This window comes from Engystomops pustulosus, chromosome 5 (assembly GCF_040894005.1).
Source record: "Engystomops pustulosus chromosome 5, aEngPut4.maternal, whole genome shotgun sequence".
In the NCBI taxonomy this organism is placed as follows: Eukaryota; Metazoa; Chordata; class Amphibia; order Anura; family Leptodactylidae; genus Engystomops; species Engystomops pustulosus.
In genome coordinates, this window is record NC_092415.1 from 55,006,179 (window position 1) to 55,078,267 (window position 72,089).

The following is a 72,089-nucleotide window of genomic DNA, read 5'->3' on the forward strand; positions in this document are numbered from 1 at the left end:
GACACTGGAACGCAGGAGACACTGGAACGCAGGCAAATCACAACAGAGCTTTCTCTAAGGCTGTGAGGCACAAAGATCTGGCAAGAGTGTAAGGAAGGTGCAGGGTTTTTAAAGGGGAAGTGATCAGCCAGTGCACCAATTAGCGGTGCACTGGCCCTTTAAATCTCCTGAAGATGCCACGCACGTCCCCGCCTCCTAGGGCGTGCGCGGCATCTTCAGGAAATTTAAAGGCCGGAACCTGGTAGCGATTCTGGAGCAGGGAGAGGTGAGTCGCGCCGGTACCGCGCCTGCGAGCCTCGGGGAGCACGGGTGAGCCCGTGACCCGCGATATGGGTCGTGGGACCACCCGTGACAGATGTTTGCTGATACAAGACCACCAATATAAACACAGGGGCAGAGAGCTTGACTTCAGTGCTTAACTCTCCTCCTCCGTGACTTTATACAACTAATATAAATCTGACTTCAATGTCAATGTTCTAGATAATGCCATCATACTAGGCCATGAAAAAAAACATAATCTGGAAGGTTTTAAGATGAATTACAATATATTGGTAGTGGTGTATTTGGACAATTTCTGTTGACAGGTTCCTTTTAAAAACTGTGAGGAAACATGAACATATAGCAGAAAAAAGAACCAATTTCTAACATTCAAAGAATAACATTTATGTGCAGAAATTGGATTACCTGCAAAAAAATATACACTAACCTTTATGTATTACATTTCACTTTACTCAAGGGATTTTTCTGATGTCCTTCACAAATATCGTATATCCATAGCCTAAAGACTGGAAAACTGTAGAACCTTGAAAATGGCTCAATGGAAAAGTTGAAACGTATTCTACACCATGGGGGAATAAAATACATGCTTTGATACATGCTTTGAGAAATGGTTCTTTGGAGATCAGGAGAAATATAGAACAATGGATATGTTGAGCTGATTTTGCAAAAGCTAAAGACATTAAGGCTACATTCACATGATGTATGCCCGCCGTACCGTAGTACGGCGGGCATACATCGGCGCTGCGGAGAGGAGCAGGGGATGAGCGCAGCTCACCCCCGCCCCTCTCCATAGGGAGATACAGCGCACGGCGCCGCATCACGGGAAAAGATGGGACATGTCCTATCTTTTCCCGTGCTACGGAGCGGTACGGTGCCGCACGTGTGCTGTACCGTACCGCTCCTGTACAGAGCCGTGAGCCCATAGGAGTGTATGGGGGACGTATATCGGCCGTATATACGTCGGCCATATATACGTCCCCCATACATGTGTGTGAATGTAGCCTTAGACATTAAGGTAATATTCAAAATGGTATAAACTCCTAGTATATCCTAGTTTCTGTATTTGTGTCACTCCCTAGTGTGAGTGAAGGAGTGAATTGTAGAATTTCAAGGCTTTTGATACAATTACCAGATATAATGTTGATTATTTTAACCCCTTAACGACCAGGCATTTTCATTTTTCACTCCCCACCTTCAAAAATCTATAACCTTTTTATTTTTCCATGTAAAGAGCTCAGTGAAAGCTTGTTTTCTGTGTAACAAATTGCACCTCAAAGTGATAGTATTTTATATTTTATGCCATGTACTGAGAAGCAGGAAAAAAATTCCAAATGCAGTGAAATTGCTGAAAAAAATGCTTTTGCGACATTTTCTTGTGGGCTTCGATTTTACAGCTTTCACTGTGAACTCCAAATGACATGTCTACTTTATTCTGTGGATCAGTATGATCATGGAGATAACAAATTTATATGGGTTTTATAATATTTTCATACATGTACAAAAATTAAAACCTCCTGTACCCCCAAAAAATCTAAAATGTCTCATATTCTGGCGCTAATAACCCCATACTTTAATGTACAGAGCTGTGTGTGGTGCCATTTTTGTGACTTTTGATGACATTTTCAGTGCTACTATCCTGAAGACTGTACAACCTTTTAATAAAACTTTTTATTGAATTTTTTATATTTTGCAAAATTGCAAAAAAAAAGTGGCATTTTCGACTTTGGGCACTATTTTCTGTTTCGAGGGTAAATGGCAGGAATAACCGTTATTTTATTTTGATAGATCATTTTTGGACGCAGTGATACCTAACATATTTATACTGTTTATTTATATTTATGTCAGTTTTACGCAAGGGGGGGTGGATTTTTATGTTTTTTTACTTAATAATTTTTTAAAAAATGTTCCCGCTATTTTTAGACACCCTAGGGTACTTTAACCTAGATTGTCTGATCCTACCATATACTGCCATACTATGAGGACTTTTAATAGACATCATCTATTACAAATTGCAAATAACACACTGAATAGATGGGTTAAAATGAGACAGCCTCGGGTCTTTGTATGACCCAAGGCTGTCATAGCAACAGATCGCCCCCCCCCCCAAATGACATTATGGAGACGATCTTAGCCGACGGCGTCCATGCCTCACCGACGGCAACTAAAGGGTTAAAGGGGTTGTGTAACCATAGCAAATGGCTGTAATTGGTGCCAATGCATTGTGACAAGTACTTTCACCATTTATACTTATTACAAAATATGCAGCCTAACTGAGATAACTCCTTTGGTTCTGGTTGCTGGCGCCCTCTAGTGGTAGCTGTGTCCCGTCCTGAGCTACAACTGATCTTGCCGAGTCTGCGCACAAACATTCCCCCAGATGCTCTGCACTACAGATCACTCCACACAGCTCCTCTCCACACTGAGAGATCACCTGACACACTGCAGCCAATAGGAAGTGAGAGAGGAGGAGGGGCAGAGATTGTGCTGTGATGGCCAATGCTTACCAGCTTCACAGGAGCCTACAGCAGCAGATACAAGGTAACTACAGCCACACATGGCTATCTGCTGCACAGAAGGAGTCTTCCCCTAACATGGATCATAGCAATGTAGTAGCCCTCTCCTCCCTCCACCATTAGTCAGGTCACACAGGAGGCTGCAGAGATAACACAAGTAACAGGCTGAGCTCAGACCTCTCCTGATGCAGTCCTCCTCCTGTACTCTCCACCATTCACTATCCCTACATGTTACACTGCTGTCCTGCAGTCTTCCTCCTGTACTCTCCACCATTCACTGTCCCTCCATGTTACACTGCTGTCCTGCAGTCCTCCTCCTGTACTCTCCTCCATTCACTGTCCCTCCATGCTACCCTGCTCTCCTGCAGTCCTCCTCCTGTACTCTCCTCCATTCACTGTCCCTCCATGTTACACTGCTGTCCTGCAGTCCTCCTCCTGTACTCTCCTCCATTCACTGTCCCTCCATGCTACCCTGCTCTCCTGCAGTCCTCCTCCTGTACTCTCCTCCATTCACTGTCCCTCCATGTTACACTGCTGTCCTGCAGTCCTCCTCCTGTACTCTCCTCCATTCACTGTCCCTCCATGCTACACTGCTCTCATGCAGTCCTCCTCCTGTACTCTCCACCATTCACTGTCCCTCCATGCTACACTGCTCTCATGCAAAGGGGCCCCTGTCCCTGACTAGCAGGGAAGTAGCTAAAGATCAGTAACATGTGAGAAGCTGTCACCTATTTATCTATCTAAGTCCACAAAGCACTACGGTCAGGTAATCATCGAGTTTCCAGCGGTTTTACTAAACATCTGTGTGCAAGTGACTGATCTCTACCTCACTGAAAGCAGCTGCAATGCAACAGGAGGTCTCTTGACTAGCCAAGCATCCCGCACCCTGGGGGAGGCCAACTACCAGCGCAAAGCCGAACAACTGATGGCTGATGAGAACTGTTTCAAGTTGATTCACCTATCATCTGTCATCTATCTATCTATCTCATATATATCTTCTATCTATCCATTACCTGTCATCTATCTCATATCTATCTATCTCATATCTATTTATCTATCTCTCATATCTATCTATCTATCTATCTCATATCTATTTATCTATCTCTCATATCTATCTATCTATCTCATGTCTATCCATCCATCTATCCATCCATCTATCTATCTATCTATCCATCTAGTGAATTAGTTGCAATTCCTTACAAAATACAGAGATGCAATTAACGGCCCCAAAGTAACATACAAAAATACAAAAGTTTATTAGTAAAAGTCATAAAAACAACTAAAAAGGTCCATGTTATTGCACCTAATTTTGTACAATCAGTGCATACAAGTAGAGCAAAACAATGTATTCTCACAGCATCAAGGTTGGTTAGGCGGACAGTAAAGTGTAAATATGTCGGAGGTCTAGAAAAATGCAGGGACGGCAAACTCCATGCGTATCCTCACTTAAAAGTCACTTTGGAGTGATGATATGCGAGGGGTTTGACATTGAATAAAATGAGAGGAAGCAGTGTCAGGGCTTTGATAGGTGACACACAGCACCAATAGCAGATTCCTGCTGTGCTGGGGATGAGTAAATGCAGGGACTATTTGAGCACAGCAGGTGGAAGGGGACTCTGAAGGCTGATTGCTAGGCCCCTCCCACATCTGCTTCTGTGTGGAGCAGAATAGAGGCTGAACAAGCATCATAATAACAAATAGTAAGGTATTTTTACTTCCAGGTGACCATTACAAATAGATTTTTGAAATATTTTAACCTCTTTGACTGCTTTTTGTAGTAAATAGTTTCGTGGCATAACCACTTTAACACCCACAAACAGTGCTAGAACCGATTGCGGTTGTTACCGGAGGCCCACCCCCGATTTGTGTTGCATGAAAGCCTGTGGATTGTGCCAAAAACCCCTTTTAAATCCCTGTCCCAGCGGTGCAAAATGGAAATTGTCAAGATGTCTGACGAAAGTGCGGTCCGCGGGCCCTTAGTAAATGAGCCCCATTGTGATGGTTTAGACCTAAATCTCCCTTCTCATTACACTTAATGATATATTTACTTTCCTGACAAAGGTGTGTACTGGAGCGATCACCTCTCAAGGGGTCAGTGACCACTGCAAATTTTAAAGTTTCAGAGTTGCCACCATGTGCTCAATAAGCCGAAGACTCCAAATACCTGTTGTTATGGGTTTTTTTGTTCTCTAAAGCATGTCAATAACTTATGTATGTTTTTTTTCAATGTAAAGTCTGCCAAAGTAAAAAAATACCACAAAGGTAGATTTGAAATAAAGGAAAGAAATAAAGTATCTGATTAATCACCCTTAGTTGGTTATTTAATTTACAGTGGTTACAAAGCCCACATCTATAGTTTCCTTTCATGATCCCATATTCCAGCAATGTTGCTTGTGAAGTAGTAGTACTGGATGTTCTCGCTTGTTCTTCTGTGTATCAGATTCAGAAGTCAAGAATTCTGTTGTTTTTGGTTTCTTTTTGGAATATGTCGCTCTTTTACGTTTTTGTTTTTTTAAGAACTTTATTCAAAAATATAACCAGACTCGAGGTCAATATTATCAGGTAAAAATTATCACTAGAGATGCGCGAATTTTTCAAAAATGCGATTCGCCGAGTTCAGCAAATTTTCTGACAAAATTAGTTTCGACCCGAATTGAATCACGGCAAATCGCGTTAAAAGGTATTTCTTGGCTGCAGGGGGTGTTGTAGAATATTGTGCCTTGGTAAAATATGCAAAGAGAACGGGGTTTGGTCTTCAAACAATGCTGTGTTTTAGTATGACACGCAAATGACAGTCGCTGCCATTAGAATCGCTTCACTCTTCAATTCCATGGGCACTTACAGGGGCCAACTTGACCAAATAGGTGAAGCGGGTGCGCAGCCTGGCAAGGTATTGTCTGTGCCAGCTTGAAAGGACTGAGCTGAGGGCCAAGATCCCACTATAGCATCAAAAAGAGCACTCTTTGTACACTGACATCAGATGATTCCATAGATTATGACAGAACCTGTTCTGTTAAACGCGGATACATGTAGAAACCCCCCAAAAGAGTGCAGAGGGTGTAGGCAGTAATTTTACATTGATGTCACTTTTGCCCTTCTTTTCATCGGTCAGTGTCCATTTTCAATCGGTCAATAATCCATTAGTATTGCTAAAGCCAAAAACAAACAGGAGTCGATCCAAAACAGAGATGACCAGTAAATGGCATATTTGCATGTCCTCAGTGTTCTGTATCCACTCCTGCTTTTGTTTATCAATCCTGAAACTATTCATTCTTTCTGACAGATGAAAGAAAGGGAAAAACCAAACATAGTGGCAACATCATAGAGTGGTGGAGGGAGAAAGCAACATTTTGAAAATCACAAGGTTTTCCAGGGAGACAGCGGTCAGTTGGCAGTAGCATGAGTAAGCAGCAGAATGGCACAATGACAAATTATGGTGGTGGCAGCAACATGGTAGGCCACAGTGTGGCACAGTGACAGAGTGTGGAGGTGGCGTCAGCAGCATCATGAAGTAAGAGAGTGGCACAATGACAAATTCTGGAGCTGGCAGCAACATGGAAGGCCACAGTTTGGCACAATTACAGAGTGTGGAGGTAGTGGCAGCAGCATGAGGTCAGAGAGTGGCACAATGGCAAATTCTGGGGGTGGCAGCAACATGGTAGGCCACAGTGTGGCACAGTGACAGAGTATGCAGGTGGCGGCAGCAGCAGGAGGTTAGTGAGTGGCACAATCATAGTGTGTATAGGTGGACAGAAGCAGTAATATAAGCATGAGGCCAGAGAGTGGCACAATGACAAATTCTGGTGGTGGCAGCAACATAGCAGGCCACAGTGTGGCACAATGACAGAGTGTTTAGGTGGTGGCAGCAGCAGGAGGTCAAAAAGTGGCACAATGACAGAGTGTGGAGTTGGGTGACAATTCCAGTCCTTGGTAAAGATGGTGGGAGGCAAATGGAGCAACTGGCAGCAGATGTGAGGCATCAGGTGGGTGGCAGCATCAGAATAGTGGCTGAAGCATGTAGTTAGAATCCAGACTCATTTCTCAATGTTTGGGGGAGGCATCATGGTTTATTTACTCTGATGCATAAGGCATTGGTGTGTTGAAATCCTGGCCGATCCATGTCTGATTCACCTTGACAAAGGTCAGTCTCTCCACATTACGAGTGGAAAAGCAGGTTCTCCTTTGGTTAGAGATGGCCCTGCAGCACTGAACAACCTCTGATGCCACACTACTGGCTGTAAGAAAAGAAAAGAAACACGGGCAGCGCCCCTAGTGCAATATGATAATAAAGGTGGTTGAGTTGTGGTTGAGATATCTTCTCACCTTGGGACACCTTGTGTCTTATGTGTTGAGGCAGATATCATGGTTCCAGTGGTTCCCTAGTGAAGTGAATGGGGTATGCTGCGTCTTTCCGTGTACTGGATTGTGCCGGATAGGGAAATCACATGGAAGGGTATCGAAAGATGTAAGACCCACTTACCTTAATTCAAGCTGATGCAACCCAAGTAATTTTTGGTTGAGAATTTATTCATACATAAATAGTGGACAACTATTAGCTCTAACATTAGTTCTTTGAAGGGTGCAGAGTCCACGACTTGGAAAGGGATGGAAGAATGGTCAGCTTCTGCACCTTAGGATGGCTGGACACATACAGTTGTCTCTTTGTAATTGCCGCGTTCAACGACTGCTGGCGCCATGTGTAGTGCGGAGCAGGAGCATCTGGACCGGGAGATGATGTCGAAGACAAACCATTTGGCAGAGGTTCTGGAGCCTTGGCTGGCTGAAATGGCATGTGTGTCACTAGGTGCTACTGCTGTTGCTGCACCGCAGGATGGACCACCACATCTGAGACAAATTTCTCTCAGGCCATTGTCTCTGCATGTGTTGATACAGGGCCGTGGTGCCAACATTGGCTCCCTGGCCACACTTCACTTTCTGGCCGCAGATTCTACATATACAAACCCTAGGCTCCTCTGAAACAAAATCTGCCACACTGCCGAGTGGGTGATTTTACCGCCAACACTCTGCATTGGGTGATTACTAATGGCACTCCCTCCCTGAGCCCCTGTGCCACTGCTTACTTGGACCTGCGAAGCGGGCTTTGTAGCCCGCGGCAGTTTGGCTCCTGTCGTCGCTCTGCTGCCACCCTGCTGACACACAGCCACAGTAGAGACTTGCTGCCTGCTTTGCCTGCCTGACGCGCAAGCTGACAAAATCATCATTTTGTGTTTCTCTGTCACTGCTATTCTCCTCAACGGTCTCAGTATGCACAGCCTGACTACTTGCAAGTACAAGATAACCTCCCGTGCCACTCTCCACATCTCTACTTTCCTGCCTACTGCACAAAGCAGCGGATGTCTGCCCCACCTCTTCACTGCCAAGCAGCTGCTGACTGTCCTCAAAGAATTCATCCTCGCTGTATAGTGGCACTAAGCCCAGACCACCTAGTAGATCTCTGACTGAGAGAAAAACAGGACAGAGGCTGGTTGAGGACAGATGAGGGCAGCTGATCTGCTCCAGGGCTGTATTACTAAGGGTTGTATCTGACATACCCACAGACTTTTGGCTGGGGTTGTCAGATGTCATTTGGGAGGAAGTGAATGACCTAGTCAACCAATCAAGAACCTTTGGGTTGTTCATCAACACACTGATGCTAGATGATACTGGCAGGTCTGGCTCACAGATTAACCTCAGCTGCAACATTCCCTTACTGTGCCTGCTCCACCTGCCACCTCTCTGCTGACACCCTGGATTTTGAGAAAAAATCACTCCAGCAACTATGTGAATTTGACATGAATTTCTTGATATCAACTTTAGCAACAAAAAATAATTGAAATTTGGGGAATATAGAAACCCAAAAATTGACACCCTGAACTTTGAGAAAAAATCACTCCAGCAACTAAGTGAATTTGACACAGATTTATTGATGTCTACTTTAGTAACAAAAAAGAATTGAAACTTGGGGACTACAGAACTCAAAAATTGACACCCTGGACTTTGAGCAAAATTCACTCCAGCAACTATGTGGATTTGACACGGATTTCTTGATATCTACTTTAGCAACAAAAAAGAATTCAAATTTGTGGAATGCAGAACCCCAGAAACTGACACCCTGGACTTTGAGCAAAAATCACTCCAGCAACTATGTTGATTTGACACGGATTTCTTGATATCAACTTTAGCAACAAAAAAGGAATAGAAATTTGTGGAATATAGAACCCCAAAAACTGATGCCCTGGTCTTCGAGAAAAAATCACTCCACCAACTATGTGGATTCTACACAGATTTATAAATATCTACTTTCCTTTCTTCTTCCCAGAGTTCTCTGCCCCATGTAACGCTTTGTGCATGCATCCATTTTGCTAATAAAGGGGGGGGGGATAATTTGTTCCCACAAATCCCCGTAAACTTCAATTCCTGCTGTCATTATAATTTCTCAATGAATGACTAGTGCTAAAAAGCCATATTTCTTTATCAGCTACTAAAATAACTTGATGTTTAAGTGCCTTTGTACTTAAAGAGGACCTGTCATCCCCAAAAAAGGCCCCACCTAATATGCCCCTTATAATCCTCTTCCCAGCCCTTACTATATCTACCATTTGTTTTTTTAAATTTATGTTTGGAAAGGTGGTTTTAACCGATCCAACCTTTTACCAAATAAAAGGTCGGATCCTCGTATCCTCTGCAGTTAAAGTCGCCTTGTTCATGAAGGAGCCGTCCGACACACCCCCAGCACGCCCCTGTGAGCTAGAACCTATAGGAGAAGCTGGCAGCATGGGATATATTGTGTAATCGCTGCCGACTCTCCGTGATGCCGCCGCACCGCACTGTTAGTGGCTGTGGCCGCGGGGTCCTCATTCACAGTGCCGGCCGAATGTTGTATATATGCTAGGTTTAATTTAAAGCTTTTGTATGTTTATCCATCTGTGGGGGTGGACAAGTATTTTTATGAGCTCTTTATCTCCAGATTAATGCCAGATTAGAAAAGATACACCGGCCAAGCAATCAATACAAGACACTTCTACTAAAATGTTGAAAATTGAAAAAAATTTTTATAGAAAAACAAGCAATGAATTTAACCACAAAGAAAGAATGTGACAAATATTTGATTGTTAAAATGTGTTCTTTTTTCTTATTGATATTAATATTATTAGCTCTATATTGTTTTCAGGACGGATAATAAAACATGCAAGGTATATAGGGGAATGTGAAAATAAACTTAGTTCAAGTTTATTATTTTTACAAACTATATTAAGAAAAAATGACACTTACTAAAATGATTTTGCATTTTAATCTACATGATAAGTTTCCTAATTTGAATCTCTATGGGAAGTAGAAATGAAAATGATGCCAAATCATGCACTCAGCAGCAGGTTTTTCTTTTAAAATGGTAGGTGAGATACTAGTGTAATTATATCAAACTGTCAGACACAATCTGTGATCTCAGTATAAGTAAATGCAGTCAACTTTGTAAAATAGTATCTAATAAATAACAGCAAACAAAAGTTGTAATGTTTTTCTCTACAGCATTCAAATAATAATAATACATCTCCTCCCTGCAAGATGCATCAGTTTTTCGGCTGTGTTCACACTTTTTTTCACATTCATCACATACACTTTATGTTAGGAAAATCTCCCCACACATAAACAGAATCTTAAGTTCCAGCATATGGCATGCCATGGCATAAATCTGTAATAAAAAATAAGTTCTGCTAAGTTTGTGAGAAAGCAGACATGTTTTTCAACCTTTGGACAAACCCTTAAAATTGAATGTGAGAACATGCTGCTGTGCTGCACTACAAAATCCTTTCATAAGCGAGCTGTCAACTTTAACTTGGATACATCTGCATGCATCCAGTACAACTAGGTTTCTACAAATTCAACTAAAGATGTCACTTCTAATGACTAATGTCATAATAGAATTACTCAACAACCAAAGGGTGTGTTCACATAATGCAGTTTAAACTGCATTTCAACTACATCATAAAGAACTGCATTCAGTTTTGATGTTGGGTCCACTGCAGTTTTGATTTTAAATTTGTTCAATATTTACCAGTTCTGTTAATTTCTTGCACCAACTAATTGAAAAAGCAGCTGCTAAAACTGGCTTAAAATTGAAGACAGTTTTTAAAGGGATATTCTCATGAAGACAAGAGTCTTAAATATACATCAATCAGGATAACAAAATAACACATTCTCTTATTCACTGTTATTAACAAAAATACAGCATTTCACATTTATAATTCCATCTGTTTGGTGTTTACAATTTTGTTTGTACCTGCATAAGACTGTAAATCTTCTCATTAAGGTCGGATTCTTTTCCTGAATAGCTTCTCTTGTCTGCATGCTGCAGTGCTCTCTGCATCCTGCAGACGGGATCAGACACAGGTACTTCCTGTCAGCAAGCAGCAGTTTGCAAAGACTTAGTCTACAAGCTACAGACAGATAAGTTCTTTATAGCAGAGCTGACTGTGTGTTTTATTTATTAGGTAAGTTAGCAAAGCTGAGAGTGTCGTAGTGTGTTATATCCATCTCATCATCTCTCTTCTCTAAACTGTCTCATCTCTCTATTTCTATGTGTCAAATACCAGTAGAATGTTCAGAAGCTTTATAAAAGTGTAGATAAACCCTGTACTATGACAATCTAAGCACATTGTTAGCACACAGTATTTCATAGCACAAATGAATAATGAAGTGTCCACTTAGACTGACCATCTTATTCTGGATTCTTATACTAACTGAGTTACAGAAGCTAAAACAGCAATAAAACTGACTAAAATTGTAAAGTAAGGTGCTTAAAAAATATCTGTATTGTGTAGACATCACTTGGGGGTTAAAATTTCGAGAACTTTATTACATGGGAATACCCCTATAATAATGCAGTTTAACTGTAAAAATGGAATACATTCTGAAACTACATACACACATTGCAGTTTAAACAAAAACATATACAGGCATTCCCCAGGTTACATACAATATGGGGTCCGGAGGTTTGTTCTTAAGTTAAATTTGTATGTAAGTCGAAACTGTATATTTTATAATTGAAGTTCTAGACAAATTTTTTTATTTGCCCCAGTGACAATTGGAGTTTCAAACTTTTTTGCTGTAATGGGACCAAGGATTATCAATAGAGATGATCGAACAAAAGGTTCGACTCGAATAACAAGCACTCAAGCATTTTAGTGCTCACTTTTCTGTAATTATCAATAAAGCTTCATTACAGACACTTTACAGCTGATCATTGCAGCCTGGGACTATAGTAAAGCATCCAGAGAGATTCACCAGAGGTCACAGGGGCAGAGGGGTCCGTCTTTAACTAGGGATTGTCTCTAAGTCGGGTGTCCTTAAGCAGGGGACCACACATTGAATGGGTGTGCCAAAGATGCATTAGTGCTGTACTTGGCAATTTGTGACAATCCAGTATAATTGGAGCAGCAGGATGCATGGTGGACCTATTACATCAATTAGTGGGAATATGATGAAACACATTTTCTGGATTTCTGGGACCTTTCGAATGGTCGGCATCCTGTGGATAGGTAATAACTTAAAAAATTAGTACAACTGGTGGTCAAGAGAAGAGATCACTGAACTACACAAAAAAAGGTGTGGAGACACATATTAACCATTTAAGGACACTAAAGACACTCAAACTTCAAGACATGTATATTTTTGAGGATAATAGTTAGAAGCATAAACCCAAGAGTACTAAAGAACTGGATGCCACTATCAATGAGAAATTGAGAGATTCTTCTAGAATGCTACCAGAAACTAATGTCTGGTCCGGAATCCCATTTACAACAAATAAAAATTAAGTATTAAGAATTAAGTGGGTCTGGACCACCAAGTTCATGTCTGTACCAAAGTTTCCAGCTCTAAACCCGGACATGAGCTTCAGTCAACACTGCTAACAATAACACATGTAATTGGTGCTGGCACCCATTTCATGTGTTATCTACTTAAAGGAGTTAGTCACTTTACCGCATGTTTTTTATAATGTGTGGGTAAGTGCAGGGGGAGAATATTAGATAATTTACCAATATACGATACCATATCACATAGCATTGTAACCGAAATGAGAAGCATCAGAGAAAAAGAAAGAGCTGGCACATAGGGAGAAGCCCTCCACACATCCAGGGCAGATAGAAAGAAACTGCATGATGTATATACTGTATACACTATGAATGCTGTGGTGCTAGTTCCGCCAATGATTTTGCTGTACTACTTTTAGCTGTAGATGGTCCTTTATATTAGTTTTATGAACTCTTGCAGTAATATCCCAGTGATAGCATCATTGTGTGAGTGTAGGTTTTATGTAATTTAACAAGATAACATTTTAAGGGCAACATGACTATTTAAAAGGGGTTGTCCTTTAAACATTTCCCTTTTTCTCTCAGGGTGGAGAACTGGGCAATCAGGAAATGCAGTTTTGGAGAATTTATTGCAACAACATGATATACTCTGTAATGGCAAACATAATTCACTATTCTTAGTAATTACATTTTTTCAATAACTAAATTCTAAGAAAATACAATCTCACTGATGTTAAATAAGGACAATGAAATTGCCTTTTTATTTAAAGGACATTTGAAACAATGATCTTCATTTTTTTGTTTTGTTCTTAATTACGGTATTCCTCATTGTACTATATACAGTTCTAGTTTGCATATTTATATTATGCCCATATCTAAACATTCTCATAAGCTACACATTGATCATCGTGTTTTAAAAATGAATCATAAGCTAATTTACATTATGTCCTCGAAACATCAAACTTTTGTATCATAGTTTGTATGTACACACATAGGAGGTAGGAAATTGCATACTTAAATAAATGCAAGGAAAAAAAATAATGGGATCTCAAATTTGACACCCAGTCAGAATGTGTCAAACTTACCAGTAAAATTAACAAGGGCATTTTCAATTATATTGATTTTTTGTGACTCACAAAGTCTCGAAATAATTCAACTTTATGTTCTTGTAGAGAAATCCCATTAATCTTTATAGGATAATATTGGCATTTTCTGACTTTGGCATTACAGAGCTGAGAATGCTACATACTATACATATGGAAACAACAAAGATCAAATCAGTTGCCTCAAAATAATGACAGAAAAAACATCTTTTGTTTATTTTTTGCAAACATATAGTTTTTTTTTAAGTGTAAGCTTATGTGTATATATTATAAAGTCTAAAAAATTATAAGTGGTATATGTGTTGTATGACCTTTAGGTTATTTACTAATGACCTTACCATTCCATCACTAATTACAAGAGTGATTTTCCATTCCTCCACTTTCCATCGAGATCACCAAGGTATTGTCTAGGTAATTTTCTAGATAATTTAGAGTGTAAATTGCACAAAGTGTGATGGATGTAGAGGGTATTTCTCAAGTACTAATATTTAGTGTGTCTTTCAAAATGAGGTTACTAATTTTACAGCCATGAGTAAGGACATGTTCTTCCAAAATGTGTAGATGATGAATCTGCAGAGTTTTTTTTTCATCTGTGTTTGTTCATTGGATTGGTTTTAATGAATTAAATTAAACTGGGTTTTAAGAATTGTTTTGGTGCTGGAGTTTTGTTACAAGTTTGCAACATAAAAATAGACCCAGAACTAGGCTTAATATTTATATACAGTCCTAGATCATAGCTTAATAATAAAAAAGAAAAAATACAGAACCAATCTCTCTGCATAATTTATAATAATTAAGTAACCCTATAATTTATTTACATATAAAGTGCACTATATATATACAAAATATATATACCGTATATACTTGAGTATAAGCCGACCCAAGTATAAGCCGAGGCCCCTAATTTTACCACAAAAACCTGGTAAAACCTATATTATTTTTACTCGAGTATAAGCCGAATTTGGGTTTTCAGCACATTTTTTTGTGCTGAAAAACTAGGCTTATACTCGAGTATATATATATATATATATATATATATATATATGTGTGTGTGTGTAGAAAAAATAAAATTCAAGTCTGCACAGTTAAGGCTCCTAACAAGGAGGGGTGCAGCGCCCCCAAAGGTCCTGGCCAGGTCCTTGCTTCAGTATATAAAATATGAAAAAGCGGGTAGCACTCCAAAGTTCTTGATCAAACGTGGGTGATTTTTATTGGAACAAGTGGCGACGTTTTGGTGTAATACACCTTTCTTGAGAAAGGTGTTTTACACCGAAACGTCGCCACTTGTTCCAATAAAAAGCATCACCCACGTTTGATCAAGAACTTTGGAGTGCTGCCCGCTTTTTCCTATTTTATATATATATGTATATATATAGTGCCCTTATAGTTAATTAATACAATTTTCCTATAGTTATGCATGAATTATTATCACCTTACCATTTAATGTTTAGTTTTTGGAATTTTGATCCCCTACTCTTTCATTTTCATTGTCATATTAATACTCCTTTTTCTCAGGATAGCAAGTTGTTATCTGTCTGCAGATGATAATGTAAGTGGACAATAGATTCTGAACAATAGAGCTCCCATTAATCATAAAAATTGGGGTCTCCAGTTGGAATAGGGTGGTCTCTTTAAAGTCTATGTACTGCCAAACTAAGACTGTCAGTAGAAATGCTTGTCTAGCATTGTGATTGGTGAGTTTCCCATGGCTGTATCAAGTACTGTCTACTTATTCTTTGGATACCTACATTGTTGGGAAAAACTATTGGGACGCTAACCGTACAGTATCATAAATTTTCTGTAATTCTAGGACAACTGTAAATCTTGCATGTCAGAGGATTGTACTGTCCATATAACTTCTAATTCATAATGAAGAAAACTGTCACACCACATCTTTTGTTGCTGTCAGGTGGTATTTCCCAATCCTCAATTACAGAGAACCATACATGGAACAGCACTCCAGTTAAATAAAAAGTTAATATGTATTCCTTTGAAACAACCCATACTACTTAGGACACATATGACTAAGTCCTTTACTAGAAAAGTTATGTAACTTTGGATATGTGTTGTTACACTTATATTTAGTGCTGTGATATTTTGAAGACAAAACTGCCATTTATGAAGACATATGACAAAGCATACGGTGATTGCATGCACAAGACAAATTAAGAAGCATATAAAATAAGTGTAAAACAGGGCATCAATACTAAAACAATTAAAACAGCAAAGTATTTATAATAATAATTGAATGCACGAGACTGATAAGACTGTGCTTTATTATAACAAGAGCAAAATAAAAAAAACAAGAGCAAAATAAAAACTTGAAGCCACATAGAAACTTAGGTTAATTAAAACCTACCAATCTAAACTTAGTCAAGATGTACTTCACATGGAAATATCATATGCATCATTACTATGCATCATATAACATCACATCTCATATACACAATACAGTAATATACTATGTGAATAGATTTGTGGTGACTTTTATGTGCAGAAACATAGGAATGCAATTAGGAGAGACTGGGTCCCATTCAAAACTCTATTTGGACCAACCCAAATTTACTGGCCAGTCATCACGGTCTAAAATGCACATGGTTGCAGAAATTTTAGTATACAAAATCACCTTAAAGGAAACTATTTCCTAAAGAGAACTGTGTGCACAAAGAAAGTGAAGATAAAAAGATGGGTACTAATATGCAGTTAGATTGGGACAGAAATTGTAGTGTGAAAGAAGCCTTCTTGGGGGACTAAATATTAGGATTGTACAACAAAACATAAATTACTTTATATAAACTGTCGGTAATTGCTGTGGACTATAACTTTTGTATTTTCCTTGTAGTGACCTATGCTTTTGGACACAGCGAAATTGTAAGTAAAAGTAAAGACTTGCCTTCATTATCTGGTGTTGGCAGCAGCCAGAATTGGCCCATAGAAATCCCTCTGCAAACGTTCTCTTTTAATTTGCATAACAATTTGGAATATGAATACTAAAAACAACCAATATTCACTTGTTCGTATAACCACTTTTCCAGCACTATTGTTTTGATGTTCCTGGATTCCCGGTTCATGTCTAACCTACAAAAGTGACAGCTGGTCGACATTCCCTTCATGGGCCAAAGTGGACACTGGGGTCAAACAAACATAGAAGAATGATACTACAGACATGAGTCAAATCATTATAGAAACAACAGACAAATAGATGGTCAATAAACATGCAAGGGTCAGAAGATCAAAAAATATGAAAGTCCAGAATATGTAAGCAACCTCCAAAGAAAACTTGGGACGTGTCCAAAGTAGATAAAGAAGCAGGGGGAAGTGGGCAGACAATCTTCTTTTGAGATTTCAGAGTTGCTGTCTAGACAGGTCCCCTCACATCCAAACAAACCAGAGTAGCAGGGAAAAAATATGAGTGGAGAAGGCATCTGACAACTAGCCTAACCATCTACAGCCCAGAAGAAAGTTAACAGGAGATATGCATGTCTGGTGGAAATCAGGGCCAGTCCTCAGTATTAAACTGAGCTTTTGGAGACTCTATTTTTAGCTTGGCTATTTTGGTCCTTTGGATAGGTGATCAATATCATGAAAGTATAAAAATAAGATCTCATAAGAACATGAAAAAAGTTTATTGTATAAAGCACTCTTTAGATTGCAATGACAAAACTGGATTTTTACTTTAAAGTACTACAATCTGAGTATAAAAGAGTTTTATACTTTTTTATAGAGTAGTTTAATTTCCATGGCTGCCATAACAAGATTACTAAGTGATTTTATGCTCTGAAAATGTATCATATACATAGTACTATTACTCTGAATGAGTATTAAGTATTTTAAGGTTTATGCTGTGTTGCATATTGGAGGTCCCAATCTGTAAAACACTGAGACTATGCAGAAAAATAGGAGCACTAAAAATCATTTCAAATGGGTAATAAAACTCAATGAACTTATAGAAAGGGAAGAAAAGTGCAGAAATGCATTAATCTTTTGGGACTATTGTCAAGATTCCTTTGACAAATGCTAACAATTTTGTGCGGGTTTCATTACAACTTCATTTATAGAAATATGTACAGCATATTCCCATAAGCACTTAAGGTGCATTGATTTATATACCCTTGAACAGCTTTTTTTTCCCATGAAACAAACTTTCCAGGACCTTTTTACTGAAGACCTAAATAACATTACCTACGATCAGCCATGTATGAGAAAAGTAAATTAAATATAATAAAACTGATTTCAACTGAAACATTGAAATAAAGTTCACATCATATAAATTAAACATTTTCTCGAAATTCAGTTGCTACCTTAAGGACCAAGCCAATTTTGAGCTAAGGGATTAAGGGAATTATTGTATTTTTGTCCCCTTGAATTCCACCTACAATAACTATTGTAAGCGTTCCACAATTTATACATTATAAGTTGCAAGTAAATATGTGGGAAATTCTCATGTAAACTTTAATGCACCAATAAACTTACTAACATAATTTCACAAGACAGTGTCTTCTATGTATTTCTTGACTGTTACAAATCTTTAATTTATAAAAACGACTTCTATTTAAATTAAAAAATACACTATATCAAGTTGCATTTTTACCTAAATTCTTTACCAAGTAGAATGCTAAAGTGACTAGAAGGCATCTTCTATTAAAATTAGAGGTACTGGGGTTGTGCTTGTGCAACCTTTTGGGGGTTTAACCCCTTCCCGACATTTGATGTAACAATACTGCATGGCGGGAGGTGCGTTCCCGCAATTTGCATTATTATGACGTCATGCTTATGGTACCAGCTCCGTTTAGGAGCATGAGGTGCCAGCTGTATGTTACAGCTGGCATCCGTCTCTAATACCCACGACCGGAGTTTCCTCCGATCGCGGGCATTAACCCCTTTCACGCCGCGGTCTCATGTGACCGTGGCTTGCAAGGGTCTAGTGCGCTAAATCGCCCCCCCCCACCCACCGCGCGGCACCTACCGGGGGGGTCCGATCCTCCACTGTCATCCCCGGGGTCTGCCAGTGCGAAGAAGAGCTTGAACAAGTGATCAGAGGATCGCTTGTTCAAGCCAACCTGTTAAAGTAAAAAAAAAAATGTTAAAACACTTCATATAAACATTTATCAATAAAAAGAATTAATTAAATAAAGTTAAAGTCCGCTAAACACTAACATTTCCTATACATATCTAATAAAGTAAAAAAACATAAAATCACCAGAAAAAAACACATATTTGGGATCGCAGCGTCCGTAACAATCCGTACAATAACTCAGTAACATTATTGGATTACCATAAAAACGAAACCCGAAAAACTTGCCAAAAATGTACATTTTTCATTAAATCGCTTCACAAAACTGTTCTAAAAAGTGATAAAAAAAAGTTATGTATGCCAAAATGGTATCGCTGAAAAGAACAACTCAACACACAAAAAATAAGCCCTAAACCAGCTCTGTCAACTGAAAAATATTAGCGTTATATCTCCGTAAAGATGGCGATACAAAAATAAATGAGATTTTCTCTGTATTAGTTTTAATTCAGTAAAATTGTAAAAATATATAAAAAAAATCTATATAAATGAGGTATCACCATAACCATAGTGTTCCATAGAATAAAGATAATATGTTATTTTTATGGTACGGTGAATGACCTCAAAAAAAGGAAGGAAACCAAAATTGACAATTTTTTTTCCTACATACCTTTTAGCATTAATAAAATCTCATCGATGAGCTAATGACCCACTTAAATGAAGTATTTGAAAAGTGTATCTAATGTTGCAAAAAGTAAGCCCTTATTTGTCCAAATTTCCCAAAAAATAAAGATTGTATAGCCAATAAAAAGGGACAAGGCATAATCTGCTCTGAATGGCGCAGCTTCCCTTCAATATCCTGGCGTGCACCCATACAGCAGGTTACCACCACATATGGGGTATTGTTACACTCAGGAGAAATTGGGTATCAAACTTCGTGGACAGTTTTGGTATTTTATTCACTGGGAATTTGTACATTTTTTGAAAAACATTCATTTAGCCAAAAAAATGTAAATTTCAAAATTGCATCCGATCTTGTTTTATACCCTGTAAAATAATTAAAGGGTTAACAACCTTCATGAAAGTTGTTTTACATACATTAAGGGGTGTAGTTTTTATAATGGGGTAATTTATGGGGTTTTACTTTTGTTTAATCGTACCTAAAGTTCAAAGCCCCATAACATCTTACAAAAATGAGAGAATGCATAAAAAAACAATGGATACATAATGCAGACATTTGGTTAATGTTAGTTATCAAGTTTTTTTTCTGTTATGACTACGCATGGAAAAAGTAGGAAATTTTCAATTTCAAAAATTGAGACTTTTTCCAAATTTTCACCAAATATCTGTTTTTTTCTGTATAAATAAATACAACACATATCACCAAAATGTTTAAACTAACATGAAGTACAAAGTGACACGAGAAAACAATTTCAAAATCACTTGGATATGTTAAAGCGCTGCAAAGTTATAACCACTTATAGTCACACAGGGCAGATTGGAAAAAATGGACCGTGTCAGGAAGGTGAAAAGTGGCTTCGGCGTTAAGGGGTTAAATTATCATGAAAGTATGACAACTTACCAGTGTTTTACTTTGACAGGTATGTTTTCTTAACAGGGTTAAAGGGATTTTGTGTTTCCAACATTTATTGGCACTTATTGGCACTCAAAAGAACGTCGTGGTAGCTTGTACATGTATTTAAGAAGTCTCTGTGCCTGTTTTGTTTCGTGACTGCACTGTGTCCGTGAAGACAGTAGAAATGTGCACCAAAAGGTTCATGTTATTGCTCAGTCCAAGTTTTTGACGCATTTAATTCAGCGACTCGACAGAATTATGTTGCAGGCTGTATGTTAAAGGTATACCGAAAAAAATGTGCCACACTTGCCAAGCAGTACAGGGTTCACCAGGTATATAAAGACTGTGCGCCAGAATTCAATAATCTTGCACACCCTGCACTTTTGATAAATCTGGGCCATTGTCTGCAAGAGTTATTCAGCTTATTACTACATAGTGTTGATGTAGAGTGTGTTTGCCTTAAATAAGGCAGCACTGTCTACATCACAGACTTTCATAGTTTTCTGTATATTCCTCACCTAGAAATCCCCAGAATGGGATACATGGCCATTAAGACTTCAGACACAACTCTGGTGGTTTTAGGCTTTCTCATCTGCAGAAAGCCTAATGGTAGGGTAGAGTCAGAGGCTTTTTTATTCCAGCTATGTCAGAAAGATATGGAAAAACTGCAGACCAAAAATATTTGATAGCAGGCCACCTAGTATTAGAAAAGGTTCCTACTTCCCTGGCATGCTTCTAACACTTTGCTGAATTTAAATCCTTCGTTTTGGCAAACTGAGAGGAAAAGAGATATAATCTAAAAGCAACACATTTTCAATCCATATTAATAAGTTGCTTTTTCCACCAAAGACAAATATCCTGCTTATTTGACAGAGAAGATATTTGTCAAGCCAGAAAGAGGTGCTGAGGACATGACCTTGGTGCAACTACCTCAGCAATTCGATCCAAAATTTCTCATAAACATCATAATGGATGGAAATAATAAAGGTCATTTTGAAATCACAATGTATTTATCTATGGCATATTGCAAGCAGATTGTAATAAGGGGGGCCTTCCATTCACTGCAGAGCAAATCTTCCTTACTGAAGCTCTATACTGTGCTAGGAACACAGTAGCAAGATTCTAGATCACTTTCCGTTCTTCAATTCACCAACATTGGCCCATCATGTCCCCCAAAAACATGCTTACGTTAGATAACCAGCTGATGACCCCACAATCCTTGACTATATATAAGATATGAGCGCAGATGTTCTTTATATTGTTTTATTTTGTTTTGTATTATCCACCATTTGTCTACACAGATATTTTAGGTCATCCCTCTTGCCTTGTTAGTATGCAACCATACTACATTGTACCTGTGAAGACACAATACTTTGGACTGAGACCATCCTCCTGCGATTACCTATGTCCCCAATGCTATGTTTGTTTTGCCTGGTCCTGCTTGACTAACCTGCTTGTACCTTTGTAACACAGTTTGTCTTTATCTAATCACTTCAACATATTTTATTGTCTATTGAAAAAATATTCTTCTAGAGCTAGATTTGGACACATTTGGACACATTAGGCAGTTTTGAATTGGTAGGTGTATATATGACATGACATAAGCACCTAAGTATATTAAATACCCAATCATCTTATAACAAAACTAACAGACACTATCATTGGACAGTTGTATTTGCCTTTGCAAACCTCTTAACCATTATTTTCACCCGAATAATGAAAATAAATGTGATGTTGACCAGGGACAGTGTCTAGAAACATGTTTGATGACCTGTAAGGAATGTAAGTCTCTGAAACCTCTGAGGTAACTTTGGTCTTTTTGACCAATACTTTTTCTTCCCAATTAGCAGCGTAACAACAAAAGTTCAGCATGATTTAAATTACTCACTAGTTTAATCCATGTCCATATATCTTAATTGAATAAAATTTAGTACTGCATTCATTGCTCTGTATTGAATTTAACAAAATGAACAGCAATAAATAATAGCCAGAATGAAAAACATTCGATTGAGGTTTAATTAGTCAGATCTGGCTGGCTGTTAGTCTTTTCTTTCGCACTGAATTTATAATTACATACACTACAAGTTGTCATATGTTTCAGTTATTGCTCTGTGAGTTATGTTTTTTTTTCTTTTTTGTAACTGTAGCCCACAAACTAAAATTATATATAATCACTAAAAACAGACTATACATTTTGGATGTTTTAAAGACTACTGTACAACAAATGTTCTTAAATGAACACGTCACCAGGGGATAGGATAGGTTCCCACAGACAAAGTACTGTGCAAAAAAATTCTGTACTCTGTGGTATTTAATAAATGCAGAGATTTTTTTTTAAATATGTTTGAAATAAAGTATATGAAACTTTACCTGACTCCATGCCAAAATGCTTCAGTTGAGTCCCAGGGGTTGTGAAAGCACGCATTTCAAATTATAATCTTTAGTATATTTCTTCTCACCTTCGTCACCCGTCATATGTAAAGAAGCATAGTAAAGAGCAGATGGAGATTATGATTTGAATTCTCCACCTATACAATAATATGTCCAGATGGGGGATGTCTCCATACTAGGGAAAAATTGCATAACAAACTTTATTTTTCTTTCAATACATTTTAAAGGTATTAGGCCATCACCAAAAATAAACTGATAATATTTGAACAATGTTGTACAGACCAAGGAGTCAGCGCTTCGTTTGGTATGACCTTTGTCAAGCGGATGTAGCTTTAGAGATAGGAGTCATAGTGTATATGGTTAGGCGGTCTCCGCAGGTGATAGTGTAAGGTGGCGCCACATCGCAGTATATTTAGCATTCCGAGAAAACCAGAACCATAAAGACACTTTCAAATTATACTAAGAGAAATGAAAAACCAGGATAGATAAGAAAGAGGGGGGTGGAAGGGAGCGAGGAGGAATGAAGGGGGGAGATTGGATTGGGGTCTCGATATTGCACCCATTCATCTGCCCTGTGCCTGCAGTCAAGTAAACGTGGGAGCCATTTTCGGTGAAAGGCTTCAGGTTTTCTCTCAGACCCATAAAGGAGCTCTTCCATTTGCTGAAGTTGGAGGATCCCCTGGGGCGATTTTCACAGCCTTAGGATTACTGTTCAGGCTGCAGCAAACATTTTTACCATCTCTGTCCATCTTTTTACTTCTATTTCTGGGAGCTGTTACAAATCCATACACAGCAGATAGATAAGGACATGAAGCTAAACATTAACTTGCATTCTAGAAAACATTCCGTATGATAATTCAGCTCCGTGTGGAGCTTAGACTATCCAGAGCTGTGGTTAAATCATTAAAAACTTCTCATCCATTAGTTATCGGAAGAAGTACTGGAGGAAAAGCTGATTTATACACACTTCTAAAAGCAGAAAGGCAGGAAAAATAACCCCTCGAGAACATTTAGCTATGATAATTGCAATAATTTATGAGAAAGTATCACAGAGATTGGGTAATGAAAGATCCTCCCAATAAAGAGCAAGATAGTTTAGTAAAATAAGTCTAGAAATGAACATGCTAAATAAACAAAGGGTCTTATACCATATGTGAACATAAGAGACCTGGCCTCAGATTATTCAACATGTTCTAAGCATATTTTGCATATGTTGCATTCTGTTACTTGGGTCCCACATTGTGCTTGGGGACTTTGATGGCAGACAACTTGATTATGTTTTAAATGAGTAAAATTGTGTAACCTGTAGGATGGTAACTCAATATATTATTGATGATTAAATAAATGTTGACATTCTCTGCTTTAAGAGGGACCAAAATTTCTCTTTTATCAGTGTTTTGCCTTGGGGAAGGAGATCTGGGCTTGTGGACCAATGGTGTTCACGTGGTTAAGCTCGAGTTTGTTTATTCATGTTTTGTTGACACTAAATGTAAACTAATTAGTAGGAGCTAAACAAGTTGACAGAAAACGGTTTTGGGCAAACCTAAAACTATGAAAAAGATTCACGGATTTTATCATTTTTATTTGGGATTGTGGTGAACAAAGACTAAAGGAGGTTTATATTTTATTTTTTTGTCTAATATTTTGTATTGAAACTATTTTTAGTAATACAAATATGATCAAAATGGATACATAATGCTTATGATACATACATGAGTTACAATTACAAGCATTAAATCAAGGTATCCAAGACTGAAGTTGGAAATAAAAAAAAAATTGATGTCAAATGTTTGTGCTACGTTTGTGCTGGTTTGTGCAGCAGAAATTTTCGTTTGTGCTGCTATCATTTTAAAATATAAATAAAAGTTTCAGAGGTCAACCCCCCCCCCTCCACACACATTGCCCAAATCAACCAAAACTGGTGCCAATCTATTGTACTATGTTTGTGCTGCTCAAATTTTTATTTGTGCTGCTTTTGGTTTGAATATATTAACAAATTTGTAAAGGTCAAAAGGTTAACCCCCCCACACACACACATTAACCAAATCAAACAAATCAAGCAAAAGTTTTCGTTTATGATGCTATCATTTTAAGGTGTTTTTTAGGTTTTTACATAGGTTTAGGTGTTTAGGATGAACTGGTAAAAAAACAAACCTAGTGACACTTCTCTGGTTTGATCACCTGGGGGAGCTAGCAAACACAATGGGGGTCATTTACTAAGGGCCCAATTTGAGTTTTTGCGACGGGTTAACCGAATATTTCCGTTTTGCGACGATTTTCCCTGTATAGCCCCGGGATTTCGACGCACGCGATTGGATTGTGGTGCATCAGCACCGACATGCACGCGATGGAAATGGGGGGCGTGGCCGTACGAAAACCCGACGGATTCAGAAAAACCGCCGCATTAAAAAAAAAAAAATGTTATAAGTACACATAAAAGAATATCTCAGAACGCGGCTGGCACCACCCCGGGGTGTGAATAAATTATATAACATTGGAGATTGGTGGTGCCACCATAGCTAATTTGCATAGTGTATTAACTTATTTTCCTCACAAATACAGCCATACAAAATCATAGGAAATGTAGCTTGCTATGGGGAGGTAAGTAATAATCTACTATCAGGTTAATTGATGATAGATGTCCTTCATGTGCAAGTGCAACATGAACTTGATACATGTGCAAGTTCCAAAGACGTTCTTTTCAATGAAAAGTAGGCACAGCCAGTCTAATTGTTCTGGACCAAGGTGAACACGAGTAGTGCGGAGTGTGCAAGATAATTTAAGACCTTGTACCAGTATTCAATAATCTGGCACAACCTGTACATTCGTGAGGCAAACTGCAATTTGTGCAGTTTGTCTCACTATTGATAAATCTGGGCCATTGTCTATATTCATTTATTTTTTTACATTGTGAAACCCATAATAGACAAACACTTCCTGTTCAACAAACATCACTTCTCAGCAGCGATCCCATTTACCTTCCCCAAATTACAATGTAAGTTATAACCTCTGCTTGTACACAGGTAGCAAAGAACTACAATGGAAACGACAATTACTAAACACAGTTCACCTTTTACCCCTTCTTCTGCAATTATCTTTGCACAGGTCACAGAGTTCATCATCTCCAAGGTAATTCATGACTCTCCTACAATCATGGAAAGAAATAAAACATGAATAATAATTGCATAAAATAAATGAAAGAAACATGTTTATTATTTCAATTACTAAAACGCATGGGTCATATATTCCCTTTAATACTGACACTTACCTTCTCTGATTTTCATTTTCTAGACTTCTAATGAGTATTGGTTTTTATTTAATCTATCAGAAAATCATGTGTTCTGATTGTAGTTTATGCTTATAACATCTAATATCACGGATGTAAAATAAGTAAATCACTAACATCACACGGTTTGTCTTACAAACTTGTAGCTCAAAGCTTTGTTTGGAATTTATACTTCAATTTCGCCAGGTTGCTGAGGTTTCAAATATTTTACTTCAGTTGCTGATTGTAACTCTTTGAAATTTATTGAAATTCATTTTGTGGTCTGTCAAACCACAAGATTTATTGTTATATTGTCCAAACAAACCAGAATACTTTAATGAGATACAGTGTTATTGATTAAAGCAGGGGTCAGCAAATGAAGGGCTTGATGTTGCACTAAAACTGATCGTACTGCAGAGGTTTTGCTAATAACAGCTCAGTTTCTTTACTTTAAATGTAACATTTCCAGATGCTATTTATGGTTTGCATTTATAGTAAGAAAAGTCTGAACACATAGATACCTTTTAACACTGATATTACAGTATGTAAATATATGGAGAATTGGATGTGCAATGTAGAGGCTAAACAGTAATTTCACATAAATACAAACTTATCTATTTTGTATAACCCCCCCAAAATGTAATTGTCTATTGAATGTAAGTTATTGCCCCAAATAGTATATTAGCTTTTTGTATGCACAGTAATTTTTGTTTTTACATAATTACATAACACTGCATAAATATTTTGGTTATAACTAATTTTTCACTAATACATCTACAAATTAGAAATTAATTAAGCTTCTGTGCAATCTGTATTTGGGCCTTTTATCTGATGTTTATATCGGGAAGTTACATTTTTATCTGAAAAATGTTCAGGCAAGAGAAGGAAATGTAAGAAAATATGTTTAGCCTAACTTTGTGAATTTTAACACGTTGGGACCAGACAATACCTAACATGTTTTTCGTGTATGGAAAGTGTTATGATTTGTTAATTAACTATTTTTATTTAACGGTAGCCAGCAGTAAAAAAAAACATTTTTAATGTATTTTTTAAAAAGACTCTACCATGCAAATTAACCCACCCAAAATAAATAATTCATTAAAAACTATTATAAAAAAAAAGCATTAAGCTTATCCCTAAATGGTTCCTTTCTATGGCTGCAATGTTAAGAAGTCAGCTTGTAAACTTATATGCAACTCAGCTGATGTGAGTCCAATGATAGTAATGGGGTCCAGCATATGCAGATATATCACTGCACTGCCTTGGCTCCCTGTTCTTTATTAACAGGTTTTATTAACACAAACATGCTGCTGGTATGGAATTAGTACTTAGGGACAAGCCGCCAATATTAAACTACAGACATACAGCTTACTTTGCTTTAACCTTCAGGGGCAGTAGGTAATAGTACACAATCCCTTGTTAAAGTATTGAAATGGAGACACAAGCTACGGCTGTGACTCAGCACTGCTACAATATTAACCGCTCCCTCAGAAAAGTGGGGGCTGAGTAAGACCTGGCTATGTGAAGAGAAAGAGAAATCAACCTCAAGATGTCTTCAGGAATTGTCTTCAGAGAATAACATGTTGATCCCATTCATGAGGGGACTGGGTTAGCAGCATAAGTGTCTGTGAGGAAATGGGTAATACAAACCGTATACTACAGTTCCCTGCCTTCACCACTAGGACAGAGGACATCAATATAAACCTTTTTTTTAGTAGAATGCTGATTCTACTCCTATGTATAGAGACATCAGTGGAACATGCATAAAGACATCTAGAAGGCACTGTTTATGGTTTGTTGGGGGGGGTGGTGCCCTGGTGATGGGATCTCTTTAACTTGCCTTTTTAGCAATATAAAGCTTACTGAGGGGTAACTGTACAATTACAATTAAATTGTAATGTATGACAAAATCCCTATGTTACTATTGTTCCATACTGCAGATTGGAATATTTTGAAAGTGTTGAAACCAAATTGTGACTGTTGACTCCTTCTCTCCACATATGGCAGCATCGTGAATACACTATGTCTGTCCATAAAGTTTGTTCTTGGTAAGGAATTATTTCTCCAGGTCTTTCTTGACTATTTTGGAACATTGTGATACCATTTTATTAGCCATACCAAAACTCAGTAAGTTGTTTAATCTAGTAACTGTCCATGATGACATTAAATAGGAATAATTAAAGCGTGCCATCATGCTTGTTTTCTTAAAATGTAATTGCAGCTTTGTCTCTGGAAAAATGAAACGTTATGCTTGAAGTCATATTTTTGCTGCCAGTGAAATTCACACTTTTATTGAAGCTTAAACTAAGCTGACAGTTTACTACAGCACAAGGGCACATGCATAAATTAATAAGGCCAGATGTCCTATAAATGAGAAAAGCAAAATTCGCAATTAAATAGTCTGAATTCCAAAGAGTAGAATATTGCCTGCAAACAATTTACAGAAAAGCTTTTTGCTTTCACAAACTTGTGTCAAGACAGTTACTTTAAAGTCATAAATGGAAAGTAATTAAATTTGAAATCTACATTCCATAATATTTACAGATGGCAAATATGGAAATTATAAATCCGTACATATTTATTAGGGATGAGCCACAAGTTCATCAAGGATGGTTGATCTCTGTCCCAAATACTCGACATTTAGATAAGGATTTTCACTTTTTAAGAACACGATAATTTATGTAATTCTAACATAATTTAGAAGTAGATAGACAAACAAATCGGCAGGATACCCTTTTTTTTTTACTACTGTCAACATCTGATAGCAAAACCTTAATTTGTCATTCAATGTATTTGTTTCAACAATAATCTCTATGTGGAACACATCAGAATTGTAGGATGACAAAGCAATCAACTACAATAGCTGGATAATGTCAGAATAAAGCACAAGTCACTAGATACAAATGGTGGATGCTTGAATTAAAAGCATCAGACAGAGATCTTGTAAATAGTAGTGAAATGACAAGCAGCGATCACACACTGTTATCCCTGGTGAGATAGATATTTGTTCCAACTGCTCACCACATTTAGGCCACAAATGGATGCATTTCTTTTAAAGCATAACTACAGCAGTCCCGGGTTACATACAAGATGTATGTAAGTTGGAACTGTATATTTTATCATTGTAATCCCAGCCAGAACTTTTTTGGTCTCTGGGACAATTGGATTTTAAAAATGTTGGGTTGTCATAAGAATCAAGATTCACACTAAAGCTTCATTACAGACACCTGTGATACCTGTTAAAGCTGTTTATTGTAGTCTAGGACTAAAGTACAATAAATTACCAATATCCAGAGGTCCGTTTGTAACTAGGGGTCGTATGTAAGTCAAGTGTTCTTAAGTAGGGGACCGCCTGTATAAGGTTAGTACAGTTAGTTTTAGAAACAAGCATTTTTGCAACATACATAAATTAGCTTTGTGCAGCCATTTGCCTGCTATTGCATTGCTGTATGCCTGTCTCAGCACCTCTCCCTTCAGCCCTGCATACTGGTTGCAAATAAGAAAACAGACTGAATCAAGAGACAACAAGAGTTGTAGGCTATGTATACAGGGTGATGAGCCACAAGCTAAGGTGCATGCATGCTGTCCTATTTGCAGTTTTACCTCATGTTTTCACCCCACTGCAGGTGCAGAGTTTAATAAAGCAGCAGAGTATCATCCACAAGTAGGCTTTGTATACCACCTCAGTCTCTCTTGGCTTCGATAAGGCTACAGTTGGGTCCCTGAGTAGTAGGGTCAGCACAGCAGTAGGATACACAGGATGCAGACTATTTATTTTTCTGTTTGTAATGTCTTCTCCATCCTCCTCCATGTCAGCAGCTGCTTTTTTATTGTTCTTTGCACTCACCATCCTCCACTATCCTTTGAAGAGGGGACAACCTGAATGACACATCCGTTTTAGCAGGTAGAGTGTATAGCAGTCATAAGGCTGTATAAGATGTTCATATCTCTAATACTTGATTACATATAACCATGCTATTGGCTACATGTAAAAATTCTTATATAATCTTAAATACTTTTGTGTATAAAACTACAAAAGTGCTTTAGGAATGATACCTGCATTGGCTTAGCAAAAAAAAAAAAAAAAAGATTTTCTGTAAGTTTTCAGAGCACAAAAGGTCCCTCCATTAGTCAGACAAGGTTAAAAATAAAGCACTGAGAGAAAAACAGAACATATGAGAGATGTTACACTTAGATAATTAGTGCATATGGTGATACATCACTAAGATAAACTGGTGCAATAAAAATAAGGTTTTTGTTACACAAAGAAGGTCAGTGTGTGTGCTTTTTATGTGTGGAGCAATGTGTGTGGTTTTGACGTGTGTCCATGTAATGGTCCATAAATCCAGGTAATATTGAGTCATTGTGTCAGTGACTGAAAGGGGAAAATAATAGCAAGTGCTAGCAATAAGCATCCCCCCAGGTTCTTAGTATAGTTTATGTTCTATGGAACAGAGATAAAGGCACCTGATGTGATGATCCCTCTCTAGCTTCTAAAAGTGACTCATCTCAGCCAATAAATGACTCTTCTCACCTTACATATTTGATTTTTATAGGTTAACTAGTGAGATTTTACATACAGTAGAGACACAATAGTAGAAAGGACATTTAATATTTTAACTAATGGAAGTAGGAGTTTAATGGGGTAAAATCTGGTCACAGTGTCCCTATAAAGAGAACCCGGAGAACCCGGAGAGCGGGTACACCCATGCTCTCCTGTGTAGCGCTGTCACCCCCCTGTTGTACTCACCTCTTCGGGCTCCGGGCTCTGCGTCGGTCCCAAGTGGGTCACGATCCTCCCGTCTCACTGGGCCGTGTGGGCCCCCACCCTCTAGATAGCATGCATGCACTGGCTCTTTAGGATCTAAAGGGCCAGCATCCTCCTAATTGGCGCTGGCTAATCCGGCATGCCCTTATAATCCGGCACCTCCCTCCACTCTCTGTCGGATCTTCAAGTCATTGCCTGATGTTCCTGTAGCATTCCTGTGGCATACCGGTGGCCTTCCTGCGGCATTCCTGTGGCCTTCCTGTGTTCTTATGGTGGTCCTGTGTTCCTGTGAGGTCCTGCCATCCTGAGATCCTGCCATCCCGATGTACTGCCATCCCGAGGTCCTACAAGCCCAAGGTCCTGCCTTCCCGGGGTCCAGCTTACCCGAGGTCCAGCCTACCCGAGGTTCTGCCTTCCCTGTGTCCGGCTTCCTGCTTCCCTACCGTGTCTTCCTGCCACAGCAAGACCATCCCGCTTTGCGGCGGGGTCTGGCAAAGACCAGGGCACACTTAAACTCCAGTCCCAGGTTGTGCCTAGTACCATCATCCCCCGCGGTGGTCCAGGGAGTCCACAGACTTTAGCCCCAAGAGACTCTACTACACCCCCATGTATGACAATGTCACTTCTCCTGACATGTAAGCTACTAATAAAATAATTGAAATTCCTCTGTTGCCAACCATAAGACTTTATAAATATTCTCCCTCAAATGAGAGCTGTTAACAATGACTAAATGATGTACACCATCTTCATAATTTGAAATTTTTAGGCAATATGAGTGATGTCCATGAAAAGTAACATTCACACTTAAGAGGAACCTGTCACCAAGTCATTTTTAGGTGGTGACAGGTTCCAATAGCCTATGCTATGCTGATTTTAAAAATGCTTTTGTCAGCATTATGAATCATTTCAGTAGTTTATATAAGTTTAATTTACATCACCTGGCTCCCTGCCAGCAGCATGTGGTGAGTCCCGGGGAGGAGCAGATGCAGTCGATTATTGTTGTTCCCTTTGTTATTTGTTTGTCAGACTTGTTATGTTTCCACACTTTGGAGCAGGGAGGTCCTGATTTCATGGTTGTCCTGTATCACCTAGAATACACAGAGGCAAGCAAGCAGGGCTGTTGGGGGTCTGGGGTCTTAGGGTTTACTATCCTGTCTGTTGTCCAGGAGTCCAGTGTTCACATTACATGTGTATACCAAGACGTGCAAAGAATGTGCATATCATGTCTTCCCTACATGTCAGTCTGTTTGAATAAAGAAGCTGCAGCAATGGTGTCACATGGATGAAACGTGACCAATGTGATAACTTTTATTTTAATTTCAGAATCACATTGGGTATTGAAAAGTTAAGCCAAAACAACTGTTACAGGGGAAGGGGGGAAACCCAACTTTTCCACGTAGTGAAGTTTGCTAAGTAGTATTTTTTTCTGACTTTAATTAAAAAATGTAAATTGATCTGCACTTACGTACAAGAACATTTCATGTATTAGATGTAATTTATGCACTGATAATTCTTCATTAGATAGAACTACATCATCTCACAACTAGTAGTGTATATCGCAAGCAACAGTCCGCAATTAAAATGAAGTGATCTTATAGAAATCTCATCGCTCTTTACAAAAATTATTGCACTGGTTGAGCAGAAAGTAGAAGACAAATTTAATAAGAATATGATGAAACACCACTTAAGATGATTGATGGAAAACCAAGCATCATCTTCAATGACATCCTAATAAATAAAATTGATCCCTGCAACTTGTAGGTGACAGTAATAATGTACGGTATAAGAATGTTTGACAACAGAATGGGTGGTTTTTACCCACAAGCATAATATTATTAGTATGAGAGAAGGAATAGTAATGTGTTCATGTCTCCTTTTATGTAATAAGAAAATTAAGTGACATCCCAGTAAAGGCCCTTTCACAAAGATGTTGTTGTTCTCATTCGTGATTCTGTGATTTTCACTAAAGCCTCAATGAGCCATTTTTTTTCAATGGGTGTAAAAAAATGTTGGTTCCTGTCTTATTTTTTTCATACATGCGGATCACAGAAGGCAACAGAAGTTTATGGGTCCGACAAACATTACAATTTTTTTCACTGATGATGCTGGGGAATGAGGTGTTATGTTTTTTTTTGCTGACATGACTTTCTGATGTGCAAAAACAGATGAGAGGTATATTATTGTATGTCCAATGTGTATTGCTTCACACAATTTGATGCCAATATCACATCTGAGTTTGAAACCATTGAGGGGAATCTATTGAGACTCTAGGTTCTTAGTAGATTCCGGCGCAGTCTCTGCTAGGTCGCACCATTTTAGACCAGGTCTGACCTGGCAGATATATCTGCCATAGTCTCAGCTGGTTTTCACCCATAGACTATAGTACATGCGTGGGGGTGACCTTAACTGTCAACCACCCATACCACCTTCTCCCTACCCCGATATGCCCAAAGTGGTGTGCGATGCAGAAAATCCCCAGAACTGGAGGGGATGGGGAAATTTCATGACTTCTCTGCCAAGGCATAATAAATCTCCCACATGGATTTAAGTAAAGCATAGCCCCCACACGGGACTCTTTGGGGGGATATTTATGATTTATTACACTATTAGAGCACCAGGTTAGTGGCGTAGAAGCCCTGAAATATTCGCAAATGCTAGCTTATAACTAGCACTTGTGATTATTTTCACCAATCCGCCTCCTTCACACCAGGGTTGTTGAAATAAATGCTATACAGGCTCCCTCCAGATACATCAAGAGGCCGGGGCCTCTTGGTGTATTCAGCTGCACTGGATGCTCAGTGGGGTAATATAAATAACTCCCACTGTGGACTATGATTCCAAAATTGACAGAGATTGTGCAGTTTAATACCTTGTTATTATGGAATCTGATGTAAGATATGGTTGTATGTATGTAGACTGTATACTATGCAAAAGCATTTTTCCAAGGTGTTTAATGGAAAACAATGCCTCATTTTGCTACCTTGTAAGGCAGCCACATTAAAAACAAAGTATGACTTACAAGAAGTCTAAAAACATGATGTGGGATTGAGCCAAACCAGTATATCTATTCCAGAAGGAACAGACTCCCAACTGTAGCCAGCACTATATCAACATGATTGGGTCTCCTCATTACAGCATAGGGAACTGGTTTGGCTGTGAGAGAGGCTTGTGATTAGGGTCAGAAGGTAAAAGTTCTCCTTATGGAGAGTTTGCAAATGAAGGCCGCCTTATAGGCGTGTGGAGACTTAAAGCCATAGATGCTCCAATAGGGAATTCTGGGAAGTATGCAAGTACATTTTCCAAGGTGTTAAATGGAAAACAATGCCTCCTTTTTCTACCTTAAGAGGCCCTTAACACGAATTATGACCTACAAGAAGTCTAAATACATGATGTGGGGTTAAGCCAAACCAGTACTATACAGTATATTATTCAGTGGAGACTGTATAAAAAGCTGAAACTTATCATATAATATTTAGGGATAGGGTCTTATTTAGATGCAGTATATTCATAAAATACTGCAAAACAACTGTTTGACACACACATAAAGCCTTTATGCAAGGGCATTTCACAAGCATAGCAATATTAGACTCTAATATTAGACTCTCATTATTAGCTAACTTGAATGCGCTTAATAAATCAAACTTCTACCCGCGCAGAGTGGATATGATAAGCAACTTAGAAAATCAGTTACATCAGACCTATATAAATATGAGCAAGCTTTGCAAGGCTAAATACTATGCGGAACAATGCGGAACAGGGAGGGTAAAGTCCTTGCGACACAAGCGAAAAAGAGGACTGCCCAAAGTAAAATTCCATACCTTTAAAAGGGAATTAAAAAAAAGATATTTGATCCGCAGGGTATTGCTGATAAAATAGTAAAGTTTTACACAATGCAATTTAACCTCAACGAAGATAAGTATAAGGTACAATCTACTAAGGGGGTTAAAAAAAACTTTCTTGGTTTAGTTAATTCACCAAGCTTGTCAACTAAAGAATCTGATCTATTAACAGCTCATATAACTGCCCAAAAAATGGCTGTAGCTATTAAAGCGCTTAAACAAAATAAGGTACCTGGACCTGATGGCAAAATATTAAAAGTATTTTTCATTTTGTTAAAACCGCATTTGGAAGTTGTATTTAACTCTATACAGAATACTGGATATATTCCCATGGAAATTATAATAGCTACTAGAGATGGGTAAATTTTAAAAAAATTTTAATCGCCAGGTTCGCCGAATTTCCAACAAAATTTAATTCGACCCGAACTGAATGATGTCGAACAACATTTAAAAAAACAGGTATTTCCTGGCTGCAGATAGCTTGTAGGGTGTTGTAGAATGTTGTTTCATGCTCAAATATGCATAGAGAGAGTGGTTTGGTCTTCAAACAATGCTGTGTTTTAGTATGACACGCACATGACAGGCGCCAATCTAAGAATCACTTCACTCTTCAATTCCATGGGCACTTACAGTAAATGGGATATTTGCATCTCGTCTGTGTTCTGTATCCACTCCAGCTTTTAGCTATCAATCCTAAAGCTTTTCATTTCTTCTGACAGATGAAATGAAGGGGAAAACCAAGCATAGTGGCAATGTCATAGAGTGGTGGAGTAACCCTCCACCACTCTATGACATTGCCACTATGTTTGGCAATTATGGAAATCACAGGGTGTTCCAGGGAGACAACGGTCCGTTGGCAGCAGCATGAGTAGGCCACAGAGTGACACAATGACAACTTATGGAGGTGGTAGCAACATCGTAGGTCAGAGAGTGGCAACATGACAGAGTGGGGAGGTTGCGGCAGCAGCATCATGAGGTCAGAGAGTGGCACAATGACAAATTCTGGAGCTGGCAGCAACATGGTAGGCCACAGTGTGGCACAATGACAGAGTGTGGAGGTGGGGTCAGCAGCATGAGGTCAGAGAGTGGCACAATAACAAATTATGGGGGTGTGAGCAACATGGTAGGCCACAGTGTGGCACAATCACAGAGTGTGGAAGTGGCGTCAGCAGCAGCATGAGGTCAGAGAGGGGCATATTAACAAGTTCTGGAGGGGGCAGCAACACCGTATGCCACAGAGTGGCACAAAGACAAATTATAGAGCGGGCAGCAACATGGTAGGCCACAGAGTGGCACAATGACAAAGTGTGGAGGTGGCGGCAGCAGCAGAAGGTCAAAGAGTGACACAATCACAGTGTGTGTAGGTGGGCAGCAGCAATAGCAGCAGCATGAGGCCAGGGAGTGGCACAATGACAAATTCTGGAGGTGGCAGAAACATGGTAGGCTAGAGAGAGTGGCACAATGACGAAGTGTGGAGGTGGCGGCAGCAGCAGAAGGTCAGAGAGTGACACAATCACAGTGTGTGTAGGTGGCCAGCAGCAGTAGCAGCAGCACGAGCCAGAGAGTGGCACAATGACAAATTCTGGAGGTGGCAGCAACATGGTAGGCCACAGAGTGGCACGATGACAAAGTGTGGAGGTGCCGGCAGCAGCAGGAGGTCAGAAACAGGAAGGGGTGACAATTCCAGTCCCTGATAAAGATGGTGGGAGGCAGATGGAGCAACTGGCATCAGGTGGGTGGCAGCATCTGGATAAAGGTTAAGGCAGGTAGTTAGAATCCAGACTCATTTCTCAACGTTTGGGAGAGGCGTCATGGCTGATCTAATATGATACATAAGGCATTGGTGTGTTGAAATCCTGGCCGATCCATGCCTGATTCATCTTGACAAAGGTCAGTCTCTCCACGTTACAGGTGGACAAGTGGGTTCTCCTTGGGGTAACGATGGCACCCGCTGCACTATACACCTGCTCTGATGCCACACTATTGGCCAAGCAGCACAGCTTCTCTACTGCAAACTCTGCAAGTTACGGCCACACATCAAGTTTGGCTGCCCAGTAGTCCAGGGGATCCTCTACCTGGGGTTGTAGAGTGCTGTCCAAGTAGGCCACCACCTGCTGGTTCAGGGTTTGCTCCATGTCCTGCTTGTGACGGCTACCCTACCCTACTTTTTCAAACGAATTGAAATTTAGGGAATACAGAACCCCAAAAACTGACACCCTGGAATTTGAGAAAAATTCCCTCCACCAACTAAGTGGATTTGACACAGATTTATGGATATCAACTTTAGCAAAAAAAAGAATTGAAATTTGGGGAATACAGAACTGACACCCTGGACTTTGAGCAAAAATCACTCCATCAACTATGTGGATTTGACACAGATTTCTTTATATCTACTTTAGCAACAAAAAATAATTGAAATTTGGGGAATACAGAACCCCAAAAACTGATACCCTGGACTGAATCACTCCAGCAAATATGTTGATTTGACATGGATTTCTTGAGCAAAAATCACTCCATCAGCTACTGAATACAAGCAGCTAGACACAGACAGCACATGCAGTGTGAAATGACGGGATTGCGTATAACCATCTGTTTTTAAAGGGCTGTGACATAAGACTGCGGGTCGCTGATTAGCTTACATGTCTGCACATGTGATCGAGGGAGTTCCTTTCTTCTTACCAGAGTTCTCTGCCCCATTTAACACAGTATGCTTGTGGCCATTTTGCTAATAAAGGAGAAAAAAAATTTGTTCCCACAAATCACCGTAAACTTCGGATTCGTGCCAAACCAAAGTTTTCCTGAAATTCAAAACAAATTTCACTTTTTAGAATCGATTCGCCCATTTCTTGCAGCTACCATTGATACTCTCCTAAAGCCATGTAAAACACCAGATTGCCCGGGGAATTTTCACCTTATATCTTAACTAAAGTCTGATCTTAATTTATTTATTTTTACCTGATCTGTTTAATCAGGGTGGCTTTGTTAAAGGCATATTATCATCACATGAAACTAGGAGATTTATAGATCTCATTGATTATGTTGGGGGATGTCAGGGACCTTCTCTGATTCTTTCTTTGCATGCGGAGAACGTATTCGACAGAGTCCATGTGGAGTATCTGAGGGAGGTTTTTACTAAATTTGGCTTTCTTAGACAGAGGAATTAACATGGTTAACACCTGCGATTGGTGTTACCTATGGGTGTTTGCTGAAATATGCAGCAAACACCCACCTGTTACAGAGAGGGCTCAGTCTGTAAGCCCTCTCTGTCCTCCTGCTTCCGACGCGTGCAGTACTAGTACAGCGCATGTTGGGAAGGGGTTAAAAGTAATACATGTTACCCTATTTGCAGTTAGCCTGTGGAGTGTGCAGAGATTAATCAAAAGTGGTGCACGGTCTTCATTAATTGGGAAGTGTGCACCAACATTTTTTTGGTGTACCTTTAACATAGAGCATGCAACACAGTTCTTTCGAGTCGCTGTAATAAATGTGATGCACAGTCTGACCCTGCACTTTTGGCACAGAATTTTGTGGTGTGTCGGGCATAGTGCAGCTGCGATACAATACTGAAATACCTTTCAGTGCAAAGTCAGATAAGAATACTGCTACAAATGGGGGCCATAGCCTTACAATTTAGCCTTGTTTACCTTCTGAGAACATCCTTGAATTGATAAGCTAGCATGATGACCAAAATTGTAAACCTTACAGTAAAAAAAATATGCATATCTATAAAAACTTTGCCAAAAGCCTTTTTTTCATTTGGTGGAGGTATAGCCCCCACTTGCAGAGGGAATAATTCAGAATCTTTTGAGAGATAACACATACCGTATTTTCTGGACTATAAGACGCACTTTTTTTCCCCAGAAAATGGGGAAAAAACAGTGGTGCGTCTTATAGTCCGGATGTAGCCTTTGCAGGAGGGAATGGAGGGCACCTAGCTGCGCTCTGCCAGCCGATGCTGGCAGTAAGCGCAGCCCTTCACAGTGAAGCGCAGCGGCTGTACTCAGTGCCGCTGCGCTCCTCTCCTCTTCTCAGCCCTCCACTGCTGGAGGGAATGGATAGCAGCACCCCTGCGCTCTGCCGTCCTCAGGGCACCGATATAAATGATCATTATGGCAGCAGTGGAGAGAGAGAGGGGGGAGGAGAAAATCACTGACTCTGTCTGGCCAATCCCCACTCGGCTTGTAAGTAGCCCGGGAGGCTCAGAGTGAAAACAGAAGATGAAGGCTGCTGCACTGTGTGAAGAGGAGCCGAGCCTGTACAGCGCTGCAGTGTCTGACCTGTAACTTCTCTCCCAGCACAGGATCAGATAAGTGATTAGTTCTGCCTTCCCCCGGTCTCTGCTCTCACAGTCTTAACCACTTGTTGCCTGGTATGTAGTGGCTGCTGTCCCCCTGGTAGATTGTAAGCTCTTGTGAGCATTGTACAAGCACTGTCATCTCCTGTGTCCTCCTCCTCATAGATTGTAAGCTCTTGTGGCCATTGTACAAGGACTGTCACCTCCTGTGTCCCCCTCCTCATAGATTGTAAGCTCTGGGGACCATTGTACAAGCACTGTCATCTCCTGTGTCCTCCTCCTCATAGATTGTCAGCTCTTGTGGCCATTGTACAAGTCCTGTGTCCTCTCATCCTCCTCATAGATTGTAAGCTCTTGTGGCCATTGTACAAGCACTGTCATCCCCTGTGGCCTCCTCCTCCTCATAGATTGTAAGCTCTTGTGGCCATTGTACAAGCACTGTCATCCCTGTGGCCTCCTCCTCCTCATAGATTGTAAGCTCTTGTGGCCATTGTACAAGCACTGTCATCTCCTGTGTCCTCCTCCTCATAGATTGTAAGCTCCTGTGTCCATTGTACAAGCACTGTCACCTCCTGTGTCCGCTCCTCCTCATAGATTGTAAGCTCTTGTGGCCATTGTGCAAGCACTGTCATCTTCCTCATTGATTGTAAGCTCTTGTGACCAGTGTCACATATACTCATACCTATACAGCCCTGGTAACTCTTGAGACCCCCTGACTACATGGCAGCATAATTCTATCTAGATAGGCTGCTCGCCCCTGCCCCTCTCCAAAGAGAAACTAGGCTGCACTGCCCAGTTACTTTACTGTCACTTTATAAAATATTTTAGCATACTATTTTGGGAAAAAACATTTTTCTTATTTTTCCTCCTCTAAAACCTAGGTGCGTCTTATGGTACAGTGCGTCTTATAGTCCGAAAAATACGGTACTTACTTTTTGGCATCCAATGATTCCTACATGTATTTTTCTATGTTTTATTGTATAAACTTATGAAGTTATTAAATGTATTTTATCCACCACTTGATCTGGTTTTTCCTTTTTTAAAATTTTATCCGATTATAAATGGCTTGATTTAAATGGTGATTTTGATATTTCAAAGCTCATACTTTATTGTTGTTATCTTTAGCCTCCTTTTCTTTTAACCTCAAAACATGTTGTGATTTTGAGATTCCAATAATACATTTCATATCACGCTAGCTCCATTGCATCCTTACTACCAATGTGCACCAATACGACTACCCCCTCCTTTCCCGTTTGAGTTTGATCCAGACCAGGGTGAAAACTGAGACCTGACAATTCAGTCCATAGGCAGCACCATAAGGCAAAATACTAGAGTTGGGCCTATCCATAACACAACCACATCTGGTGAGCTTAATTTCATTCACTTTTGAGTACCTATATTTTTACAACAATAATGCTACTCTATGGGGCACATGTATCATAGTTTCAGCTAGACAAATTGTCTAATTTTAGCAACTTTTACTGTTTTTGCACCATTTTTGTGACTTTTGACTCTGTTCCTTTTCAACTACGCCTTGGTCTGCAACTTGTTCAGTGTGCCTTATGTATCTTAGTTTTCCAGATGTTCCGTGCAACATTTTGCCGTTTTTGCGCCATTTTTTTTCCATGGACCCAATTTTAACATGTAAATTGGAATTATTTCACATGCTCTAACTGTTTAACATTTTGCACAGTAAGCTCTTTTGTCAAAACTTTTTAAATTATTGTATTTTTTTTAAATTGTTTACTTTTAAGGGTGAGGTCACACATAGCAGTTTAATTGCATTTATAATGAATTTGAAACTAATTACAACAGCTGAGGGGAGGTGATTTGCCTTATTTCATAACTGTTAACATTTTTGTTTACAAAACACAATATAAACACCACATTAATGCATGTGTTAACATTGCGTTTACTATGCGTTTCGTAAATTCAAATGTTAACAGTAATGTAATTAGGAAAATCCACTCTCCTCAGCTGTATATAACTCCCTCACGTGGCTTGTGTCCACTCCTGTATATAACCCCCTCATGTGGCTTGTGTTCTCTCCTGTATATAACCTCCTCACGTGGCTTGTGTCCGTGTGGATTTGAGACATTTGCAACAAAAAGTCTCAAAAAGAAGCCAAAATTTGCGCCCGCCAGGATAGGAAAAACTGAACATGTATCACAAGTAAAAAGACAGGATCATACATAAGGTGCAAAAACTAGCCACCAAAAGTCTCTAAAATGCACCTCAGAGAGACCAAACTATGATACATGTGCCCCTATGAGCGCTTTGTCCTATTCCTTTTTGCTTTTCTCTACCCCTTATTATGTCCTATTGGGGTTGATTATTTAAGCTGCTCAGTATAAGCACAAAATGAGGAGCAAACATCACAGATGAGTTTGTGCTCACATAATTTACATAATTTTAATATATATATTTTTTAAATCTTTATTAAAAACACATTGATTTGTTTTTCCGACTGATAAAGAGACACATAAATCAATGGGGGATTTTTATCAGTTTCTGCCATACAAGCCCTGAAATTGAAATTATTTCCCTCTTTACTCCCCCACCAGGGGGGGCATGCCTGGCAGCATAGTGGGCTATAGCACAGTACACTAGAGCCTCCTATTATAACTGGAGTGATGGAGGTTTGGGGCTTATTGATAAACATCTCCTAATGAAAAAGCAGTGTGCCTAGTTATGGCGCTGGTATTTAAGGAACGACACAGACCAGAATGCACCAGTACAAGGTGATCCATATTAATTTAAGCTCTGTGGCTCAATACATTTCTATTTACAGTCACATGCAATGCTCTGGAAGATCTTCAGACCAAGCACAATTTTTTTAAATCTGCCCTGTGTCACTATATGTGGTTATAACCCTTAAATGCTTTAATATATAAAGGTAATTTTGAGAATGTTTTCTTGTCACACATTGTACTTTAAATTAGTGGAAATATTTAGTTGATATCTTTTGCGTTCAATTATGAAAAAGATAGAAATTTGTCCAAAATTTTAAAAAAATCTCAATTTTCAACGTTCTAAATTCTTTGCTTTTCAAGTAGATAGTCATACAATCCAAATAACTTTATAAATAGCATTTCCCGAATGTGCCCTTCGGTGGTGGAAGACGTGACTTCCGGTTTCGGTGCTGGAAGACGTCATTACCGGCGCGGCGCCGTGATAAACATGCTAATCAAGCTGGCAGGTGTGTGCAGGTACTCCTATGCCGACACCCCATATGTGTTAGTAAATTGCTGTATGATTGAACGGCCAGGCATAGAAGGGAAGGAGCGCCATTCAAAGCAGAGTTGCATTACTATATATTACAGGCTATAAAATGTTTAGGGTTTTTATTCTTCTTTGTAGGCCGTTTACTGTACCATAAAAATAATCTTAGCTTTATTAAATAGGCCACCACCATTACAGTAATACCACATTTATATAGCTTTTTTATGGTTGCCTTGTTTTGCAGAATATCAAACTTATTTGTTGAGAAATTTGCTTGTTTTTGCATCACCATGTTCTAAAATACATTTTTATTTTTATGTATACAGAGCTGTTCAAGGGCTTGTTTAAGCTGTACTTTTTAATAGTATCATGTCAGGTTGAATGTTACTTTTAGATACTTTTTATCCTCTCTTTATGAGGTTGGATGTGAACATATCATTATTTTTGCAAGTAAAATTCGATTTTTATTTGTGATGTGATTAGGGGATCTTTATTCATTTATTTTATTATTTTTTATTTACACTTTTTTTTAACTTTTTTTTCACTGTTTTACTTTGTCCCAGGGTGTAACATGGACAAGTGATCATTTGATCACTTGTTCAATGTAATATACTGCAATACTGATGTATTGCAGTACATGACATAGTCAGCATATGCTTTCTGCGTAGGCTGACATCAGCACTGTGTTAGATTGTGCTGAAAGCACGATCTAATAGACACCTACTGCTAGCAATCCTGGGGACCTTCTTAGGACCTCAGAGCTGCCATGAAAGCAGTCAGCAGGGCATGAAAGATACCGACCCCTCTTGGTAACTACCCGACTCTGCTCCATAAGCGCCACGGTCTCTATGACCTCAGAATCTATGGGTTAAACAGCCAGGATTGCGAGTATCGCAATCCCAGCTGTTACTGCGGGCACCCGGGTGTCATTTACAGCTGAGCTCCCACAGCGATCGCGGAGATGCACATGTGCCTCAGGATGCGGCAATTGAGCTAGTGAATAAACATATCTTACACTATTGGATTGAAGTCTAGAGATTTTTCAAGATATTGGTTTCTACCCCCTAGAGTTAATCGTCAATTAAGACGAAAGTCACATCATCCAGAAGGTCCAAAGTGTTAACAGGAAAGATGCAGTAACAACATTAACACTGTGAAAATGAATCATCTGAATTGAAGATTGGAGGGAGAAAGACATTTTCTGTCTCCAACGAAGCATTCAGGTAACTTAACCTTAGGTGCATGGACAGACTGACCTGAAATCAAAGGGAGGGCGGTATTCCTGCTGCTGCACACTTGCAGCCATATTCTGAACCATGTGAGCCAGACTCTGGACCTGACTAACAACAGCTTCCATGGTCTCCATAAGGCTGGTTATTATGTAAAGAACTAGTCCAGCAACAGCGCAACCACAACCAGGCTTGGCGCTAGCTGTCAGACTGAGTAAGTGGTGGTGAACTCACCCTGTGGGCTATGGCCTGCCAGCAGATAAGCCACCCTGGCAAGGGTGAAACGACCGTGAGTAACCTAACTAACAGTCCCTGAGTGACCCTACAAGGTGACAGGGAATACTCACTTCATCTGGAAGCTGCTGGATGGTGGAGCGGACAGGTAACAGGAAATCTGAGATAGGCCAGTGTTCACACAGATGAACAGTTAACCATATGGAAATTACCTTTTTCTATTATGGATAGAGCATTGTAACAATAATGTAAAGCACAGAACTTTATTCGGTGTAACATTTGTAAATATATTACAAAAACCCCTATTTTTTCCTCTTTTGTTACTAAAAAAACTTTCCCCATTCATACTCATCTCAACTGCTCCAGTGACCACGTCGTATATCTAGCATCTTGCTCTTCATGCAACGTGCAGTATGTAGGTTGTACTATCAGACCACTTAAAAAACGCATTGCCGAACACATTAGCGGTGCCACTAAATGTCAACTTACCTTGTCGTCAGGTCTGTCGGGGCTCTCGAAACACTTTCTAGAGGTACACCACGGTGATGTCTCTACATTATCTGTTATTCCTATTGAACGCTCACCCCGCCCCCGTAGAGGAGGAGATTGGACCAGACGGCTACGATCCCGTGAAGCCTTCTGGATCCTTTCCCTCCAAACAAGATTCCCGCAGGGTTTAAATTTTAAGAATGATTTGATGTATCTTTATTGATGCACTGTTTTGGGTTCTATAAATCTAGTTACTTGTCTTATTGTTCTTTTCTCATGTAAACTGTTTTTGCTGCTGTTTATACTTGCTCCGCCCTGTTGTATCATGTGACTCCTCACATATGTTTAAATAGCTCCCATTCATTCCATGCGTCAGGCTACGACTAAGGGCGCTCTCCCGCCCGAAACGCGTCAGGTTTTTCTCTCCCATGGACGTCCTATGATGTTTTTAATATGTGATTTTTTCTAATAAAGTGGACTTTTATACCTAATTTTGCCTTTCGTTGGAAGCTGGACTACACCCTTCTCTTTTGCTACTATTTCCTGGTTCCCCAACCCAGGTGTCCGTGCAGCCATGAACCGCTACCAACATTGAACTTATAGGTGAGCTGAAAAACTTTTTTCCTTTTCTACAGAACTTTATGTTCTTCTTCACTCACAATAGCCTGCATACAATACAACAACATTTTTGACTATGCACCTCATCATTCATAGCTAAATATTAGGCTGCCAATCCAGTACATGGTATTAGACATGGTATTGCCTCCTGCAGACAATGACTAAAGCAGTAAACCAAGAGGACATAACGGTTACTAAAACTGTGCCCAGGTAACTCACAGTAGATAACTGAGAGCTGAGTCATGGGCAGAAGGTCATGGGCAGATGCGATATCCAGCATTGATTTTCTTCAGAATTTCTTATTTGTCCATGGTCCCAAGCCTGTCAGGTGTGCAGAAACACCAAATAGGTATGGGAACCTTAAAAGGATAGTTTCAGACTACATATACATTATACTATATACCATATATTACTATAAATTGTTTAATAGTTGTTATAGGGCAGTGGTGGCGAACCTATGGCACTAGTGCCAGGGGTGGCACTCGGAGCCCTTTCTGTGGGCACTCAGGCCATCACCCCAATTTCACCAAACAGGACCAAATCCACCAAATCTTCCTGCAGTCCCAAGCAACTTAACAACAGCGCTATTTTAAAGCGACACATCATTGGTTGTTTGAAACTGCGGGTAAAGTGAGAAGGTGTTGACAGAACTGCATTGTCTTTGGAGGTCATCCTGCTGGACCCACCATTCTTCCTGGACAATGATGGTCTGAATTTGCCCACCTTCTTTAAACTATATTAGTGGCCTCAGGCAGCCAATACAATTGAATGATGTTGAAGAACAGGTAGCAATGTTACTGCTTGAAATGTCATGTTGGCACTTCATGGTAAATAAGTGGATTTTGGTTGTAGTTTGGGCACTCGGTCTCTAAAAGGTTCGCCATCACTGTTATAGAGGAATGAGGATGCACTGGTGCCACAGTAAATAACATATTGTTTAGTATCTACAATGTAATACTTACCTCAGAATTCCCAATTAGCTCAGCTAGATGCTGCTCAGGTACCCATTGTTCTCTACTTCCCGGTCTTCGTCAATACACTTGACCTGCTGAATTGTACCTTGTGATTGGCTTTTGTCAGTAGGCATTCCCTGTATTTCAAATAGGACCAAAGAGCAGTTTGGACCAGGAGCGGGATAAGACCTCCATTGACCCTGGACTTTATGAATTATTCTGCTGCTACATGTCTAGAATTCACTTACTACTTCTTTCTGCTTTTGATCTGTGGTTTCAGGGTCTTTGAAGGACTTTAAAATGGATCTTGTGTACATTTGTATTGAGAGCATGAATGGATATACAAGGATTTAGTGGGTAGATTTTGGTAGGTGGTTTGGGTGGCCATGGGTCCCCTAAAAGGCTTGTGCCCAGGGTCGGACTGGGGTGCCTGGGGGAAACTGGTTCTGGGGGCCCACCATACCGCTGCCGAGAAATATTCATTATTTCATAGGAGTTCACGGAGGCTGCATTGTGCTTAGCACTAACTTACCAATAAGAATAACTAACTATAAACCCTTCACCTTCTCCGTATGTTCTCTGCAGCACAAAAGACTAGGCACTGACATTATAGGAATAGTTTAAATAGTTAGTAATTACAGTTATCAGACTCAAAAGTGGGATTCAGTACCTCAAGACGCAAGACGACTTTTGCCTTTTTTCCTTATAACTGGAGAATTTTCCACCAGATATCTTCATCTCTGCGTGGCACATCTCCACACTGTGCAACTAAAAATATCACTGTCACTACAGCATAACGTCACCTGGATCACAATGTCCCACTCGCAACTGACCACACTGTGCCCACCACAAATATCAAATATACCCCCATAACAAAAACCATACTGTGCCCTCTCCATAAATGAAATATTACATTGAGCTCCTCAGTATATTACATGCACACCCCTGAGTAAAAAATATGATACACCTAATAAATTAAATTGGACATCATTCCCTTTAATTATATAATATATAATTTCCAATGCTCTCCTTATTCTTTTTATATTTACTGCTCAGCTTATTTTATATAAAAGTCCTAATAAATACTCATATTCAGGTATTTATTGGCTCAGCACAGTACTACTACTCCTATCCTGTATACACGAGCACAGCACAGTACTACTACTCCTATCCTGTATACACGAGCACAGCACAGTACTACTACTATCCTGTATACACGAGCACAGCACAGTACTACTACTCCTATCCTGTATCTATGGGCACAGCACAGTATTACTACTCCTACCCTGTATATATGGGCACAGCACAGTACTACTACTCCTATCCTGTATATATGGGTACAGCACAGTACTACTACTCCTATCCTGTATATATGGGCACAGCACAGTACTACTACTCCTATCCCGTATATATGGGCACAGCACAGTACTACTTCTCCTAACCTGTATATATGGGCACAGCACAGTACTACTACTCCTATCCTGTATCTATGGGCACAACACAGTACTACTACTCCTATACTGTATATATTAGCACAGTACTAGTACTCCTATCCTCTATAAATGGACACAGCACAGTACTACTTCTCCTATCCTGTATATATGGACACAGCACAGTACTACTACTCCTATCCTGTATATATGGGCACAGCACAGTACTACTACTCCTATCCTGTATAAATGGACACAGCACAGTACTACTACTCCTATCCTGTATATATGGGCATAGTACAGTACTACTACTCCTATCCTGTATATATGAGCACAGCACAGCACTACTACTCCTATCCTGTATATATGAGCACAGCACTACTACTCCTATCCTGTATATATGAGCACAATACTACGTCTCTTATCCTGTATATATGTGCAATGCCCCCCCCACTCTTGTTACATGTAGTGCCCCCTTATCATACTGTATATAACTTCTAGTTGCCATTAATTATATTTAATGCTGTAATGATGTAATATGTATAGTCTGCCAGTTAAAAATTATAAATTTCACTCACCTTTAGCAGCGCTCCCGCGTCCTCCGCTTCTCTTCTCCCGGCGACAGTGGAGCTGACAAGAAAAAGCGCGGCAGCGTGAGTGCCGTGAGTGCATCATAGCGCTGCCGTACATCAGGGGACACAGTGCGGCGCGTGCCGGGAAAAAAACGGCCGCGTCGCTTGCACTTATGGCAGCGCAATTATTCGCGACATTACTCGATGTGGCCGCTTACGGCCGCATCGAGTACCTGTGCTGTCACTCACTGGCAGGGGCCTCAGATCGGGATGGAGGCCCCTGCGGAGGTACCGGGGACCTACTATGGGCCAGTGCCCAAAAAAGAAAGATGAGACCGCATCAGTGAGACTGATTACCAGTTTCAACTCCCAATGGAGATGTTTCAAAGAGATCATAGATAAACATTGGTCTATCTTGTTAACGGACAAGGACTTGGCACACAATCTCACTTCAAACCCGTCCATCACCTGGCGAAAATCACGAAATCTTCGTGATATGCTGGTACGAAGCCATTATACTCCCCATGTCGAAAAGACCTGGCTAGGGAAGAGGGGTCCAACATGGGGTTCCTACTGTTGTGGTAAATGTAAGGCCTGCCAGTACATGGAGCGCACACAGAAATTCACTGACTCGGGGGCAGAAAAAGAATACAAGATTGTTCACCATATTAATTGTAATACCGAGTCAGTGATATACTGTCTGCGTTGCCCATGTGGCAAGCTATATGTGGGCATGACGACCAGACAGTTAAAAGTACGGGTGTTGGAACATGTTCGAAGTATAAGAGCAGCCAGGGATAACGATACCTCGGACCCCCTAAGAGATCTTAAACTACAGCCGGTCCTGCGACATTTTCGCGATAAACATGATTGCAACCCTAAGGGACTTACAGTCAGGGGCATAGATAGGATTATCATGGGATCTAGGGGGGGTGATAAGAAGAAGCGCCTTTTACAGAAAGAGCTGAGATGGATTACTCTTTTAGACACCATTCAGCCAAAAGGTCTCAACGAAGCAACAAGCTTTAAACCTTTTTTATAATGTTTGTCTATATGTTGTGTGTAATTTTCTATTTCTTTTCTCTTCTTTAGATGATAGATATAATGTTTTATGATCTCACACATGTGATTTAGTTTGATACTGGTCCGATACTCACCAGGATGAAAGATGGGCTACAGCTCTACTCTGAGACGACGATAATAATTTGCCTGAAGACCATCCATATATGGACAATTGTATCCTACAATACCACGGGAGACGATTACTGGTGGATATGAGTGCTCCACTACATTCTGGGAGTTGATCTTAATATGTCTTTACTTGCTGGATTTTCTGTCACTTTTCTTCGTGTAAATATATGTTTTTATGGGAGTTGATCATAATATGTTTTTACTTGCTAGAGTTTCTGCCACTTTTCTTCGTGTAAATATATGCTTTCAGCACTTGCACTTTATTGAAAATGGTGTTTTTAGTGGAGTGTAACCTGCACTATTTTTTGAGACTGTTCACGGTTGCATCAATTGATGATTTGTTAGCATATAAGAAGGTTCACATAGCACACAAATTGTATAGGATACGATTGATTGATATAGAGTATATTATTGATTGAAGTATATAAGAGGGTCCACATTGTATAGGATAGGATTTGTATAACAATGTTGTTGTGTTAGTGGGCTTTCGACATGCACTTTATACACTACTGCACTTTATTTATTCATTGAGGCATCTTGGACACTTCTGTACTTTATACTGTAGCACTTTATACACATTAGCACTTTATCCAGCTCCCCCATATAGCTCCCATTAAATGATGACTGGTAATCAATATTTGTTTATATTTGTTTATGTTTATATTTCTTTGCTGGGAGGCACATTTCACATCATTCTTATTCCGAAACCTTTTTAGATTTGTCTTCACACACATGGTCGATCATTTGCTACATTTTTAATTTTTACTCTTTATTCTGACACCTTCTTGACACAGACTTACCTCTCCGGCGGTTTGCTGACTCGCCTAGGCGCGTGCGCCGCACCGTCTTCGGGGGGAGTGCACCTTCCTGCGAAGCGCCTCCATGGCAACGCCAGCCCGGTCATGTGACCGGGCCGGGCGCGTCATGATGACGCGCTTCCGGTGCGCGACCTCATGGAGCCGGCGCGTCACGTGATGGGCGCGTCATCAAGCAGACCTGCCGTCTGAGTGTATTTAAGGTAAGCACAACATCTAGACATCACCTCCTGACGAAGCATCTGTGCGAAACGCGCGTCGGGGTGTTCCTGCTGGCCCTCCCCTTGACTGCCTCCGTGCCTATTACACCATGCCCTTGGGTAAGTGTGACCTGTCTATTGTACCTCCGATTGACCAGTTTTTGATAGTAATATTTAGGTCCACTGCCCTATAAATTTGTCCCACTTTTTGGACATAATACTCCTTTGGTTACATCTCTTTTTGGCACTATTGGTGAGGTAGTAGCAAGATAGGGGGGCCAAGGGTTCTCTGTGTCTGTCCCACATCCATCTGGGACACTGCCTATTCCCCTCATGTTTCCTACTTTCAGGAATCCCTTTTGAAAGTGGTGTTTATATTATGTATGTATCATATTGAATAAAGTGAATTACATTTTATACATTTAAAGCTCTTTTGTTCTTTGGTTTTTATGGGCCAGTGCGACCCCGCTGGCAGGGCCCTCAGATGGGGATGGAGGCCCCTGCCGTAGCGGAGGTGCCGAGGGCCCACCGGAGGATTCACCGGTCCTCCGGTGGGCCAGTCCGACCCTGCTTGTGCCCTGGGCTACTCTCCAAACCGCCAATATTATAATCTGCTTCTGGTTTGGACCCAAGAAACTTTGAAAATAATATGTGATTTTTCTCTTTTTTATACTTATTCCAGGATACTTATATAAGGCTGAAATTCCTTGTACATTAGCTGGGCATGGTGAAAAAAAAAAATCTTCACTGAATCTGCAATTCTATCGACAATCAATTCTTTTAATTAGATACTATACAGTGTTTCTGTTTCAATTTATTTGTCTCACTATAAATGCTTTTATCTAGAATCTTCAAAACCAAAAGAAAAAAAAAGAGATTGCAAAAAAACCTGTGTTTATATATAATTCACTGGGACTAAAACATTGAACGTCCAAGGCGGATATTTTTAAATGGATTTTATCAGCATGGTAGTAATATAAGTAATTTATGTTTTCCCTTTCCACTCTCCATTTTTATTACAACATTATGGAAAAAGATATTACTTTTTAGAGAGATATAGAGCACATCGTGGAACTCTCTAGAAATATCGATGGTAAAGGTTAGGCATTTGAAATGTTATTGTGGTTAAGGTCAGATATATTTTGTGACCTACTCACTCTCTGGTAAGTATACATTTTGAGAAATCATTTTTTATTATAGCTGGAAGTGTTTAAGAAGTGCTTAAAGTGTGTGTTTAAATTAAGAATGTGATTTATTTTATCTTTATGGATTTAACTTACATAAATTACCAGCATGAATTTTGCACAATGCATAATGAGGCCAAACAAAGCTTATTATGTTAATAAATTTAAAAAAAGAGCAAACATAATGACGGAAATAGACTTTTTTTTAATTTCCTGCAGTGGAATTAACATTAATGCATTTTTGCAGAAAATATGAATACTTGTGTATTATTTATAACCAGTATAGAACATTATGTTCCAACTACAACTTGTGGGCAAACTCTGCAGGCTCCCATACTGCACTGTGCTGCGTTGTATTTCCAAAATGAATTTTTGGCCCTGGAGGCCAAAAGCAAATGGATGCTGTATATACATGATTGTATATAAATTATTAGGAAGTATGATCTTATAGGCTTCAGGCAGTTTTCTGTACTGCAGAGCCTTAGGACTTTGTACATAAAAACTTTCAATGTTGAAGTTTATTTATATATCTAAGCTTATTCAGTACCAGACCTAATTTGGTCCTTGAAACGAAACCTTATTTAAAGGGGTTTGCCCACAACAGAAAATTCACAAATTTTAATCCCCTAGTGATGTTTATGCAATAAAGTTCATTTTTAACCCGCTTACTTTACAATTTTACTCAGTTTTATTGCTGTTTTAGCTGCTTTCACTCAGTGATGGTCAGTATAAGATTAGAGACTGTTGGTGGAGACTCTCTAAGCAGACACTTCATGATTCCTCTAGTGCTGTGAGATACACTGTGCTAAAAATGTGGGTAAATGGTTTATATACACTTTCATTTAGTTTCTGAACAATGTACTAGTATCTGACCCATAGAAAGAGAGATGAGACAGATCAGAGATGAGATGATGCAATGAGATGCATATTACACACAATGACACAGTCAGCACTGCTACATCTCTGCTCTCACACTATAAGATCTGATGTGCCTCCCTCCTCCTCCCCAGATAAAGAACGTATCTGCCTGTAGTTTGTAGCTCTCCTCTTGCTGCTGCTGTTGTTTACCAGCAGGAAGTCAGTGTGTATCAGTGTGAGCTCGCCCTGGAATGCAGGGGTCTGGGGGCTGTAAGAAGAAAGCTCAGCCCCACAGCGTCAGGCAAGATGGCTGCTGATCATAAAGTCAGAAGGTCCAGGGTCAGAAACCTGGAGCAGCTGAAATTGTGTCCACCAGGACTGATAGAGACAAGTTGGAATTATATATGTGAAATGCTGTATTTTTGTTAATAACAGTGAATTAGAGAATGTGTTATTTTGTTATCCTGAGTACATTTTAGAAACATGTCTTCATGGGAATACACCTTTAACATTTATTTCTTTGTTACATTCCATGAGCTGTGGCTGTATAATTTGACTGTTGATGTGGGCAACAGTCAATATGTGGGCATGTTTTTAGTTTGATTAGTTTTATTGATTGTATAAATAAAAGTAACTACATCCATATACAGTACATACACAAACCAGACAGACTGATGTGTAAAAAGGCCCAAAAATGAAGCACATGTTAGAAAGAAATCTACCATCAAAATTAAGCATAGATAAACCACTTATTCATAGGTTCAGGCATTTTGACAGTAATATCCTTCCTTCTAAAATCAACTTTGAAAAGTATGTTAATACCAGAGGGACTTTTACCAGAGACCCTTGTGTTGCAGCTTCACGAGCTGTTGCACTGTGCTGGCGCACTTTCTTTTCCCACTCCTACTGAAGGGGGAAAGTGCTGAGGGAGCACTGGGGGTGTGAGAGAGAGTGTAGAAGGCTGTGAATCTGCAGCATGGAGGGGTTCTGGAAACAACCCAAGGAGACCTTCAGGCTCATTAGCTTAATTGTAAACAATAAGCAATAGCCACACAATGTATACATGAAGTTCTGGGGTGCTGGGAGAAGGGGCATGTTGGTTAACTAATATGGCAAAAAGCATACCACCAAAGCATACCTAGGATAGACCATTTCCTTGAGGAAGCCACAGTAGGTGTGGTGAAGTGGTCTTGCCTATTGCTTATTGCTTATTGATTTTGTATATTTATATTCAGCATATGTTTATTCTGTACTCTATTTGAGTCAAGAGGTTGTTTCTTGATTGATACAGCATACAGATTGGAGCGGTGGCACCCGTGCACTGGGATGCCGTCTGTCAATGTGCTTCAGGCTCTACACTATATACTGGGAAGCCCCATGGCCATGATACAGTATAGAGCTGGGAAACACGGCAATGGAGCAGAGAATCAGTGTTCTTCACTGCCATGGAGGCATATGAGTATTGTAAATGTTTTTATTTTTAGTATGCATTTCAAATGTTTTTAACCCCTTAAGGACATAGCCTATTTGTACGTTAAAGATCAGTCTTTTTTAAAAATTTGCCCAGTGTCTATTTCGGTGGTAATACAATTTGCACATTTTCTACTTTTAGGACAAGAAGTCATACAACATTTTTTTTTGTAGTAGAAGCCTTTTGCCATTCGTATTATATTTCAATAGCAATAGAAACTCCTTTGAATTGACCCTATTTTGGAAACTACGCCCCTCCATGAATTAATGAAGGGGTAAAGTTAGCATTTTGACCGCATATGGGGAACCCCAAAAAAATGCTTAATGGATAGTGCATAGTAAAAATTATCCATTTTGTAATATTGTGCCCAGCTCAACATCCCAAAAATCATGATGCAAGTTCTCTTGTGTATGGCAATACCACATATGGGGCAATAATCTACAGGCTTGGCACACGCCAGGGCCTAGAAGGGAAGGAGCGGCATGATGTATAAGCTGTGCATAGTACATCAGGGTAAAATCTACATCTAAAGGTCCAGGGGTGTGTGATAAATATGGAAGCACTCTTTCATACATAGTCCTGATTTTTCTGTGCATGTTTCACACGGGTAAATGGTAAATGGAATGCCTTTTTTGAAGCACTCCCTGCACCTTTTTTGTGTCATTCCCTTCTTGGCAGTTTGGGGAACTTCTCCTGGAAAGCGGGTCGCCTGCTTCCAGAAGTGCTGGCACCCCCCCCTTCCTGGTCTCCAAAAAGAAAATACTTAATAACCACCTCTTGAAATTCCCCTCTGGCCTGCACATCAATGTAGCACCTGAGAATTATATAGTGCTATCTAAATGATGTGCACAACCAGCTTCTGAATGGCATTGTATGGCTGAAGCACCTGATCTGACAAGTCAACCCCTCCCATGTACCAATTGTAATCCAATTTAATGTCAGGTTGGGGGGTTTCAGTACTGGTTACTCATACTGAGACAGGGGTGCTGGTGTGATCATGTATTAATACAAGGACCTCCCTCTTGTCCTTGTACTTAACATGGTGACATGGTTACATGCAATGCAACGGGTGTGCTGGTGCCATACTTGTATGGAGCTGAGCGTGAATCACAGGCTCCTAGACTAGAGTTGGGAATCCCTTTAGACTACGTCAGACGAGCAGTTTTAAAAATAAAATTGTCAAATGGGTCTCAGGGAATTGCTATTTCAATAAATACTGTTTAATCTGAGTGTGATTCATTTGCTTTACTACATTGTAGCCTTAAAGGGGTATTCTCACTTTGGCAAATTAATGTTATTCTTTGAATTATGAAAAATAATACAATTTTCCAATATACTTTTTGTATCAATTCCTTGTGGTTTTCTAGATTTTTTGCTTGCTGTCGTCCTATAGAAAGCTTCTATCTTTACTTCCAGTGGACAGAAATCTGACCATGATCACACAGTTCTGAACTGGTAGAACCCAACATATCCCCTCTTCTCGCACTTTTACTTATCTGTGTAACAAGTTGCCTGGATCCATGATGTACAAATAATTTACCACTTAGATAAATAAAGTTTGACTCTATTTTATGCATAGTACCTTGAAATTTAAAACTAAACCATTACTCATCCTGTTGTCAAGTAAATGCATTAAAATATACCTAAATACATAAAAAGTGGGGGTTTTTTTAAGTCTTCTTAAAATAAAGACAAGTGACTTATACTGAATGATAAATCTGGTATAGTTTCACCTTTTCAACATTAGGATTTTTTAGGTTTTTGTGTTGCTGTCTTTCACTCCCCTCCTTCCACAGACCATATCATTGCGATTTATCTGCCAGAGCTTGTTATCTGCCAGAAAAAAATGTACTTTCTAGTGGCATTTACCGTATATACCGGCATATAAAACGACTTTTGAAGACAGAAAAATCTTCTGTCTTCTCTGGGGTCGTCTTATACGCCGGTAATCGTCTTATACGGCGGCGGTCCCGGTGAATGGAGAGGGCTCACGGGCTGAGCCCTCTCCATAGCCGGTAAGTCTTTGCTGCATATTGCAGCAAAGGCTTACCGGTAACACCCGCGATCGGTGCTAGCACCGATCGCGGGTGTTTGCACAGCGATGGCTGCCGGCAGCCTCAAAAAGCTGCCGGCAGCCTCAAAAAGACATCGAGGCGCATACTCACCCTCCGTTGGCCCCGATGTCCGCGCTGTGCTGTCTTCAGTCTTCCGCGCCGTCTTCTTTCTTCTGCTGGGCGCCGCCATGTCTTTCCCCGGGTCGGCGCTTAGTATGACATCAGCAGCGGCGCGTCATACTAGGCGCCTGCCGGGGAAGATCAATGGTGGCGCCCAGCAGAAGAAAGAAGACGGCGCGGACATTGGGGGAGCAGCGCCGCACATCGGGTCCACCGGAGGGTGAGTATATAAGTTTTTTGTTTTTTTTTTAATGCTAGCCTGGGCTGTATACTACTGGGGGCTGTGCTGTATACTACTGGGGGCTGTGCTGTATACTACTGGGGGCAGTGCTGTATACTACTGGGGGCTGTGCTGTATACTACTGGGGGCTGTGCTGTATACTACTGGGGGCTGTGCTGTATACTACTGGGGGCAGTGCTGTATACTACTGGGGGCTGTGCTGTATACTACTGTGGGCAGTACTGTATACTACTGGGGGCTGTGCTGTATACTACTGGGGGCTGTGCTGTATACTACTGGGGACAGTGCTGTATACTACTGGGGGCTGTGCTGTATACTACTGGGAGCTGTGCTGTAATGGTAATGTTGTTGTTGTATGCCTTATGTTTATGAGCGACAGTTTTCCTGCTATATACCTGCATGTCATAAGAATTTACATTTAAAAAAGGACCATGTTAAATTCAAATCTGTTTTTTTTTTATTTTTACCGGTGTTTTGTATGCGTTGGAAAAGGGGTAGTCTTATACGGCGAATATATCTTAAACTCTATATTTTAAACAGGAAAGTAGGGGGGTCGTCTTATACACCAGGTCGTCTTATACGCCGGAATATACGGTAATATTATGTGTCATGTACTCAGCTCAGTAGGCAGGGACTTATGGAAAACTGTCCATTTCAGGGAAAGTAAATAGAGAAAGAATGTAGAAAGAAGTTGTTATCTGGAACAGGTGGAAATCTGAAATAATCGTCCTTTTAGGGAAATCTGAAGAGCTGTATTAGCCTACTCATAGGCTGCGATTGTGCAGTGATATACTTACTATACTATACTATACTATACAGCAATTGTTGGGAAAGCCAGAATATTAGCATTTACTGCATCATCCCTAAAGATCTTCCTGTCACTTTTTAGCTCCAGAAAAAAACATAAAGCTTCTGCAGTTAGTAAATAGTGTGCACTAATACCTGTACTGTAAAGGTGCTCCTGTTAGCGGATACCATCCACTAATACCTAGATCCTAAACATAATCCTGTCAATGAATACAGTGCCCTAATAATTAGATTGTAAAGGTGCTCATGTGAGTGGATAGCATGCACTAGCATGCAGCCTAAGCTTTAGCAATCTGAGGATGTATGACCAGGCACCTGCAGAATAAACTTGAACAGTGACTGAGACACAAAAAGGCTGCCCCTGTTGCTTCAGAATCCCTCGCCTGTACCACTATCTCCCATGTCACAAAACCACCCGTCCCCGCGCAAAGGGAGTATGTGATGCCTCCACCAATACCAGTAGTGTCACCATCAACAAGCCTGTCCAGACTATCTGTTTAGCTTTCCATTCACCACATAATGGAGAAAACGCAGAAGATCGGCCCATCGCCCTGACAGGTTCTGGTCCTGAATAGGAACATTTCCTTTGATATGTACCCAATGTACCTATTCAAGCTGGTTGAGACAGAAAAAGAGCACAGTATGAAGTTCCCAGGATTTAACTTTAAATTTGGACTTTTCGCATATCCAGAACATCATCTTGAAATTTTTCAGTTCCAAATTACCAAAACTTCAACTTGAAATATTATCTTTCTCTAGTCACCAAACTTAAACTTAATATTTTAACTTTTCTTATTCCTAGATTCTGGACTTTAAATTTTGGCATTCCAAATTACCGGAACTTGGAATTTTGTCAATCTGTGCTCCTGGAAGTTAAACTTGAAATTTTGACTTTCCGTATTTCCTGAAATTTTGATAATCTGCATTACCAGAGTTTTTAAAACAGAGAAGGGGGGCGGGTCAAGTTTTTCCATTTCCACTTAAATCCTTTATATAAATAACTGGGTCTGAACACCCAGAGCATCTTTGACGACAGTGAGAGGAAGGGTTTGTGGTTTTTCCATTGCTTCTTTTACCACAGAGAGAATAACTGGGTCTGAAAACACAGAGCTCCATTAACCACGGTGACATCAATTTTTTAAAGCACTTTCCCTAGTCCTTGGAGGGCAGAGCAAGTGCCCTGTTATACCCTCCATTTTTTAGCTCTCTAGTCCTTACTACCTGCATTTCACAGCAATTTTTGGGTGACAAAATCCCTAAAGTCAACCCTATGGGTTCATGTTTGGGTCAAAAGTTAGGGATCCCAACCAAATTTTGTCACAAAATGCAAACTAGTCAAACCCTATTTTTCGAACCAACCAGCTCAGCTCTAGCTTTAACACATATGAATATCTTCTTCATTCACTTCCAGTAACCTTTATATGCCTGCAAGAAAGAAAGAAAAAAATGAACTTTCCTCCCAGCCTCAGGAATTTGGGTTGGCAATGTCAGCCTCAATGGGGAGGGCGGGATAGCTTGACTGTATACGTTAGTTCTCTTACTCCATGAATGGAACAGAGGACATCAATGAAAGTACTAATAGAAGATTAGTGGATCTAACGGCATAGGGAGAGGCATCAGTGGGTGGAACATGTAAAAAGACATCTAAAAGGTACCCTGTGAGGCTAGTGGGGGGGGGGGGGATGGTTGGCACTGGTGACAGATTCTCTTTCCCATGAGATCTACTGCTTTAAGCTTTGTTAATGCTGAGGTAATTAAGATTTGACCACTACTATCATATTTTATCAAAGAGAAGCAATGGGTGGATGACTAACTGTATAGCCATTATTGATTGTCTTATTTAATTTTTATTTTCTAAACTCAGGACACCACTTGGGTTTTGGTAACTGTTTGTTGCACATTGGCAAGTTATTATACAATAAGAATGATGAGCTATCTTATGTGATTAGGAATCCTACCAATGTTTTGATTCAGAAGCATCCAAACAAAATCCAGGTCAGCAACCTCCTAATGTTACAGCAAACAAAAAATATGAAAAACAATGAAAATAAAAGTTATGGCTTCAGATCCGAATAACAGTTTTCATGAGGTCAACTTCTATATTATTTATTTTCTAAAAGGATGAGGCCTTTTTATAGTTCTTTATGGAAAGAACAGACACAAGATTAAATCCCTTTTAAAACAACTAGACACATGCTATAATAAAATTGTGAAATTACTCGGGCAAAGCTAATTCTTACATTATCCAAATAGACTGCAGGTGCATTTCTCTGATTAGCCGGCACCTACACCATGCCAACTGTATCATTGTTGGCAATCCAAACAATGCACTTTCCACATGAAAGAAACACATTTTCTAAAAATATGTATCAAAAAAAATATTTACTTTATCTTCTTCAAGTTTTTGTAGAACAATGATTAAGCATCGATAATTTATTTTGGGATGGCATATTTATATTCCATTTGATACCACTATATAGCACAAATAAAATAACTATTAATTGTTCTCATCATAAATGTGTATTTATATTTCGAGCTTGAAGAGTAATAAGAAAAAGAAGCTCATGTGCATTTAATAAAGTGTGGGTGAACACTGGTTAAATGGGGTGTCACATTGTAAAGATGTGTTCCCTGGTTTTATTTGATAAACATGAAATAAAAGGTAGTAAAACACTTTAAAACACAGTTTCAAGAACAGTTTCATCTGATAAAAATTTGTAAATACAATAAGTACATTTTTGCACCTTTTCATGTATTTTAAAAACCTATATCAAACAAAGTAGTTCTTTTTAATTGGAATCGCTCACCAAGTTGTCATCCAACCTTGGGGAAACCTGGGAAAATGTAGGTATTTTGAGCTTGGCATCCTAAAAGTTTGGTTATCTACACAAAAGTTTTAATCTACACTTAGTAGATAAAGTGAATGTCCACAAACAGAATTGCACAATTGTTTTCTTGCTCATTTGCTTCATAATTGCAAGTATAAGCAACTTTCTTCATTATAAATGTACAGTTTGGTGTGGAGTCTGTGCTGCTTTTTGGTGGCAGTTTTAATGTTTCTGGCATACAGATATGTTTCCCTTATTTTAACTCTACTTTGGTTAAGGACCCAAATTTCTCTTTAACACAAGATCAATACTCAATATGGTAACTAAAGCCTTGAAAAGGCTCACCTCAAAACTAACATATGAGAGACATACTGCTCTCCTGATGTCATGTTACCACTGAGACCCTCAACAGTACATTGGAACACTGCACCACAGGAATGGGAAGTTGCTCCATCCCAAGACACTAAAGACAACAAAATACCACACCAGAATAGTGAAGTGTAAGACATTAAATATTAAGGGGGCATTAAAGTGAACCGGTCACCAGGAATGCCATTTCTTGCTCATTTTAAAAATGTCTTTGTCAGAACTCTGTATTATTTCAGTACTTTATAAAACTTTATCTCTGATTACCTGATCCCCTACTAGCAGCTTCAGCCTGGAAGGAGGGGAGACTGTGTCTCAGTCTCCTCATGCATTCTTCCTCTACTCCACACATCCCCTTTTCCTCCTTTGGCCTTACGAGGGGGATGGAGCTGGATGAGTGTGGAGGAGAGATGGAGACACAGCAGCTCTGAGCGCATAATGGCCAGTAGTGCGTCACATGGATGTTTCTTAGGACTGTTACAGGACACAGATACATTCAGTGGGAAAGATGGACATCGGTCATGCCACGCTTCCAATCGTGGGAACAGAAATCTTTTTTGTGATTTACATGACTGGGTTACATGACCTGCATCAGCAGAATTTGGGACATGCTGTGAAGTCTTGTGGCATGCTGGCCTTCAGCAGATGAAGTAATAACTGTATGCACACGCCTTATGTGATACCCACTCACATATCACTGAAACCCCTCCGGCCACTGATATGGGAATGGTGAAAATGGAGGGGGCAAGTATAATGACTGCAGAGCCTCATCCATCCACCGGGAAGCCAGTAAGTCTTTTGTCCTGCTGCTGATGGGTCACGTAACCCATGGCTTATGCCTACTACACATAAACGTTACCATAAACTTTTGTATTAGTGACCAACTCCTTTAACTGTAACTATAAGCAACTCTTTTTTATTATGAATAACACAATATTAGGGTCAAAGTTACAGCTACTTTATTAAAAGAAATCATGGTAAGCAAGCAAAGCTTAAATAATTTACATGTAGACATGTATGCTGCTTAGCTCCATATAACTTATTTTACTGCCACTTTACTATGATATGTAGCAGAAATATATTCATGGTTTTGCAAATGAAAGTCAGAATGAGACCAATGTCAGAAAAATGATTTTAGTTTTCTTTTTAATTCCATCTCATTCCATGTCATTCTGCCAAATGGGAGCATTAGTCCTCCTTAAAAGTGATGAAACAAAATCAATGCTTTAGGCACTTGTTGTGAAGACGTAACAGGGAAAGAGCATATGGTGAAATATAATTTTAATTACTTTTCAAATATGTTAAATGTTTTTCCCTTTATTTTCCTTCTTAATATGCTTGATCAAATGTACTAAAGAGTCTGCTTATGGCTAAAATACTTTGCCCAATAACACATGACTAATTTTATGGATATTATACATCACTAGATGTCAACAATAATTTCATTATGCAAACTCTAAGACTTTGTTTATTGCACTAAATGTAATTATAGGAAACAGCTCTCCTCCTTCTTTCTGTACAGCAAAACAGCAAAGACCAAATGTGTTTAGTCTAATTAAAGGGAAACCAATCCAAACCCTGGTATATGGAAACCTACAGTCCAGATTTATCTACATTTGCAGAAAATGAAACGTACAGATCAGTTTATATGAAGCTTTTAGAAATTCCTTAATGATGGTATTCAATAACGTCTTTCTTTCCTCCCACTAACAAATCCTTGCTTGCCCGAGGTTGCCAAATAATTGTGCCATGCCAGTTTTCTATTTGTGTGTTTTTTGTATATGGAATAATTTGACAGGAGCTTTAGGCTATGTGTTCCATTTCCTGACATTGGTAGAGATATTACCAGTTCTCTTAAACAAATGAGAAAGATACCATGCTGCAACTCTCCAGCTGGGATGCAGCCTTAAACTAGAGAGACATGGTTCTATATCTGGTATGAGCAGTAGGAAACAGAAAAATAATTTTCTTGAATTGCCTTTTTGAACCATTTTTGAAATTGCATTTAGTTTGGACCAAGTTACCAACGTTTATTGGTCCAATTTCAAAATAAGTCTTGTAACTGGTTTTTACTAGTGATGAGCGAGTATACTCGTCCGAGCTTGATGCTCGGTGGAGTATTAGCATACTCGGACCGGCTCGTTGCTCGGACGAGTATTTGTCCTGCTCGATAACAAGCATTTAATTAAAAAAAAGAAGTGAAGAACAGTAAAAAAATACAATTAAAACATTTAATTTAATCATTTAATTGAAGAAAACAGTGAAAGAACACAGTGCAGAATAGATTGCAGATGTTCGGGAACATCTGCGATCTGTTCCGGAGACACGCGTGCAGAACGGTGTTCTCCGCAATAGTATTTGAAGAACAATATGTGTGAAGAACAACTTGCAGATGTTTCCAAACATCTGCAAGTTGTTCTTCACACATATTGTTCTTCAAATACTATTGCGGAGAACACCGTTCTGCACGCGTGTCTCCGGAACAGATTGCAGATGTTCCCGAACATCTGCAATCTGTTCTGCACTGTGTTCTTTCACTGTGCTCGTTCAGTTTGTAATTTTACTGAAATTACTCGTTACTCGAGCATCGGGAAATGTTTGGCTCGAGTAACAAGCACCCGAGCATTTTAGTGCTCGCTCATCTCTAGTTTTAACAGGTGATCAAATGCAAACCATTACTAATCCCTTCTATGCCACCCAAAGAGAAAAGATTCATGTACTCCGACTTCTGTTTAAGGGTTAATCATGGTCATACAATGGCCAAAGGTTTACTCTTGATCAATACATATCTGCAAGCTAAGTGGAGGCTAGTCATATGCTAGCCAGGCACCATCTTTTGTGATTTGTCAGAATCTTTTTGCAAATGTTTTTGGTTTATTTATCTCTAACCAGAGACGCAAGATTTCAGGAAGTAGATGACTCATTTACCTTGCATCTTCCTTTCAACAAAAATGAAGTTAGGATTTCTTCATTGCAGGGGAAGATTAAATTTTCTGCAGTAAGCCGTGTATTCTACTGTAGGAAGGGTTACTTGTTGACACATCCCCTTTTAACTTGCACTGTAATAAGCTTTACCTCCAACTAGACCCCTGCTTTCCAAGTCTTACATTAATATCAATAACGATTAATGTGATAATATTGCACCAACTGTACATTTGTTTGTGTTTAATTGTGTTTCATTTTTTCTCGTTTATTGCGTCTCCTTAAATTTATGACTGGCTAGAGGAGCAAATGTTAATTACTGTTACAGCTGGACCAGCTGAAGCAAACACCACAAGATACTTCTCTGTGACCACAGAGCAAGTGCAGAAATTCACATCTCTGTTAGCTCATCTCTGGGGACAAAGTGATCAAAGGGATAGGGGACCTATGTGTTGCTTTCTCTCCAAAACTATGAGACAAAATAAATATCATAGCTGTCCATAACTAATTCATTTTTATGGGTCCCCTGTTACATCGGAGAGTTATAGGATCTGGATACCCCTATGGCCCAAATATCAAGAACCTAGCTGCAGTGGAACCCTGCCAATGGCAGAACACCCCTACTATTAGGCCCAGACACCCCAAGTTTGACATAGGGTGAACAGTAGCAAGATACCCTTGGGATTGGGAGCAATGGCACAGTTTTGCCATCTTTTTTCTATACCCTTTCCCCGGATGGGAGGGGGATAGAAAAAACTCCCCCTCACAGTGACATTACTTTAAATAAGTAAAGCGGCCACTTTGTCTTGTTCAGTTCTGAGGACTCTATTCACTATAAGGCTTACCCGAAGTTATGCCGTGTCATCTGGCCAATTTGCCACTCACTATCTGATAGTAAGTGTAATATTGTTTCTTTTTTCTTCAAACTGTTTGTATGTAATATATGTATATAGTTTTTATTTTTTTTTAAGTTTGTTTATGAGTGTACTGTATAGTTTTATGTATATTAAAGTGTTAACTTTAATAAGCCTCTGCTTGTAGCCTTCAAGAATGAGTTTCCAAAGGGAATTACGTTACCAGGTCATTTTTAATATAGTATAAGTAGTATAAGTAGTGCATGTTCTGTGTGAATCATCAGTGTGAATTGTCTGTGTGGTTGAGTGCCTATGGCCTTCTTTGTATAAGTAACTTGTGGGTGGTGATAGTGGAATTCAATCTGGGTGCTGAGTGCATTGAGTAAATTTAGTGTTAGGTTTTCATTTTGTGGAAGTGGGCGGGGGGCTTAAGGGATAAATTCTGTGACTCCATAGAGTAGGTGCACTCCTTGTTTGAACTCCAGTGTGTGGGGTTCATGACAATCAATAAAAAAGTTACCAAGATATTTTTGCCCTATTGGCAAGGGGTAAGGTTTTCTCCATAATTTGCTGCTTTCTCTGCTTACTTTTAAGCAATTTTAGTATGACTGTATACTTTGAAACCTCTGCAAAAGCAACAGGCAGTGGCACAACTTGAAGATGATGGGCCCCAGTGCAAAGTCTGTGCCTGGCCCCCCACTATACTGAATAGTTTATAGTACTAGCATTCTCTTATGGGAAAGTGACACCTTATGGGCCCCTAAGCCTCTTAGGCCCTGTTGCAACTGCATGATCTTCATACCCTCAATTTACAGCCAGTCTTGTCCTAGTTTCAAAATGCTTGTTTTTCTGTTGTTCTCTCTTTTTCATTTATACTTTAGTTATATTTATAATTTTATAACTGCACATCCTGTCCTTCTGTCATAGGTGGCATGAGACCATAGGACAGTAATAGATACATATAGAAATAGCACCACATTTTTGGGTCTACTAATAAAGAATCTAGGTCACTAATGGGTTAAGAAAACTATTTAAAAGACTTTTACAGTTTTTCACAGAAGTTTTGTATGCTCTATTTTTTACTCAGATGACTCACAGCTAACTGCAAGGAACATAAAATGTATTTTACCCTACTTTATTATTATTAAAAAATGTCATATCAAATAACAGCATCATTAAAATGTGGCACATAAAGTGGAAGTATGACATTATTGCCCCCCATTTATTTTAGAATTCTGCATTTGGTTTAAAGATCTTACATCTCTAAGCACAGTCAGTTATTTCCAGCTCTACCTTCATTAAAGTTGCATATCAGTGTCTCTTCTTTTATTCTCCTTTTGACAGTTTATTGAATAGGAATGCAGAATGTTTTGGCATATTTTTAGTGGTGGTAGCGTAGTTATCTTAAATTGCTTATATATACACATATCAGCGTTCACTGCTGCAAAAGAACAACAAAGGAAAGTTTCTCTCAACGTATATGGTAATTTTCCATAAGACTTGTCAGAAAAGTACATGGAAGACAACACAAAAGGGATTGTTATTTTTTATAATTCAAATTTAGGAATGTTACACTATTTGATAAATATATAATTAAACTATTGTAGAACTGGTTGAAATTACATAAATTATTAGATTGCATCAGTCTCCAAATCAAAATTTCTTGTTCTTCATATAATCCAACCCACATTTCAACGCGTCCCTCCGTTAGTAATTTTATTTTCACAAATCAAAAGCTCTTGTCATGTAGGACAACTTATTACTTTCAATACCTATGTCCAAAGGTCCTTTAAAGCAGCAGCCGGGGGTTTCTTATATCCTCATTTTGTGGTAAGAAACTTTGAATATCTTTTTAACACAAGCAACTGAACTTACCTGCTAGGTCTGAGGGGTTGCTGTTGCCTTCTCACTCTGGAGGTAACACTCTGCCGGCTCACTCTGGTGACAGACCATGTGAGGATACTTTCTGAATAGCTATCAGAGCCATGTACCCAAATAGTCTTCTGCAGAGAATACGAGTGGAAGAGGGTCCCACCTGTCCCTCCACGTTGTCTCTCTCTGTATCTCATTTAACTGCTGGTTTCTACTACTTATTCCATCTTATACGCTCCTCCATGTTATGTTAGCTGCCAGGCTAGTCACTATATAGATTTTGTTTGTATAGATTATGTGGAGCTCTGTGGATTTACTTGTCATCTCATTTGATATGTTAACAAATTTCTTAATGAAAGAACACAAGGCATCATGAAAAGTGATGGCCAATAAGTAAGTAGTAGAATAAGTAAGAAGTAGATGTTGATGATGCAACTGTATAGTGCTGTACCAATGTAATAATTAGTAATAATAACACAAAAGCAGAAACCATTATACAGTTCTAATTCACTAATTGAGAATAGTAGATGAAATTGTCATGGGTAACATGTGCCCCCGGAGCCCCTGCATGGCTGCACTCACCTCTCCTGCTCCTGTGTGTTCCTGCTCCCGAGTTCCCGTGTCCTGTGTCCCGTGTGCCTGCATTCCCATCTGCCTGGACCTCCCTTTGCTGACCTCGGATTGGACTTGACGTTGCATCTCTGCTGCCTGCCCTGACCTTGTGCCTGGACATGACCTTGAGACTGTCTTCCGCTAAGGTACCTTGACCTCAGATGCCACCACGGGCTATTCGCACCTGTGGAACAACCTGGTGGTACCCTGCTGCATCAAGTCCAACCCGCTTTGCAGTGCGCTCTGATGAAGACCAGGCGCTACTTAGACTCCGGTCCCAGGTGTCGGCTAGTTTCACCTCCCGTGGTGGTCCAGTGGATTCACGCATCCAGATCCTGATAGAAATATGTTGTTACTGAAAAGTGATAGTACATTGGTTCTCATTTGTGATAATATATACCACAGAAAATGCATATCTTGTAGTGGTCCTAAGAACTTTATGGAGTCTTATGGGACTTTCATTGTTACCAAGCTGGAGTAATACCATACTGATAATAAGTCCTGCTTGTGTGTTGCTCTGCGACTATCAGTTACCTTTAGGGTATGTTTGCTGATATATTAGTGTCTGTCAATGCACACTAGGCATGCATAAGAACTTGGCAGTTATTAGCTACAAATACATGATACTCTGCTCGAGAATATACACTGCTGTTAATAGTTATTGTACATAGTTTTTGCTATTATTTCAGCCACTTTGGGTATCTACTTGAACCACAGGGGGTCTGTTTACTTATACAATATATTGCAATACGACTTGACAGTATCCTTTTTGACCTTATAGCATAACGTAACATAGCAAAGCCCCATTGTAACATCAAAATGCCAGTTCCCCGTTAGACACTTTATCACATAACATTGTCCCAGTGTAGCAGTGCATCATTGAAAACTCTGTTGTGTTTTCCTTTCAAGACAAACGATGTATTTAGTGCTAAATCACAGTGTTGGCTCTTTGCAATATATAACTGGGTTTTTGGTTACAGTTTGGGCAACTGATTTCTAAAAAGTTGGCCATCACTAACTTATTGTATAGTCTTTGAAAGATAGTAGAGTTTATTTGAGACAGAAGCTACAATGTTTTATCGCGCAGGTAATTGATGTTATGTTCCTGGGAGAAGCTATTAACCAGTTGAATTGTGATGTGTTTGTATGTTGTTTGCCTATGTAGTACATTAGGGTAACTATAGAACCAGTTTGTCCAGTAATGGGTGCAATTCACTATATAGAGAACACAACAACAGTAGTCATAGAAATGCGCTTTATTGTTTGTAACTTCATATTAAATTAAAAAAACCTTTACCACCTTCTGGTACAGAATATCAAATATTTTCCAGTCTCTTGTCTACAGTAAGAACATTACCTAAGGCAGTAGATCTAGTACACTATTTTCTGCATCTGTCCTGCTTCCCATATCATTGCCTTTTCCCATACACCTTAATCATTACAGTAATTTTAGTTTGTGTTTGGCAGACACCACAGGATGGCAGGCTGTTCCCTATGCATTTCTCAGTTTTAAAGCTGGATAAAGACGCGTGTCACTAGCTATTTCACACATTCAAAAATACATGTGTTTTAGAATGTACCATTTTAGCACCATATCTTAGATGAAAAAGTGCCTACATTCTGGATGTTTTATAGTAAATGTTTCAGAACATTACTGCAGATGAAAGTATCCTTTTACAGGAAAATGCCATGTCGTAAACAGACAGTGAAGTTATTGTTGGGGGGGGAAAAGTCAGATTATGATTGTGTTTGTCTCTGCGGTTATTGCCTCTTTGCTCTGGTTCAGCTATTATATGATTGCTGTTTGCTCTTTTTTTTTACAAATTATAGATAATGTAATGTTCTGCTCACATTACCACTAGGCTCCATAGACTTTTTATGGCAAGAAAGCATAGTTTTCACTGCTATTTCTCTTCATATAGAAAACAGGAACTTTATAAGTTGATGACTCTATTTTCCAATGAATCTCCCATAGTTATTATGGATCCTTTAACTTATTCATGGGAGTTTGAGTCTTTGTTTGAAATTTGTCTGCCTTTGCTTTAGTGACGACCTCTGTACTTTGGAGTTAAGAAGATTAATTTTTTTTCAAATGAACAAAAGAAGTAGAGACTGGGAAATTCAGACTGAGGGTTTATTTACTTGACTATGCTCAGTCTGTAAAACACAAGTCAAACACTGCTTGGCAAAGGAATCCAAACACCTGTAATGACCCAAAGTATGGGTTTTTACTAATTGTAGTCTCTATGGTGTCTCTTGGGGGAGACTTGCCATTTCCTTCCTGTCAGTCCTGCACCCTAAACCAGATTTTTAATGTAAAACCCATGTCTGAGTTTATTTGTTAGATCACTGCCTACTACTGACAGGTAAGGGTATATTGTGTGCTATATTTGCTTTATTAAATATTTTAATATTCATTTTCTATGTTATTTTGTGGCTGTTCAGAACACTTCAGAGGTTGACTCTAGTTATTAAAAGTGGTTCTGCCCCGATTCTGTGAAGAGTGTTGGGGTTTCTCTTGTGTAGAGATGCCAGTAGAGAGGAGACAGAGCCATTTGTGAGGTGTAACAGAGCAGAGCCAAGAAGGTTACAGAAAAGAACTTAGACCAGTGGTGGCAAACCTATGGCACGTGTGCCAGAGGCGGCACTCAGAGCCCTTTCTGAGGGCACCCGGGCCATCGCCCCATCACACCAACCAGGATTCAAAAAATCTTCCTGCAGTTCCAAGCAACTTAAAAGATGTTGCTTTCAGTCATATTTTGACACTTACTTTGCTACTTGGGACTGTAGGAAGAGGGAGAATCAATAGACAGGGCCGAATTATCTTTGGAGGACCTTCTGCTGACTCCACTATTCTCTGTGTACAGAGGGACACTGGAATAAAGCTAAATGCAAATTTTTCATCTTTTTTACTGTGTTGGTGTCCTCAGGAGGCCAATATGATTGAAAGTTGTTGAAGAACAGGGAGCAACAAGTTACTGCTTTAATTTTTGGTTGGCACCTCGCAATAAATAAGGGGGGTTTTGGGTTGCTTTTTGTGCACTCGGCTCCTAAAAGGTTCGCCATCACTGACTTAGACGATAGACTGTCGCTGTAAGGCTGAAGGAGGAAATTCCAACCAAATTATTAAAGGACACCTGTCATAAGCTCTCTGTAACTAATTCTGTCACCACTACCTGTTGGAGCAGCTCACAAGGATTCCATCCCAGCCTCTATCTAGTCAATTCATACAGTAATTTTTATAAAATTAAATTTTCTTTATTTTGCAAATGGGCACATGGAGAGAGAAAGTGATGTCACCGCCATTACCTAATCTCTCCTCCCCCTGCTCATGTCTGTGTGTAATGTTTAGTAAAGCATTGGTAGGACTTGTGATATTTTGCTATCTGCTGCCTGTTAGAGACAAAGACTTCAGTGAGAGACCCAAAAAAGCACCTGACATGCTCTCATATAACCATGTGCAAGGGGCGCCAGCACCAGTAGTGTCACATCATTATACAGGTTGCCAGTCATGTGTGTAGGAGTATCTCATACATACACGCTGCAGGGGGAGTGGCCGCTAACACCAGGAAGCACATAGATTCAGCCAGCACCAGGAGTGTCACATCATTATACAGCCTGTTAATCATGTGTATAGGAGTATCTCATACACACACAGGCTGCAGGGGGCATGGCCGCCAGCACCAGGAAGCACATGGAAGCAGCAAGCACCAGGAGTGTCACATCATTATACAATGTATTAGTCATTTGTACAGGAGTATCTCATACACAAACAGGCTGCAGGGGGCATGGCCGCCTGCACTAGGAAGCACATAGAGAAAGCCAGCGCCAGGAGTGTCACATCATTATACAGGCTGTCAGTAATGTGTATGGGAATATCTAATACACAAATAGGCTGCAGGGGGCACCAGCACCAGGAAATCACATAGAGGAGCCAGCACAAGGAGCATCACATCATTATACAGGCTGTCAGTCATGTGTATAGGAGTATTTCATACACACACAGGCTGCAGTGGTGTGGCAGTCAGAACCAGGAAGAACATAGAGGAGTCATCATCAGAAGTATAAAATCACTATACAGGCTGTCAGTCATATTTCTATAAGTATCTCATGCAAACAAAACTACAGGGGGTGTGGTAGCCAGAAGCCGGAGGCACAAAGAGGAGTCAGAATCGGAAATATCATATCATTATACAGGCTGTCAGTCATGTGTATAGTGGTATCTAACAAACACAAGCTGCAGGGTCAGCAGCACAGGAAGCACATAGAGGAGCCAGGATTGTCACTTCATTATACGGGCTGTCAGTCATGTGTATAGGAGTATTTCATACACGCACAGGCTGCAGGGAGTGTTGCAGCCAGAACCAAGAAGCACATGGAGGCAGCCAGCATCAGTAGTATCACATCATTATACAGGCCATCAGTCATGTGTATAGGAGTATCTCATACACACAGGCTGCAGGGAGTGTGGCAGTCAGAACCAGAAAGCACATAGAGGAGCCAGCATCAGGAGTATAACATAATTATACAGGCTGTCAGTCATGTGTATAGGAGTATCTCATACACACACAGGCTGCATGGGTATCAGCACCAGGAAGCACATGGAGGAGTCATTACAATATTATACCTCACATCATTATACAGGCTGTCAGTCATGTGTATAGGAGTATCTTATGCATACATAGGCTGCAGGGGTCACCAGGAAGGTCATAGAGGAGCCAGAACCAGGACTGTCACATCAGTATACAGGTTGTCAGTCATGTATATAGGAGTATCTAATAAACACCAGCTGCAGGGTCGGCAGCACAGGAAGAACATAGAGGAGCCAGCGCCAGGACTGTCATTTCATTATACGGGCTGTCAGTCATGTGTATAGGAGTATTTCATACACACACAGGCTGCAGGGAGTGTTGCAGCCAGAACCAAGAAGCACATGGAGGCAGCCAGCATCAGTAGTATCACATCATTATACAGGCCATCAGTCATGTGTATAGGAGTATCTCATGCACACAGGCTGCAGGGAGTGTGGCAGTCAGAACCAGAAAGCACATAGAGGAGCCAGCATCAGGAGTATCACATCATTATACAGGCTGTCAGTCATGTGTATAGGAGTATCTCATACACACACAGGCTGCATGGGTATCAGCACCAGGAAGCACATGGAGGAGTCATTACAATTTTATACCTCACATCATTATACAGGCTGTCAGTCATGTGTAAAGGAGTATCTTATGCATACATAGGCTGCAGGGGTCACCAGGAAGGTCATAGAGGAGCCAGAACCAGGACTGTCACATCAGTATACAGGTTGTCAGTCATGTATATAGGAGTATCTAATAAACACCAGCTGCAGGGTCGGCAGCACAGGAAGAACATAGAGGAGCCAGCTCCAGGACTGTCATTTCATTATACGGGCTGTCAGTCATGTGTATAGGAGTATTTCATACACACACAGGCTGCAGGGAGTGTTGCAGCCAGAACCAAGAAGCACACGGAGGCAGCCAGCATCAGTAGTATCACATCATTATACAGGCTGTCAATCATGTGTATAGGAGTATCTCATGCACACAGGCTGCATGGGGGTGTGGCAGTCAGAACCAGAAAGCACATAGAGGAGCCAGCATCAGGAGTATCACATCATTATACAGGCTTTCAGTCATGTGTATAGGAGTATGCCATACACACACAGGCTGCAGGAGTGCCAGCACTAGGAAGCACACGGAGGAGTCATTACACTTTTATATCTCACATTATTATACAGGCTGTGTATAGGAGTATCTTATGCACACATAGGCTGCAGGGGGCACCAGGAAGCACAAATAGGAGCCAGAACCAGGAGTGTCACATCATTATACAGGCTGTCAGTCATGTATATAGGAGTATCTCATACACACAGACTGCAGGGGGTGTGGCAGTCAGAACCGGGAAGCACATAGAGGAGCCAGCATCAAGATAATAATATCACTATACATGCTGTTATTCTAACAGTTCTAAATAAGCTGGACTGCTGAAAATGATAATGACTCATTGGACCCATATCAGGTCATTTGCATATAGCTTTAGAACCTGCTTGTTTACAGGCATGTAGAGGGGCAATGT